Here is a 70859-nt window from a genome sequence, read left to right on the forward strand (position 1 = left end):
CTCTTTAGTTTTTGTTTGTTTTTGTGTTTTTTAGTGGACAGTTACATTCGCACTCCACTGCTCGACCTCTGGAGTCTTAAGTTGGGAATGGAGCGGAAATAACGTGTCCGATTAAGGGAAAGAATACCCTGAAGGCAAGAGAGAGAAGAGAGAAATTTGTCGAGCGTTTCGGGTACACCCCTTAAATAAGGGAGACTCGAATTACTCTTGTTGGTGTTTTTTAGATTGGGAACTTTCACTCAGGTGGTTCCCTTAAACAAGGGATACGAGTGTGTCCATTCCCTTTTTCATTAGTCAAGCATTTATTAGTCATTTTTAGGTGTTTTCTTGGTATCTTTTAAGGGAAATTAAGTCAAGTATTTGTTAGGTGTTTTAAAGTTGAAAAGGAAAAGAAATGGGAAACTAGCCTAATATGAATTAACTAGCCTAATGTTAAAATTGGGAATTTCTAGATCCTAATGTTAACATGGTTTCTACCTAAAGTGTTAGGATTTAAGGAAACATGGAAATTAAAGTCACAATTAGAAGTCATAAGTAAGATACATGATTATACAAAATAGTACAAAAGCATGACATGAAATGATTCAAAATATAGTGCAAAATTGAATTAAAAGGACTATTATTTTTTATTGATTTTTATGGAAGAGAAATTAAATTACAAGTCAAGTAAAAAGACTAAAACAAATAGCCTGAAACTAATATTTTTTATGAACATTTTTATATCAAAAATATGTATTAAAGCCTAAAAACAATGGGAGGAAATTAGCATTTTTTGTTACTGAAAAAGCTATGAAAATAAATCTAAGAAAAACCTAAATTTATTAATTAAACAAAAAGGAATCAGGGGGTGTAAACCTGGATTATGGTGTTGTGAATAGCAGGGGCGGAGGCCCAGGTGGATAGGCCCAAAGGCGTTTTTGTTGCAGATTTTCTTAGTGCCAAAAAAAGTGTTGTGCTGGGCCATGGGAGTGTAATGAGCAGTTCGTTGGGCCCAATGAAGATTGTATTGATCCAACTATCAAATCACGAGAATGAATGTTCACTCTTCTTCCTTGGCCGAAAACGACGCAATCCCTCGAATCTTCCTCGCTGGAAACGACCGCAACGCCGCCGTGATGACCACGACACGATGGTCTTCATTCCCCATTCCGCTCACGCTCTTCTTCTCTGAGCTTAGTTATCTCTCGGTTCGAACTCTCACTCAGTCCGTCTTCGATTTGAATCAATCGGATTCAACTTGATTCAGAGTCTCGGTCGGTTCTCTCTTCTCCGTTGATCACGTTGTAATGTCATTGTTTGCAGGTTGTTGACGATGCAGTGAAGACGAATCGCGAAGGCGCTTGATGATGTTGATGTTTGCAGCGCATAGATAGTGAAGATGGTGATTGTTCAGGACCTTGAATGGTGATCTCTGAAGGCTTATGAAGACTGAAGCGTGAAGCCCGAATTGAAAGAGACTGAGAGCCAAAATCGGTTAAAGTTTGTTATTTATCTATGATGCTCTTTCTCCCTCCCTCTTCTGAATTGCTATTAAGTTCTTGATGATGATGTTGGTTCTGTGATAGTGTTGAAGATCTTGGAGATGGTGAATTGAAGAGTGTGGAAGGTTGATGAGAGATGATGATGATGATGAAGGTGTTGAAGATGGGTGAAAAGTGATGAAGAAGCCCTCGTTGAAGAGTGAAGCTCTGTTATATATAGTCTATAGGTTATTTTCTCCTATGAAGTTTCTGTTGAAGTTTTGTTGAATCCTTTTCTGGTTTTCTTGTTACAGGTTCTATGGTGAAGGAGTGGTTGTGAAGAAATGGTGAAGAGAGTGAAGAAGATGAAGGTAAATTGTGGAGAATTGAAGATGAATGAAGGGGATGATGAAGGGTTAGAAGTGAAGAATGGTTGAGAGTGATGAATGTTGAAGAAGCAGAGTGGTGAAGAAGAGAATGAATGTGAAGGGATTGTGAAAGTGAAGTGAGGAGACTGAAGAATCGATCAATGCTCGGTTATATAGAAATTGCAGGTTAGTTCTTCTTCACTTTTTTGTTGAAATTCAGTTTCTGTTAGTCTGTTATTGACTGTTAGGTGGTTGAGAATTAGTTAGGAATTGGTTATAAACTAGTACTAGGTTGTTAGGTTTGTTACAAAAAGTCAGTCATGAAATGGTTATGTTAGTTACAAATGGGACCGTTAGAAAAAGTCTGTTAGAAGTTTAAAACAGAGTTAGGATCAGTTAGTTGCTGTGAATTCTATTATAGCTTTTAGTGTAACTGATTCTGTTAACTTTTGTAACCGATTTGGAAGGTTGGTTATAGCTCTGTTTTTTAAAATTGGTTAGGAGAAGTTGTAAACTGAATGTTTCTAAAAATCTGTTAGCTGTTGGTAGTTTGGTTTAGAAATAATGATGAGGGTTTTGTTATGTATATAGCTGAACTAGTTAACAAATATAATTAGGGGATTGTTAGAGGTTTGGAAATGTTTGAGATCTGTTATTGGTTTTCTTTGACTGAATCTGGTTTTTATATATTATGCAGGGTATTGGCAGCATGTTGTTCTTGCAGCATTTGGATGCATCGGAGACTACATGAAGTTCGGGGTGGTGATGCATATGATGAGGACCTGGTGGAATGAAGATGACACAAGCAAGATGAATTTTGGATGACATTTGAAAGTAAACTATGATGGGAACAATAAGCTTTGGGAAGTAGGAATCTAATACACTTTTGTGTAACTTTTCTCCTTTGCATTTACATTTGGAATTTGTAATGGATTTTGGATAAATGTGAATGATGTTACCTTTGTATCTTGAATCTTCTTTTCGAATTTACTAAGAGTCGAGTTTTAGTATCACGACCAAGCTCATGTCCATGGATAATTAGATTCACGAAATTGATTGAACAACCGTGAATCAAGTAGCTTTGATAAAGAAATTTGAATAAATGCCCCAAATTCAACTTTAAATCAATAGGATCTCAATTCTTCAAATTAGGTTAACTTGCTTGATAAGCAACATATGATTGAAAGAATGATTATCAATTCCATAGCAATACTTTGAAGAATCTTTGGAGATGATTCAGACTTGGAAGTATAGAAATAATGAAAACCTAAAGTCCATCCTCCAAATGAACTCCAAACATACTAAATGTTTCTTAGAGATCTTGATGAAGATGCTTATTGTAGCTTGATAACCTTGAATGAAGAGGAGATCCTCAAAAATCATAAAGAAGCCCTTATTACTAAGATCCTTGATCCCAATGCCAAGTTATTGATTAAATGAATGTATGATGGTGCAATGACCTAATGGAGAATATGCAAATGGATGCAACACTTAAGCCAATTAGAAATAAAATCAGATGGGCAAATTTTGGGGTGCAAGAGAGCACAATCACATTAAGCCCTTTATCTTCGCACGCACATAGTAGAGTAACCGATTAGTGACTCTGATCTCTATTAGCACGGGGCTCTGGCACATTTCTGTGGTACCCACTTCTTTAACCAATTGTAAGCTGCGGGGGATCGAACCGTAATTCGCCCTACCAAGTTCAATACCAGATACTTTTGATCCAACTGACAATAGGTTTCTTTATTGTTTGCGAGATATACATCCTTTGGGTTAAATGACCGGCTGAGGGTCATCTAGCATAGTCAGTGCAATCTTTTAAATTCTTTACTGAAAAATTTTCGGGATCATTCACTTATATTCATCGGCTCTCTACGTAGTTTGTGTTCAAGACGGTACCGACTGCTGAATAAACTACTCGAAGCAACTTAAATTGAATCTTGCATAAATCGGAGTTCTAGAGTGTCAAGACTATAGCAATTTTGTTTAATAGTGCTTCGGTTCAAACATATCTTAAATTGTTGAATTCTTGTACTTTTCGAGCGTGTCAGGCTATGCATATAGAATAAAAAAGTTTATGGTTCAAGTAGGCGTAGAATTTGACAAACGGAAACATACTCGCATATATTAAGCTTAGAGTACATGGAATGTAATGACGGGAAACTAAATTTTTTTTTAGGGGATAACTAAAAATATTGGAAATTAAATACTAGGAATTAAAATCTACCGAAAATAAAACGAAAAGCAGGAAGCTTCCTCCCCCACACTTAAACATTGCGTTGTCCCGAATGCGACTTTGTGTGGTAGAAACGGTGAAAACTACTACTCGTTTCCTCTTCCTCGCGCTCTTCCTCGGGTTCGTGCTCTTCCTCCTCTTCGACCTTCATCACCGTCTCTAGGCGGAACTATCCCAGCATGGTACTCATACTCATGTAAGCCTTCAACACGATATGTCAAGCAATGCATTTCTTCAGTGAGGTCTGCAATGCTTTGATCATTCCATTGCGCATAGTCGTGTTGATCTCTTTGCATTTGACACATCAGCGTCATCATTTCATTCTGACCCGCCTCAATCCTTTGATGACACTGAGTTTATTCCTCGTGATTGCGGATCATTTCTCTATACACATCATCCAGTGTGACTGGTTGATTCCTTCTTTGAGGTTGAGGTTCAGATGGTCCCGCAACATTTTTAGGATTGGGTTGGGGATTTTCATCAGGTTGGGGCTCTCGTTGATCCATTTCTTGTTCAACCTCATCCACATTATCTGCATTATTTTGATCATCTTGTATGTTTCCACCGAGAGCAGGTGCGTCGAGATCATAGATCTAGTTGTCTCTACGGTCTATCCTTGTGATCTCGATGTTTGGCAGTATAACACTACGAATTTCCCTGTTTCGCACCATGAGGTTGTACGTTCCGTCTGGTCTTGATTTGATAAGAAGACCAGCTCTGCAGTTATTGATATCCATAAAAACGGGCGGTAGAGAAGGTAGATTTTCGAGCCTATCATTCATGTCGAGGACTCGAGCTATACCAGTGACAAGACATCCTACAGAGAATGATGCATTTCCTTCTCTTGATACGAGAGCTTGAATATGAGACATAAGGAAGGTGCTGGCATTGATCCGATGATTGGCAAAAGCATAATAAAAAAGTATAACTCCTTAACATTGACTTTGTTGCTGTTGGTTCTTCCAAAAATAGTATTTGCTAAAATATGGTGGAAGTAAGGCATAACCGGGTTATGAATTTGCGAAGAGAAACACATGTCGGGAGCAACATTTTCATTTCCGGATATCTGACGCCAAATATCATTTAAGGTTCTTGGCCAGTCATGCTCGGGCGGAATTCTATAGTTGACTCCCTCAACACGAGTGAATCCAAAGATCACGCTTAAATTTTCTTGATTCATGGTGTACTCTCGGTTGAACAATCGGAAGGTAGCAGTTCCGATAAGGTTGTGAGAAGCGCCGGTGGGTGTGTTGTAAATGTAAGAGCTTAGGAACTCCAAAGTTAACGCCTCGTATGTGGGGAAATCTAGTGTGCTCACGAATGATAAACCCATTTTATTGAGCAATATTCGCACACCGGTTTCAAACAGCCCCAAACTTCACAAGCTTTCAATATGGGCGAACCTTGATGCTACCACCCCTCTTTGAGCGAAACTTCGGTAACGGTTTCATTGAATTTCTCCTGCTTCTCCGTTTCGGAAAATGACACCAGGAAACTCTTCTTCGTTTTGGTTGATGAGGTTAGCGATGATAATTTTTTTGTTGGAAGTGTGAAAGAAAATTTTGGAGAAATAGCAGAAAAAAATACTTGTGGTTTATGGTTCTGTTTGTAGCAGTGGATGGTATATATAGCAGAGTGAATGAATGAGTGGTCAAAAGAAATTGAATGAGAAGGTTGAAAGAAATAAATGGCAAGGTTTGAATTGAAGTTGAAGAGCAAATTGAAACTGGTGGAAGTTTGAAAATTAGGACAGGCTGGTGTGAATAAGAACGCAAACGCGTTCTGCACTTAAATGCAAGGTGCCGAACGACACTTACCAAGGCCTGCCGACCGGCGCAGGGCCTACTCTGACGAACGGCAGATTCTTCATGCATGCGTGAAGGCAGACTGTGTTGGCGTGGTCTGTTGTGTTGCAGAGATTCCAATTTTGACCAAAAGATGCATGTGATGCTATTGGACCAACAATAATTCACACAAATACTTTTGACTAACAGTCAAAGTATTATCATGAGGTGCATGCATATAAATCTCAGCAGAGTAATTAAATGGCATATATCAGTACTAGTTTTTCATAGCAGTATCACAATAAAGCAAAGGTAGCAAACTGATATTTTGCTGTGTTCCATATATTCACTAACTATATTCACTAACAGCAATATTTATTTACTAACTATAGTAGTGAATGAACACAAGCATTAGCACATAGCAGAAACAAAATTTGTGATGCTAACACACAGACTCAGCAGATAAAATAGAGCAGAGAAATAAAAACAGAATAAAGAAAATACTGAATTTTATTAGAATCAAAAACTAAAAATTTAAATTTTGTCTTAAAAATAGAAATACTAACTAATAAAAATGCTGAAATTGAAAAACAAAAAATTAAAACTACTTAAAGCGGTAAATCCTAACTAAGCATTCCCTTCCCCCACACTTAAACTAGACGATGTCCTCATTGTCTAAATGTAAGAGTTAGAAATAGAAATTAGCGGTCTTCAATTAGCCACTTTTCAGTGGCGGGATGGACTGAAAGTGTTGATGAAAACTGTCGAGATTTGCCGTGACCAAATCCATAAATCCGTGGAAATATCCTCGGAGTCTCCCTAAATCGGTACGAAGTACAGCAACATCGTTCCGAAGGGTCTCTATAGCAGCAGCGTGGTCAACCATAGGCACATCCCCATCAAGTGTAGTATTAATGTCATAGTAGCCAGTCGGTGTCCTCAGATCACTTTCTCCTTCCTCGAAATCATTTTCACCTTGTCCTTCCAAGTCATAAATCCGACTTTCTTTCTTGTGAACACTTGTGAACCTAATGCAAGGTAAAGCAAAATGATTAACCGACTCATAGTTCACGAGAAGCTGATAAGGTGGAGACTCGTAGTTGCTAATCAGGCTCTTGTTGAAGCAAAACTCCATGTCCATGGATTTGAATCCTCCATAAAGAATCAATCTAGCAAGCGGGCCTCTCAAAGATAAAGCACGGGCGATCTTAGTAACAAGACCACCTACAAGGATAGGACCGACGGTATCTTGGGCCAGAGTGGCCATCCTAGCAAGCATAAATGAAACTCCTATAACTGGTCTGGCTTTGAAAACACACATCATAATGCCTAGCTCATCCTTGGTCACCGAAGTATCGCACAAAGGTTTTCCAAAAAGTGTGAAGGCTAGAATCATTTGGAAATACCTAATGGCGGGATTGTGGATTTCTAAAAAGAGTCGTAGATGATTCTGGTTTCTACCAGATATGGTACTCCAAAAATATAGTCAACTATGTTATCAAGGAAGTACTCATCATCGACTTCCATTAAGGCATCCATGCCTGTGGGATATCCTAGTAACCTGGCCGACTGACGGGTGGTGAAGCGGTAGGTGAATCCAAACAGCCTGAATGAAACTCTTCCTCTGTTGAAACCTAATCCAAGTCTAGGCTCATATCGGAGGGAACTCAAAAACTTTAAGGTCAGGTTGCGGAAAGTGGGTGTACGGGTGGTAAGGAGATCCTCCCAACCAATTTGATGAAGCATAAAATGCACACTTTCCTGGATACATAGAATTGTCAGAGTCGCATCATGCAAGAAAGCGGTGAGACCCATCTCACGTTGTGCCAGAATCTCATATCGTCTCTGTTGATCCTCACTCCCAAAAGTAACTACCATGTCATCAGTGAAATCCATATCTAAAGTCAGAAAAGTGGTTAGTACCCTGGAAGTTTTTAAAATCAGAAAGAAAAGTTTTAAGTTAGTATGATTTAAAACAAAGAGTTAGTATTTTGAAAATAGAGTGCAGAAAGAAAAGAAGATAAATTTTAATAAAACATTTAAAATAATTTAAAAGAAAATTAAAGTTAAAAGGTGGGTTGTCTCCCACGAAAGCGCTTTGTTTAACGTCGCAAGCTCGACGAATCGATGGTTAGTTCTACGACTCGACGATTAACTCTACGAGCTTAAGAATATCAGTGTAGTCTTTGTTTTCAACAATATGGTAATGTTACAATCGCTGCCTGTTTACAACAAAGCAATCACTCGATTTTCCTTTAATTTCGACAGCGCCACTCGGATATACTTTGGTAACTTCGAATGGACCAGACCATCTTGAACGAAGTTTTCCTGGAAAGATCTTAAGTCGAGAATTAAATAGTAGCACCACATCTCCTTCATTGAATTCCTTCCTTGAGATAAGTTTATCGTGCCACTTCTTTGATCTTTCTTTGTAAATCCTAGCATTCTCGTAAGCATCCAATCTAATTTCTTACAACTCGTTAATGTCTAATAACCTCCTTTCGCCTGCGGTGGTGTAACTTAAGTTTAAGGTTTTTATTGCCCAGTAGGCTTTATGCTCTAGTTCCACCGGTAAATGACAAGATTTACCGTATACTAATTTGAAAGGCGTGGTTCCTATTGGTGTCTTGTAGGCGGTTCTATACGCCCACAGTGCTTCGTGTAACTTAGTTGGCCAATCCTTCCTAGATGTGGCAACAGTCCTTTCAAGTATTTTCTTGATTTGTCTATTCGAGACTTCAACTTGTCCACTAGTTTCTGGGTGGTAAAGTGTTGCTACACGGTGTCGGACTCCATATTTCACTAAAAGTTTTTCGAAAATTCTAGATATGAAGTGGGATCCTCCGTCGCTAATGACTAATCTTGGTACGCCGAATCTTGGAAAAATTATATTTTTGAATAGCTTAATAACTACTTGTGCATCGTTTGTGGGTGAGGCTACAACTTCTATCCATTAAGATACGTAATTGACTGCGACAAGTATGTAATTATTACCGAAGGAAGATGGTAAAGGTCCCATAAAATCTATTCCCCACACATTAAAGATTTCTACTTCTAAAATGCCCTTTTGCGGCATCTCATCTCGCCTAGATATGTTTTCAGTGCGCTGACATCGGTCGCAGTTTCTAACAGCGATGTGGACATCCTTCCACAGGTTGGGCCAAAAGAGACCGGCTTGCAGAATCTTAGCGCATGTCTTTGATGTGCTTGCATGCCCACCATAGGGGGCATCATGGCAATGATGTATTATACTTTCTATTTCTTCTTCCGGAACACATCTACGGAAGATCCCATCAGCGTCTCTCTTGAATAGCAAGGGTTCATCCCAGTAGTACTGTTTAAGGTCATGGAAGAACTTCTTCTTTTGTTGGTAAGTCATGTCAGGCGGAAGCACTCTCGCCGCTAGGTAGTTGGCGAAATCAGCATACCATGGCAGTGTGGTTCCGGTGCTTAGTGTCTTAATGGTTTGCACTTTAGGTTGTTCCAATGTGTCACTTTTGGATTCTAAATGTGCTATTAAGAGTTCATAAGGGAAATCATCGTTGATTGGTGTTTCTCCTGACTTAATACCTTCCATCCTAGATAAATGGTCGACTATAACGTTTTCGGTTCCCTTTTTATCTTTGATTTCCAAATCAAATTCTTGTAGTAGTAGGATCCACCTTAATAGTCTAGGTTTTACATCTTGTTTAGCTAGTAGATACCTAATGGCTACATGGTCGGTGTAAACTATTATCTCTACTCCTATCAGATAGGAACGAAACTTATCTAACGCAAAAGCCACGACCAGGAGTTCCTTTTCGGTTGTGGCGTAATTCATTTGCACATGATCTAAGGTCCTACTTGCATAGTATATTGCGTGGAGTTTCTTATCTTTCCTTTGGCCTAAGACTGCTCCTACAGCATAGTCGCTTGCATCGCACATAATTTCAAACGGTAAATTCCAGTCGGGTGGTTGCATTATGGGTGCGGATATAAGGGATGTCTTTAGTACTTCAAAGGCTTCTAAACATTCATCATTTAAATTAAACTCAACGTCTTTCATTAAGAGGCTAGTCAGCGGTTTAGAGATCTTAGAAAAGTCCTTTATGAATCTTCGATAGAAACCTGCGTGTCCTAAGAAGCTCCGTATATCTCTAACTGTTTTTGGGGGTTGGAGATTTTCTATTACTTCGATCTTCGCTTTATCGACTTCAATCCCTCTTTTGGAGACTACATGTCCAAGTACAATCCCTTGTTTAACCATAAAGTGACACTTTTCCCAATTTAGGACGAGGTTAACTTGTACACATCTGTCCAATACTTTTTCTAGATTAGAGAGACATCCTTCAAAATCTTCCCCACACACAGAGAAGTTGTCCATAAAGACTTCCATGATGTTGTGTATTTAATCAGTGAAAATCGACATCATGCATCTCTGAAATGTCGCAGGGGCGTCGCATAATCCGAAAGGCATTCGTCTATAAGAGAATGTTCCTTAAGGGCACGTGAAGGTTGTTTTCTCTTGGTCATCAGGATGAATCGGGATTTGAAAGAATCCTGAGTATCCATCCAGGTAGTAGTAATAGGAATGTTTTTCTAAGCGTTCGAGCATTTGGTAAATAAAGGGAAGAGGGAAATGGTCTTTCCTTGTGGTTTTGTTTAACTTACGATAGTCAATACACATCCTTGCTCCAGTCACCTTTCTTTCGGCTATAGATCCGCCTGACTTATTTATGGTAACTGTTATGCCTCCCTTCTTTGGTACACACTGGACCGGACTTACCCACTGACAATCAGAGATTGGATATATAATTCCAGCATTCAGAAGTTTGGTAACTTCATCTTTAACTACTGTGCTCAAGATAGGGTTAATCCTCCTTTGATGCTCCCTAGAGGTTTTGCAATCTTCTTCCAACAAGATGCTATGCATACATATGAAAGGACTTATTCCTTTCAGATCAGCAATGTTATATCCTAACGCAGATGGATATTTCCTTAATACTTGTAATAGCTTCTCAGTTTTTGTGTCTCCTAGCTCTGCGTTGACTATTACTGGTCTTTTGAGCTCATCGTCTAGATATTCATATCTAAGAGTCTTGGGTAATGGTTTAAGGTCCAAGGTTGGTTTCTTAGGGCAAGGCATAGGGTTGGGTGTTAATGCTAAGCATTCGCTCAAACTATCGTCTCGATATTCCGGATGCCAATTGTCATCTTCGAAAATCATGGGCATCGGAATCTTTATAACTTCAGAGTAAGATTCTTCCGACAATCCTATCTCTCTTATACATTCATCAATAACATCCACCAAATAACATGTGTCCTCTATAGCTGGGGCTTGAAGGAACTGTGTTAGAATAAACTCGACCTTCTCCTCCCCTACCTCGAATGTCAACTTGCCTTTCTTTACGTCTATAATAGCTCCACCGGTAGCTAGGAAAGGTCTTCCTAAGATTATAGGAGTGTTGACATCTTCCTTTATGTCCATAATTATGAAATCCGTAGGGATGTAGAACTGTCCGATGCGGACGGGTACATTTTCAAGAACACCTACTGGATACTTGACAGATCGGTCTGCAAGTTGTACTGACATCTTGGTTGGTCTTAGATCTCCCATGTTTAGTTTCTCGCAAATGGACAAAGGCATTAGGCTAATACTAGCTCCTAAGTCACATAGAGCTTTGTCTATGACAAATTTTCCTATATTGCAAGGTATGGAGAAATTTCCTGGGTCTTTCAGCTTAGGTGGCATTTTATTTTGAATTATTGCACTACATTCGGCAGTGAGTGTTACGGTCTCGTTGTCTTCTAATTTCTTCTTATTTGATAGGATTTCTTTTAGGAACTTAGCATATGAGGGCATTTGGGTAATGGCTTCTGTAAACGGAATTGTAATGTTCAACTGTTTAAGAAGTTCGACAAATTTCTTGAACTGCCCTATTGTTTTAGATTTCTCGAGTCTTTGAGGGTACGGGATAGGTGGTTTATAAGGTGGTGGAGGTATGTATGGTGCTTCTTTTTCCTCCGTCTCGCCTTCCTTGTCCTCTTTCTCCTTCGGATCACTTGGTTTATCCTTGGGTCTACTTTCCTCCTTAGTTGTCTTCCTAGGGCTTTGGAACATAGCAGGGTTTTTAAGCCTAGGATCAGTCGGTTCGTCCATCTCTCTACCACTTCGCAGAATAATAGCATGAGAATGTCCTTTTGGGTTAGGTTCTGGCTGTCTTGGAAATGTCCCAGCAGGTGCGGTAGCAGGTGCTTGTTGTTGTGTCACTTGAGAGATTTGTGTCTCAAGCAGCTTGTTGTGAGTGGCCAACGCGTCTACTTTAGTCGCTAACTGTTTGATTTGCTCATTAGTGTGCACGTTCTGGTTTATAAAATCCTTATTAGTCTGAGTTTGAGTGGCTATGAAATTTTCCATCATTAATTATAGGTTAGACTTCCTAGGGACGTAAGGAGCAGCGAATGGTGCCTTTTGATACCCAGGCGGTACACTGGGTGCTTGACCATGTGCGTACAAAGCATTATTGTTCTTGTACGAGAAATTAGGGTGATTCTTCCATCCTGGGTTATACGTGTTTGAGTAGGGGTTTCCTTGAGCATAGTTTACTTGTTCGGGGGAAACTCCTGCCAAAAGATGGCACTCGGGGGCAGCATGTCCAGACATCCCACATATTTCGCAATTTGGGGAAACAGCGGCCACGACGGCTACAGGTTCTACAGTGAGGTTTTCATTCTTATGAGTTAGGGCATCGACTTTGGCGTTAATGCGGTCGAGGCTACTTATCTCGTACATCTCACTCTTCGCTGAAGATTTCTCTCCAGAAGTTTTCTCTGACTGAGCTCTCTCGCTTCCCCATTGATAATGATTCTGAGCCATACTCTCGATAAGTGCACAGGCATCAGCATACGCTTTTTCCATCAGTGCGCCACCTGCGGCGGCGTCAATTGTAAGTCTCGTATTGTAGAGGAGACCATTGTAGAAGGTATGAATAATTAACCATTCTTCTAATACGTGATGTGGACAGAGTCTAAGCATGTCCTTGTATCTCTACCACGCTTCGAATAAAGACTCGTTGTCTTTTTGTCTAAACCCATTGATCTGGGCTCTTAGCATGGTGGTCTTACTAGGTGGAAAATAACGTGCCAGGAAGACTTTCTTAAGTTCATTCCAGGTCGTGACATAATTGGCGGGTAAAGACTGGAGCCAAGCTCTAGCTCCATCCCTCATTGAAAATGGAAAAAGGCGCAATCGGATAGCTTCCGCACTGACATTATTCGCCTTTACAGTGTCTGCATATTGCAAGAACACTAACAAATGAAGATTATGATCTTCCGTCGCATTTCCAGAAAATTGGTTTTGGTGTACAACTGACAACAACGATGGTTTTAGATCAAAATTATTCGCCTCAATAGCAAGAGCAGCAATGCTATTGTGAGGTTCAGCTTGCGAATGAATAACGTAAGATCTGAGAGGATGCGACTGTTCTCCCATGGTTGATTCTTCAACTGGTTCAGAAGTAGGAGTAGGAACAAGAGTGCGACTACGTCGTAATCGACAAGATACAGTGATAGAACACCCTAGTTCGGGAATTGGCAGCGCTAAGTATTCACTTCGAGAGCGAGTACTTGGCATGCACAAAGGGATTAGAATAATTAATCACGATTGTCGACTAAATTAGTCCCGGGCAACGGCGCCAAAAACTTGATCGCGACAAAATGGGGTATGTCTGTGATTATGACTGCAAGTGCACAGTCTATCGCGTAGTTTTAAAAGATATCGAACCCACAGGGAATAATAATCGACCTAATGTAGTTAATCGTTACTACGTAAACCTAAGGCTAATATCTTATTGATTATGATCAGACGGGGAATTAAAAAGGGATATAATTTAATTAAATAAGCGGGAATATAATCGGTATGTAACGGTTGGACGTCGGGGATCTAGTAAACTTTCGACGCGAATTGCAATTTAAAATATTCTTTCTGTAGAAATCACTTGTTTAAAAACCTTCCTCTCACACTCTCGTGTTTGTTGATTACGATCTCATTATTAAACCTAAGTGAGCGCTCTCGCTGTATCAAATAAAGTTTAAAGATGATTTTTGAAAACCGATGAAGTCTAATTAACCTTAAAGTGCTCTCGTTGTATTTAAAGTTAATGTTTAATTTCTACTGTCCAGTTAAAATCTCAAACTCTCGTTTTTATTGATCCTAACTTCTATTGTTTTTAACTCTCGTTACAAAACACTTAAATTAAGCATTAGAAATTAATACCAGATAGATAAATTTAATTAATAAAATACGTTGACAGTGTTACGCGATTCCCTCGGTTATGTGACCTTACATACCGATAAAAATAATCTAGCCGGACATTGTTTTAATAAATAAAACAGAACAGATATAGCAGGTAAAAAATATTGCGGACATGATTCTAATGACTAACATAAACAGACAATAACAATTTAAAGCAATTAAATGAACCTGAATTTAATATAGCAAACTGAAATTGAAACAGAGCAGCACTGGTACTTGAATCCGGTACTGAAATTGAGTTCTTGAAAATAAATCTGAGTCCTAAATTAAAATTACTTCTGAAGCTAACAATGAAAACTAAATCGCAATAGAATTTCCGGTGTGGAAATCTATCGCAAGAAGTGGGTAGGAAATAATAATGGAACTTGGAGAATAGCAGAAGAAAAATAAGACGGCACTAGGGTAAAATTCGTAACCCTCTCAATAATTCTTGAAGGGTATTTATAAAGTTGGTGCAGAGTCTTGATGTGGAGTTTGTTTTCGTCTGTTTCTGTTCTTTTGGAGGAGAAAATGGCGGAGAGTGGAAAACTGCGTCTCTTATGGGCCTAGGTGTGTGACTAACATCACACACCATATTTAGGGGGGGTGCCGAACGATGTAGGGGGGGATGCCGACCGACAGGCTTCTCCACATGCCTTCTGTCACGTGCTTGCCCAGTCATGCGCGTTGGGCTTCCTTTGTTCTGGGCATGCTTCTTCTTCTAATAGCACCTCCTCATTTAATTGGCATTTTAAGAAATTCTTCTCCATTTTAAGTCCTTTTTCTGACTATTTCTTTTGTGAGCTCCGATTAAATAAATTCCTGAAAACAAATAGAAATACCGGTAAAATAGAAAATAAAATAATAAAATCGAAATAAAATAGAATTATAATGCATGTAAATTAAGCTAAATATACGATACGTTTTTGCGTTATTCTATCTTTCTCAAAGTTTTTCTATCTTTCTTTGATGCCCCAAGAGGGTACTCTTGCCTTTGAAGAAAGTTTTTGATGTCGTAATACCACGATTTGTCGTCGATGATTGCTTCTGCTGTGAAAACACGAGCGGGCCTATCCAGGCGCATGACATCGATTTGAGGAGTGTCATTCCAATGATTTATCCTAATCATGGAAGGAAGTGTGGCTAATACATCAGCCAAATTATTTTCCTCACGAGGAATGTGATGAAAATCTACCCTGTCTAAGAATGTAGACAATCTTCTCACGTAGTCTTTGTAAGGCATTAGCCCAGGTTGGCGTGTTTCCCATTCTCCTTTGATTTGATTGATGACCAAAGTAGAATCTCCGTATACATCTAAGTGTTTGATTCTTAGATCCACGGATTCTTCGAAACCCATGATGCAAGCTTCATATTCGGCCTCATTGTTTGTGCATTTGAAAGTTAATCTGGCGGTGAACGGAATATGGGTTCCATGAGGTGTAACTATGATTGCCCCAATTCCTCGTCCATAAGCATTGACGACTCCGTCAAAGATTAAGCCCCACTGGGATCCTATCTCGGGTCCTTTGTCTGGTAGTGGTTCGTTATAATTTTTCATCTCAAGGTACATGGCGTCCTCGTCTGGAAAATCTAATCTGATTGATTCATAATCATTGAGTGGATGGTGAGCCAAGTGCTCAGCTAGGATGCTTCCTTTCACGGCTTTCTAAGCGTGATACTCAATGTCGTATTCTGATAACAACATCTGCCAATGGGCAATTCTCCCGGTCAAGGCAGGCTTTTCAAAGATGTACTTGATTGGATCCATCTTGGAGATCAACCAAGTGGTATTTCGAATCATTTATTGGCGGAGACGCATGGCAGCCCACGCCAAAGCACAACCGGTTTTCTCGAGCATGGAGTAGTTGGATTCACAGTCAGTGAATTTCTTGCTTAGGTAGTAAATGGCATGCTCTTTTCTTTGTCTCGTCTTCCTGTCCAAGGACACAACCAATGGATTCTTCTAAGACGACTAAGTACATTATCAAAGGTCTTCCTTCCACTAGAAGAGACAAGATGGGTGGTTCGAGCAGATATTCCTTAATGCTCTCGAACGCTTTCTGATACTCGTATGTCCATATGCAACTTTGATTTTTCCGTAGAAGCTTGAAAATTGGAGCACTAGTTGCAGTCATGAGATATATGAATCTCGAGATGTAATTCAAACGTCCAAGAAATCCTCTAACTTGTTTCTCGGTTCTGGGCGAAGGCATTTCTTGAATTGCCTTGACTTTGTTTGGATCTACTTCAATTCCTCGTTTGTTGACGATGAAACCAAGGAGTTTTACTAACTAGACGCCGAAGGTACACTTGTTGGGGTTCAAGCGAAGCTAAAACTTTCGTAAGCGTTGAAATGGATTTGACAGATTCTGTATATGATCTTCCTCATTTTCTGATCTGCCAATCATGCCGTCCACATAGACTTCCACTTTCTTATGCATCATGTCGTGGAAAAGTGTAGTAATGGCTCTTTGATAGGTTGCCCCTGCATTCTTTAGTCCAAAAGGCATAACGCGGTAGCAGAACGTTCCCCAGGGGGTGATGAAAGCTGTTTTCTCCATATCTTCAGGTGCCATTTTGATTTGGTTGTATCTTGAAAATCCATCCATGAATGAGAAAATGTTGGATTTTGTTGTACTGTCAATCAACATGTCAATATGTGGTAAAGGAAAGTCATCCTTAGGGCTAGCTTTGTTCAAATCTCTGTAGTCGACGCATACGCGGACTTTTCTGTCTTTCTTGGGAACGGGAACAATGTTAGCTAACCATTGAGGGTATTCTGAAGTGACGAGGAAACTAGCATTGATTTGCTTTTAAACTTCCTCTTTGATTTTCATGGCCATCTCCGGATGAGTCCTTCTTAATTTTTGCTTGACCGGAGGGCATTCTGGTTTCAATGGCAAGTTATGCTCCACTATACTGGTATCCAACCCTGGCATATCCTGATAGGACCAAGCGAACACATCTGAGAATTCTTTGAGCAGTTGTATCAAACTCTCTCTGATTTCTGAACTGAGCGAAGCTTCAATCTTAACCTCTTTTCTGTTTCCATCGGAACCAATGTCAATGATCTCTAAAGGCTCATTGTATGGCTCAATGGCCTCTTCTCTTTGTTGAAGTAGCCGAGAAATTTCTTCTGATATTTCTTCGTCTTCTTCTTCCTCTGCCTTGATTACAGGAAACTCAAAGTTTGGAGAAGTCATATGATCGTACGTTTCAATGGGGTTTTTTATGATTAATCTGCATATGTGTGATAAATTTTATTTAGAGAACGAGGGAATACTCGGTGTATGAAGTTAATGGAATGTTTTTGATGTTTTTTGAGGGTGTTTTTTAGGATTACCAATTTTCGAAAAAAGAAAAGGGAAAAACTAACGAAGGAACAAAATGACATTTTTATTTATCGACAATCACTTTTTGAAACAAAGACCCCATAAAACAAAACTCTGTTGCTTTGGGCAAAGCAAAGAGGGATATTTTCCTAAGAAATAGTATAATGCAAAGCCTTATGAAAGATCTCTTCACCACGGGCTATGGTGAGAGGACAATATAACGGTGAAAGTTCCTACTTAGGAGTGCGAATAACAGTTGAAACTTCAACAGCCGTCTAATAGTGGCGAACCCCATTGTGCACCATGTAATCTGGCACTTTAGGCTTAAGTTGGCCTGTGGTAGGTCTTGATTTACCAACCACTGTCTTTGTAACACTCAGACGATCTTCTTCTACTTCAACAGACTGAGCGGTGTGAGCATACCCATTTCTAAGTGGAGTATGTTGAACTTTCTTTTGAGGAAACTTCCAATCTTCTGAATGGAGAGACTCGTTGTCGGAGACACTTTCGATATCATCCTCTTCTGTAATTTGATATTGCTCTTCTCCTAAGATGGTGTTGACTAGGTATGTAAATTCCCAATTTCTGGCCTCGGAAGGTGATTTGGGGATATAATCCTTAATGATGACTTCACTAGACGGTGGTGACGAATAGCAAGGTTTGTATATCTCTTTCGGCTTAGCAAAGTACTCATGATCAATATCCCATCCAGTTGGAACAATGTCTTCAAGAGAGATTTTTGAAGTTTCAGGAGCGGAGTATTTCACCATGTAGTTGAATTTTCCGCTTGGTTCTCCTAATGTATCCTAGGTTTCTTCGGGGATAGGGGGAACTTCCTCCAATGAACCATGACTTTTGGTGGCGAGGCTATTGACAACTTCGTCACTGCTTGGTTGAGTCTTACTTCCAGATCCTTCAGTCGGATAGCAGAAAGGTTAATCAAACTCTACTAAGGAAATGTTTACTGATCTGAGAAGGTAGGATAGTGTCATACCCCAATTTTTGACCTAAGATACCACCTCATATCATTAACATATGCATCATTTGCATCTCTAACAAATTGCATAGCTTGTGTTTGTTACTTGTGACTTAGCAGGATTTAATCAGGAAATCACTCATCAGTACAAATAAAAATCAATTAGGGTTTTGTTCTCCCTTCATCTCAAAAGAATTATCTTCATCAATAATCAACATTTGGTCCCCAAAGATTCATTTCAACAAGCTCAAAGGCACTGAACCAACCAGATTAGGGTTTTGACTGAAGATAGCATACTCCTGACCTCTGCTCAGGATTTGACCTAATGACTTAGAACATGACCTCAAGACCCCAAGTGCATCATTTTAACCCAATCCATTGGCTCAGAACATCTCCTACACAAAGATTGATCAACAGTAAAATTTCAAATCATCAGAATTAGGGTTTTGAACTATCAAGGACTAAAATCAGGAATCACATTTGGGAAACCCTAAAAATCCCCAGGAAGTCAATCAAAGGTTTCAATCATCCTCAAATAATCCCTATGACAATATACAATGGAAATTGTATCTCAATTCAAGATCCACAGTCATCAATTTCATCTGGTCGACACTTAGGGTTTTTGACCTAATTCACTGAACAACTGCCTTTTTAATCAGGACATGGTGTCACAACTCAAACTATGATTCAATATCCTCCAATACCTCAATATGATCCATTCATACCACTCATTTGATGAGGATAGCCTGTTTCATTTGAAATCTCCAAAAACGCAATTCGTTTGAAAAATTCAACTGTACAAGATCACCATTGACTTTTGGGGAATTTTGGTCAACCATGACTTTTGAAGTTTTGAATCATCAATATATGATAAATGAAGTCATTTGATCAAGAAAAATCAAGAAAATCAATCAAGAATCAAAAAGTCAAAAGTTTGACTTTCATACTTAGAAAATTTTTCCAAGTGTTTTTCATGGTTTTTTCCAAACTTTGGAAGGGAATTTCTCAAAATTTCACCTACAAACTGAAAAAAACTTCCAACATGAAAGTTGTAGATTTTGATCCAATAAACAACTTTGACACATATAAATTTTTTTCATAAGATCAACCATTTAAGAGATATGGAGCTTCAAAGTTGGCATCTTTGGAAAATTTCACTTGAAACTTCATTTTTCTCAAAGTTCATGGATCTTTTTCACCCATTTCCTTAAAGGTCTTGAGGAAACTTCCAACTAGGGTTTTGAAGTACACAACATGAGCTTTCCAAAATGTCCAAGAGCATGAAAAAACATGGAGTGTAGCTATGGTTTTGAATTTTGCCATTAGTGACCATTATGCATGAAATTACAAGCCATTTTTACCAAAGTTATGCACTATTCTACCAAATGATCCAATTGATGACACATAGAGGCAATAATTGAAAGATATTTCTGGTTTGAGATCAGAATGGAAAGAGATAAGAAGCTTAGAGAAATAACCATGGTTTAGTTACTTTTAACCATATGCATTAAATGTGAAAGATTCCTTTCTATCCCTTAAGCCAAATCATCAAACTTTAAAGCAAGTTGCAAAGCTCTGAGTTCAGACTCTTTGGCCTATAAATAGAGGTCCTCACTTCATTGCAAATCACACCAAAACCTCACAAATTATAGGTTTTCTCTTTCTTTCTTGAATTGCAAGTTTCTTAAGTTTCAAAGAGGTAGAAATCCCAACCTCTAAACCCTTGAAGTTCTGGCCAAAGTAATGATTCTAACATCTCATAAACATCATATGGGATGTGTTTGAATCACTCATACACCCAAAAACACCTCAAATCTCAGAATCATCATCTCACTTCTCAAATATGCATAACCTAAGCCTTATCATGCCAAAATCAATTCCAGGTCATTTCAGTCCAAACTAACACTTCAAACACCATCCATATACTTCATATGAACTATCCAAACACTCATCATCAACCTGAAACATCAGAATCATCAAGCTCGATTCTCACTTGCTCCTACTGTAGATCGGGTACCCCCAACTGCTCCAGGGGTTTTCAATTCATTCCAAGCATCCAGACACCTTCCATAAGGTCCATTGAAGCTATCCAGATCATCAAGCAACTTCTGTAAAACCCCTATTGCAAAATTCAATTCTCAGGTGGCCGTTTTAGAAGGTAAGCTCTCTTGAACTTCAAACTCTATCATACATGCATCATAAATGAAAAACTGGTTTACCATCATGTTTCTGCATATGTATGGACCATTAACCCTCAATCAATTGCAACTTATCATGCACACACACGATTTCAGATTGAAACTCAGAATTAGGGTTCTTCGTGTTCATCAGAAAATTGATAGCCTTAGAGTTAAAATAAATGCAATTAAATGATACCATTGTGTTCCTTATGAAAAATCGAGCCAGTTAGGCTATTCACTTGATCCAAACAATTCAGTTTTCAGAATTTTCAAATTCAATTTGGGGGTTGTGTTCTTGGCGCCAAATTTTGAAACTGAACTTAGGAACCTGATTCAAAATATATTTAATTCATTGCAAGAGATTAACAGACCACGCGCGTGGTCTGGTTGGTTAAGTTTTTGAGTTGTGAGAGAGAGGGCGCGAGTTCAACACTCATGGGGGCCAAAACATTTTTTTATCACTATTTTCTTTCAATTTTTTTTACACAACTTTAATTAATTCATTGACCAATCAAATTAACTCATTTTTATTTCATTTTTTACACATCTTTTATTTAATATACATATTTTAACAATATCAAAAAAAATCATAAAAAAGGATTTATTTAATATGCTTTTAATTAGGTTTAAAATGATACATTTTTTAAGTGTTTTTAAATACTTTAAATATTGTTTTTCATTTAATTTTTAACCTAATCACTTGTAAATATTTTTTGTGACCAAACCCTAATCATTTAGGTCTTAATTAAGCATTAAAACTTGTTTTAACTTAATTAAGTTGACTTTTGTCAAAATTCAAATTGTTTTAAGACGAGCGATCGCGATTCTTCCCAAAAACGATAAACCATTTCCTTTTGATTTTCAAAGAAAACTATTGATTAAATCTTTTTAATTGATCAATTGATTTTCAAAATGATGTGGGGCCTCTCGAATATTAGAGAGTATAAGTCCCTTTCCTCTTTCTTTTTACAGTTTTTTCTTTGTACAGAAAACTCTTTCAAAAACAATAACTTTCAAACAGTTTTTCAAACGACGCGTCTGTAAATAAAACAATCAACCATGTTTTCAAAAAATGAACCATGGGCCTCCATGTAGGTATAAGTCCCAAGCCCTTTTGTACATACCCATTCCTGTACATGAAATTAGGTATTTCATTGTACACATTTTTGTACATATCTTGATCTGTTTTTAACTTTGAATAACAAACCAAAAATGAAGGTTTCTTTAAATCTTCCCAAAAATATACCATGGGCCTCCACGTAGGTATAAGTCCCAAGCCCTTTTGTGAATACCTGTTTACATAGCTTTGAATAAATTCAAGTGGACCTCTCCCCGAGTATGAGTCCCGAGCCCCCGTGTATACAAATGGATCATGCTTACAGGTATATTTCCTTCATAAACTCCATTATATACACACACCTTGTCATATATATGTATAACTGTATATAATTGTTCATACCTGTTCATGTTTGTTCATACTTGTTCATGTTTGTTCATATGTGTGATATGTGTGCTTGTTCAACTTAGTACAACACTAGGTTCCCCATAGCCTCCTATTGGGCTTCGTGCAAAGAATCTCCACTAGTTTAGGTTAGGAAATAGAGTATGGTTTCCCGGTGAAATCGCTCTAAGAGCTCAGACCAACTATACCATGCCTCCCCTTGGGCTTTGTACAAACGAGTGACCCTCCCATAGCCTCCTCTTGGGCTTACAATGCAAGGACCCGGGATTGTCCCTCCCATAGCCTCCTCTTGGGCTTACAATGCAAGGACCCTCGGATAGCCTCCTCTTGGGCTTCGTACAAGGACCCACGGGCTTCTTATAAGCATCCCGAATATCCAAATCAAATACCCTAGGAGATTAGACATTTATCATCTCTATGATAGGAGTATCTCTTCTATATCATCACAAACAATCAATCAATCAATCAATCAAATTTATCAAACTTTTTGCCACAAGGCTGGCTAATCAATCAAACTTTTTTACCACAAGGCTGGCTAATCAATCAAACTTTTTTGCCACAAGGCTGACTAATCAATCAAACCTTTTTGCCACCATACTGGCTGATTAATCAAAGTTTTTGTCACAAGGCTGACTTCATTGAAACTTTTGCCACAAGGCTGGCTGATTAATCAAAACTTTTTGTCACAAGGCTGACTTCATTGAAAGTTTTTGCCACAAGGCTGGCTAAAAAGCATCTTTATCATTCTAAGCACCATAAGCGGCATGGCCCAGGGCTTATAATGAAAAGATTTTCAAACAAAACAAATAGATGTATGTGATGATATAGATTAGATACATCGAACATTTAGATGACATTTGTCTCTTATCCTTTGCTTCCCCTAGCATAAGTGGGAACTACGATTGCTCTGACTTTCTCAACATCCCTTTGAGAATACGTAGGCACAAGGTCGTATCCTTGGCGAGCAAAACTTCTCCCTCAAACCATTCAAACCTTAGCACCCGTAGACCCCGAGCTACAGATGCTCTGATTCCCTCTAAGGGATATGTATGCAGAGGATCGCGATGATCTTTGCGAGCATAATCAAACAAACACCTTAGGTCCCACCTCTTTCTCACAAGAACCTCCACCATAACAAGAATGGAATAAACAAAACAAAGAAACCTATAGAGTACTATAGATACGTTGGGTGCTAATACCTTCCCTTCGTATAACCAACCCTCTTACCCAAGATCTCTCCCCCCACTTTTAGGTTATTGCAGCTTTTTTCCTTTTCCTCTTTTGGAAACAATAAAAAGTTTGGTCCGTACAAAAGAAAAATCATTTTTTGAGCACTCGAGCCCAAAGAAGGCATCAGGTGTCTCATCCCGAAAAAAGACAACGATTTTTCCCCGCGACAGAAAAATGGCGACTTCACTGGGGACCATCTTTTTATTGTTTCCAAAGAAAGGGTTATTTCTATTTGTTTTGTTTTTATTTTGTTCTTGTTTGGTTCTGTGGTTCCGTTACATCTGTGGTTCTGTTACAAGTGTTACATTATGGACAAATCCTAACCCGGATTAAGTACACATGAGAATTAGGTGGAGGGTATAGTCATGTGCAGGCGCACGTGAGAATCCTTCCGCTCAGTGGAGGTTCCTTGTTTGTAATATATGTTTAGCGAGTTAATTGCGAAGACATTATTGCTTTCATTGAACTGTAGAAGCTGAGTTGGCTGTAGAACCCCAACCCATCCTGGCCTTATTAGGTTGTGGTGCAGAAACTATTCAGGTGAAGAATTGGATTAGTTGTCATGCGGAGAACCACACTCAGACGAGTTTTTCTTGAGAATATTGCTGGCTCATGAGTTTAATTGTGGAAAGCCGGTAATATCCGAAAGAAAAATGTAGACTCTGACGTATCAGTAGAACATGTTTTGCAGGTGATTAACTAGAACTATCCCATGTTTGGTTCTCTGACCTCATGCTCGTGACGCTGGACCTTTGAACCTGTGTGTACCATGTTTGTGTTACCATGTTTGTGTTGCCATGTTTACAGTACCATGTTTGCGTTACCATGTTTGCTTTACCATGTTTGAATATGTGGCATCCACGCATCCATGCATTCATACATTCATTAAAAAACCCATCTTTTTCCATAAAAACATGATTTTTTTTCCAAACAATTAGAGAATTTTTCTTTGCAAACATTATAGGATTAGGTTATGTAGTGGGTAAAAAGGCATACCAAGAGGTACGGTTTCAAAGAGCCTAATGTGGAAAGACTGAAAGAGTTAGCGTCTTTTGTACAAGATCCTCCTGATTTTAGGAAAAGCCATGGAAAACTTTTGCCTATCTTGAACACTCATGTTGATGAAGGACTTCTCAAAACTCTGGTTCAGTTTTATGATCCCATCTACCGGTGTTTTACCTTTCCAGACTATCAGTTGGTACCAACCTTGGAAGAATATGCCAATCTTTTGGGTATTCCTGTGTCTGACAAAATACCTTTCAATGGTTTGGAAGCCATTCCTAAGTCACCAGCCATTGCAGCGGGTATCCACTTGAAGAAATCCGAAGTAGAAAGTAATTGGACTACCAAAGGAAACCTTCCGGGTTTGACTTCGCAGTTTTTAATAAAGAAAGCCTTTGATTTCATTGAGACTGGTAGCATGATAGCTTTTGAAGCTGTACTAGCCTTGCTCATCTATGGGTTGGTTCTGTTTCCCAATATCGACGACTTTGTTGATATCATTGCCATAAAGGTCTTTTTGAATGGAAATCCCATTCCGACTCTGCTTGGTGACATGTATTTCTCTGTCCATCATAGGAATCACCAAGGTGGTGGAATTATTGTATGTTGTGCACCCCTGTTGTTTAAATGGATTGTTTCACACTTACCTAAGTCTCCCATTTTCACGGAAAACCGGGAAGGTTTACGTTGGTCTCGAAGACTTATGTGTCTTACTAATAATGATATTCAATGGTATACCTTGGCTCGCTGCGGCACAGAAACCATTGAAAGTTGTGGAGAATTCGCCAACGTACCCCTCATTGGTACACAAGGAGGAATTAACTACAATCCGGTCCTAGCCCGACAACAACTCGGGTATGCAAATTCAACTAAACCCATTGGCCCTACAGTGGAAAGCTACTTCTATCAGGAAGGAAATGATCCTCAAGGGTTGAAAAAAAAATGGTGAAAGCCTGGTACGACATCCGATGGAAAGAAAAAGGTGAGATAAGGAACTGTATCGCTACGAACGCCTACATCTGTTGGGTAAAGAAAAGAGCAAGGGAGTTTCAAATGCCTTATGATTATGAAAAACCCATGTTCCATGTGGTGCCTCAACGACCCAACATTCCCGCTATGGAGGAATACCAAGACACTTTGACCAAGATGAGGATAGAAAAAGACGCTTGGAAAGAAAAGTTTCGAAGAACTGATGTGGAAAATAGAAAGTTGAAGAAACAAGTGAAAGAACATGAAGAAACTCTCTATTATCAGGATGGATGGCTCATGAACAAAGATGAGAAGATCCGTCGGAAAGATGCCGCAATCAGAAGATACATCAAAGAAAGCAAGAAAAAGCTTGAAGGTTCAACAAGCAACGCTCCGATACCTGACAATTGGAAGAATGTGGTTGACAAGCTGAGAGCTGAAAAGGACGATTTGAAAGCTCGCTATGGGAAAGAAATCATGAAGCTCAAGCTGCACAATGCATTTGGTTCTTCGTCTGATGAGGATGCTTAGGATTTGTTTAGTTTTTTTTATCATTTGCTTCTGTAAGGAGCTATGCTCCAATGTTGTAACATTTCCCATTATTTCAATAAAAGAATTGTTTGTGTTCAAATGTTTGCAAGGAAATAATCTTTAAAATATTTGGAAAAATCATAAACTTATTTTTGCATACATCATTCTGCAAATCGAGTCTGTTGTCTAGAGTCTTATCTTTTGGATCTTTCTCCAATAGATCGTCAAGCTGTCGCGTCTCAAAGTTTCTCGACCGCGCTCGCAAACAGATCACAGATACAATACTCGTTCAAGCAGAAGAAGAGTAATGGAACACTCTGAACAAGAGAATATTGAGCTCCGTGGTACGGTGACCACCCTTCAGGAAAAGTTGGAAAGTCTCACCACTCTGGTTGACTCCCTAATGGCCGCACAGAATCAGCCGCCGCCACCCAACAGTCAAGCAACAGTAACATCTGAAGTCACTACTCCAGTTTCTACAGTTGCATTCAGCATTCCATCTTTCTCCATGCCAGAAGGTTGGGGCACACCTTTCAGCTTTGGTACAGGTTTCCGCCATAATGTTTCTGGGGTTCAAACAGCTACAACTGAAGCGCCTGCTGCACAAGGTTCGGCGTTTATTCCACATTCGGGGGTAACTTTTTCTCAAGTCACTATGGCACTTTCTCAACCCACTATGACAGTTCCGACCCCTACGGTTCACACTGTTCCTTATGATGGCAATGAGATTTATCATGATCAAGGTGATAGCACAAATCAGCGTAACCTTGTGGAAGATCTCCAAGAGCAGTTCAACAAGATTCAGCTGGAAGTCAAAGCTATTCGTGGCAAAGATTTGTTTGGAAAGAATGCCCAGGAGCTATGTTTGGTACCTAGTGTACAAATACCAGCTAAGTTCAAGGTCCCAGACTTTGAGAAATACAAAGGAAGTTCTTGTCCACAAAGCCATCTCGTGATGTATGCCCGGAAGATGTCTACTTATGCAGATAATCATCAGTTGCTTATCCATTACTTTCAAGACAGTTTGACTGGTGCCGCACTGAAGTGGTACACAGGCTTGGATAGCACTAATATTCGAACATTCAATGACTTAGGCGAGGCCTTTGTCCGACAATATAAGTACAACTGGGATATGGCTCCAGACAGAGATCAGCTCCGATCCATGGCTCAAAAAGACCATGAAGCTTTCAAAGAATATGCCCAACGATGGAGAGAAACTGCTGCTCAGATTAATCCACCGTTAAAAGAGAAAGAGATGACAAAGATCTTCCTGAATACTCTCAGTCCGTTTTACTATGAACGCATGATTGCTAGTGCTCCAAGTGATTTCACTGAAATGGTAAACATGGGGATGCGTCTAGAAGAAGGAGTCCGAACCGGACGTCTAACTAAAGAAGGTGGATCTTCAAGCGGAACCAAAAAGTTTGGAAGTAGTTTCCCAAAGAAGAAAGAACAAAGTGTTGACATGGTATCCCAAGGAAAGCCAAGAGGAAATGTCAATTGTCAACGACAAGTAGCTGCTATCGCACCAGCCGTTAATACAACACCGAATCCGGGTTTTACTTCGCAGTTTCAACAACAACAGCCTCGACAACAGGCTCAGCAGTTTAACAATAATCAGAATCGTGTACAAAGAGCTCCACAGTTTGATCCGATTCCAATGACCTACACAGAATTGTACCCTGCGTTGGTTGAAAAAGGTCTCGTTCAAACTAGAGCACCACCACCAGTACCTGAGAAACTCCCATGGTGGTACAAAGCTGAGGTCTCATGCCCTTATCATCAAGGAGCACCTGGCCATGATCTCGAGCATTGCATAGCTTTGAAACATGAAGTTCAGAGGTTGGTTAGATCTAATCTCCTCTCTTTCAGAAATTTGAATCCAAATGTGCAAGCAAATCCGCTACCCAATCATGGAGGGCATGTTGTAAACATGGTATATGGATGTCCTGGTCCATACCGAGTCTATAATATCAATTACTCAAGAGCCGATTTGGTACAAATGCATGCTACTCTCTGTCGAGGGCAGAATTTTCGCCAGCATCACTACGGTTCTTGTAGCATATGTTGTATAGATCCTCATGGATGTTCGATTGTGAGAAGAGATCTCCAAGTTCTGTTGGATAATGGTACTATTCAGATCTACAGAAATAGGAATGAAAATGAAGTTAACATGATAGGATGTTATCCGCATGAGCTTTTAGTCTCAGATATCAACTCGGAAATGCCTACAGTTAACGTCATCGTTCCTCATTTCAACATGCCTGAGCGCATAGAAGTTACCTACAACAAGCCGAAGGTTCCTGTTGCTCCTTTGATCATTTGTCTACCTGTACCTGTTCCTTATGACTCTGACAAGGCACTTCCATACAACTACAATGCAACAATGATAAAGAATGGACAAGAAGTTCCTTTGCCTACTCTTTCATCTGTCGTGAATATCGCTGATGTGAGTCGAGTGATAAGAAGTGGACGTGTGTATACTCCACTACCTTCAAAGCAGCCTGTTGCTCCTGCAACCGGACAAAATCCTGTCAATGTTCCAGTGGGAAATCCTGTGGAAACTCCTGTCAGTAATACAAGCACGGATGTTGGTCAATCCAGTGGAACCAATGTCAATCCTGACTTTGACGAAATTTTGAAATTTATCAAAAGAAGTGAATACAAGATTGTGGATCAGCTTATGCAGACTCCTTCAAAAATTTCAATACTTTCATTGCTGTTAAATTCTGAAGCCCACAGGGAAGCCCTGATGAGAGTCTTGGATCAAGCTTTTGTCGATCATGATGTGACTGTTGACCACTTTGATGGGATAATAGCCAACATAACAGCTTGCAACAATTTAAGCTTCTGTGATGAAGAACTCCCCGAGGAGGGTAGAAATCACAATCTTGCTCTACACATTTCTATGAACTGTCAGTCAGACTCTTTGTCCAATGTGTTGGTAGACACCGGATCTTCCTTGAATGTGATGCCAAAGACGACTCTTGCTCGCTTGTCTTACCAAGGAATGCCTATGAAGTTCAGTGGTGTAGTAGTCAAAGCATTTGATGGATCACGAAAATCTGTTATCGGCGAAGTCAACCTTCCCATGACAATTGGTCCACATACATTTCAAATCACCTTCCAGGTCATGGACATTCAAGCTGCTTATAGCTGTCTGTTAGGACGACCTTGGATCCATGAAGCAGGGGCAGTAACTTCTACGCTCCATCAAAAGTTAAAATTTGTAACAAATAGAAAATTGGTAACAATAAGTGGAGAACAAGCCTTAATGGTGAGTCATTTATCCAATTTCTCTTTTATTAGTGCCGATAATGAGGAAGGAACTCCGTTCCAAGGTCTCTCTTTAGAAGACGAATCTTCCAAGAAGAAAGCATCGATCTCTTCTTACAAAGAGGCAGTAAAAGTAGTGAAAGATGGAACTACCACTGGCTGGGGGCAAGTTGTGATCCCGACCAAGAATGAAACTAGAGCAGGACTCGGATGTTCACCAACATTCTCAAACTGCACCAAGAAGGATGAAACCCTTCGTCCGATCAAAGAAACATTCATTAGTGGAGGATTCCTTAATCCAATTCCTCAAGAGGTTAATGTCCTTATTGAAGAATGTATCGAAGAAGGTCTCCCCGATGACGAAGAAGAATGGAAATGTTATCTCAATGACTCGGGATACATATCTCAGGAAGAACCATATCCTCCGTCAGAGAAATCCAAAGGCAATGAAACTAAGCCTGTTCCTGCAGAAATGTGGAATACCTTGGGACAACCAAGTGGAAAATTTGATTACATGGTGAAATATTCTGCACCTGAAAGTTACAAGATTGCGATTGAGGATATCCAACCAACTGGATGGGGAGATTCCTTTGGATATAATAGTCAACCAGAAGAGGTTTATCAGCCCTGTCAATTTTCTCAGCAGCCTGAAGTTACTGAAGATTTCGGATTCGATGTATCTGCCAAGGTTCATAATCCTGAAGATGGTTATTATCACATAAATGCCATTTTTGAAGATGAAGGGGAAGATGGTCCCGCAACTGACTCGGAAAGTGTCGCTGACAATGAGTCTCTTCATCCTGAAGACTGGGAAATACATCCTGAAAATTCTGAAGATTGTGACTCATCTTATGCTCTTCAAGAAGTAGAAGAAGACCGTTTCAACTCTACAAAGAACAAGGTTGACAAACCAGGACCTTCAAATCCTGCTCGACCAGCAGACGATGTCAATACTGAAGATAATTATGGGGGGAATTTTCCTGAATACATAATACACAGAGGAGTTCGTTGCTACTGGAAAGCTGTCGACGTTCCGAATGTTGTTCGCCGCTCAAAGTAATCACCTCGCTGTTATTTTGACCTCCTGCCTTGCCCAAAGCAGAGAGATGTTTTATAGGGCTTTGCTTTCAAATGTTCCGCCCAAATAACTTTGTGTATAGGGCTTTGTTTTAAAAGTTTCCCTCTTTGTCCTGCCCAAGACAAATGAGTTTGTGTTTAGGGCTTTGTTTCAAAAATGAATCATAAATAAAGCGTCATTTTGAATTCCCTACATTATATGTTTTATTTTTGCTTTTTCTTGGAAATGGTAATCCTAAAAAACCAAAATAAAATAAAAAAAAAACTTTTCAAAAAAATCGGCATACACTCTTGCATTCATAAATTTTCTGAAATAGATATAAATCACATGTGCAGATTTACTATTGATAAACCCATTGAATGCAATAACCCTATGCCCTCTCCCAACTTTGAGTTTCCTGTGTTCGAAGCCAAAGAAGAGGAAGAAGAGGAGATCCCGGACGAGATCTCTCGATTACTTAAGCACGAGGAAAGAACCATTCTGCCTCACAAAGAGCCTTTAGAAAAGATCAACTTGGGTTCTGAAGAAGACAAAAAAGAAGTGACCATTGGATCGCTGCTTGATACTGATGTCAAGAGTAAGTTGACAGACCTTCTCAAAGAATATGTTGACGTGTTTGCCTGGTCCTACCAAGACATGCCTGGGTTGGATACCAATATTGTTCAGCATTACTTGCCATTGAAACCAGAATGTCCGCCAGTTAAGCAGAAATTACGAAGGACTCACCCTGATATGGCTAACAAGATCAAAGTGGAAGTTCAGAAGCAACTCGACGCAGGTTTTCTTGTCACCTCAGAGTATCCTCAATGGTTGGCCAACATTGTAACACCCTGGATTTCCGCTTACCCCGCAGGGCTTCCGGCCTACCAAGCATGTCACCAGCTTAATCAATAATCCCCCCTAGGTCCGCTTATCGGCTGCCCAGGAAATATTGTTTTTGCCTCCCGCAGGAATTGCTATGAATATGTACTTAACCCCTAGGTACATGGTTCGATTCCTGCGGAAGGCAAAAACAATATTTCCTGGGCAGCCGATAAGCGGACCTAGGGGGGATTATTGATTAAGCTGGTGACATGCTTGGTAGGCCGGAAGCCCTGCGGGGTAAGCGGAAATCCAGGGTGTTACAAACATAGTGCCAGTTCCGAAGAAAGATGGCAAAGTCAGAATGTGTGTTGACTACCGTGATTTGAACAAAGCCAGTCCCAAAGATGACTTTCCATTACCACATATTGACATGCTGGTTGATAACACCGCTAAGTTCAACATCTTTTCCTTCATGGACGGGTTCTCTGGTTATAATCAGATCAAGATGGCTCCTGAAGACATGGAGAAGACATCTTTCATCACCCCATGGGGTACCTTTTGCTACAAAGTGATGCCATTTGGATTAAAGAATGCAGGCGCAACTTACCAAAGGGCAATGACTACTCTCTTTCATGACATGATGCATAAAGAAATTGAAGTTTATGTGGACGACATGATAGCCAAGTCCAGCACAGAAGAAGAACATATTGAATACCTTCTTAAGTTGTTTCAACGACTAAGGAAATATCAGCTTCGCTTAAATCCTAACAAATGTACTTTCGGGGTTAGATCTGGAAAACTCTTGGGTTTCATTGTCAGCCAAAGAGGTATCGAAGTAGATCCTGACAAAGTCAGAGCTATTCAAGAGATGCCTGCACCAAAAACTCAAAAGCAAGTAAGAGGATTTCTCGGAAGATTGAACTATATCTCCAGGTTTATCTCTCAAATGACTGCTACTTGTGGGCCAATTTTCAAGCTTCTACGCAAAGATCAAGGGGTTGTATGGACCGAAGATTGCCAGAAAGCGTTTGACAGTATCAAAGAGTACCTGTTAGAACCACCAATATTGATTCCTCCGGTTGAAGGAAGACCACTAATCATGTACCTTACCGTGTTGGAAGAATCCATGGGCTGTATGCTTGGACAGCAGGATGAAACCGGTAAGAAGGAGCATGCCATCTATTACTTGAGTAAGAAATTCACAGACTGTGAGTCTCGTTACTCCATGCTCGAAAAAACATGTTGTGCTTTGGCTTGGGCTTCAAAACGTCTCCGCCAATACATAATCAACAATACTACGTGTTTAATCTCCAAAATGGATCCGATCAAGTATGTCTTTGAAAAGCCTGCCTTAACAGGAAGGATTGCCCGATGGCAAATGCTGTTATCTGAGTATGACATTGAGTACCGTGCTCAAAAAGCGGTCAAAGGAAGCATTCCCGCCGATCATTTGGCGCATCAACCAATTAATGAATATCAATCTCTCAAGCTTGACTTTCCTGATGAAGATGTCTTATACTTGAAGATGAAAGATTGTGACGAACCATTACCTGAAGAAGGTCCTGAACCTGGATCAAGATGGGGCCTAATTTTCGATGGAGCAGTAAACGCTTTTGGCAATGGAATTGGGGCAATCATCATCACTCCCAAGGGTACTCATATCCCATTCTCCGCCAGATTACTATTTGATTGCACCAACAACATCGCAGAATATGAAGCTTGTATCATGGGTCTCGAAGAAGCCATTGACTTAAGGATCAAGATCCTCGACATATATGGAGATTCAGCCCTCGTGATCAACCAAATCAAAGACAAGTGGGAAACTTACCACCCTGGCTTGATTCCTTACAGAGATTATGCAAGACGTCTGTTGACTTTCTTCAACAAGGTTGAATTGCATCATATACCTCGAGATCAGAATCGAATGGCAGACGCCTTGGCTACTCTATCTTCCATGTTCAAAGTCAGTCACTGGAATGATGTGCCTAAAGTCAGAATTACGCGCCTTGAAAGGCCCGCCTATGTGTTTGCAACTGAAGCAGTCATGGATGATAAAACGTGGTTCCACGACATCAAACGCTTCCTTCAAACTCAAGAGTATCCGCTTGGGGCATCAAACAAAGATAAGAAAACTCTAAGGAGACTTTCTGGCAGTTTCTTCCTGAACGGAGATGTGCTATACAAAAGAAATTTCGACATGGTTTTGCTCAGATGCGTGGACAGACACGAAGCAGACATGTTAATGCATGAAGTGCATGAAGGGTCCTTTGGAACTCATTCAAATGGGCATGCAATGTCCAAAAAGATCTTAAGAGCAGGATACTATTGGTTGACAATGGAATCTGATTGTTATAAACACGTGAAAAGATGTCACAAGTGCCAGATCTACGCAGATAAGATCCATGTGCCACCGACTCTACTCAACGTTCTCTCATCTCCATGGCCTTTTTCCATGTGGGGTATTGACATGATTGGAATGATCGAACCGAAAGCTTCAAACGGTCATCGTTTCATCTTGGTAGCAATTGATTACTTCACCAAATGGGTCGAAGCAGCATCTTACGCCAATGTTACAAGACAAGTGGTTGTGAGGTTCATCAAGAACAACATCATTTGCCGATATGGTGTTCCCAGCAAGATCATTACTGACAATGGTTCGAACTTGAATAAAAAAATGATGAAAGAATTGTGTGAGGAATTCAAGATTGAGCATCATAACTCTTCTCCTTACAGACCAAAAATGAACGGCGCCGTCGAAGCCGCCAACAAGAACATTAAGAAGATCGTCCAGAAAATGGTCGTCACTTACAAAGACTGGCATGAAATGCTACCATTTGCTTTACATGGGTACCGTACCTCAGTACGTACTTCAACAGGGGCAACTCCCTTTTCTCTAGTATACGGCATGGAAGATGTGCTCCCCGTAGAAGTTGAAATCCCATCAATGAGAGTCCTCATGGAGACTAAGTTATCAGAGGCTGAATGGTGTCAAAACAGATACGATCAGTTGAATTTAATTGAAGAAAAACGTATGACTGCTCTATGCCATGGACAGTTATACCAAGCAAGGATGAAACACGCCTTCAACAAAAAGGTTCGACCTCGTGAATTTCGAGAAGGCGACCTCGTGCTTAAAAAGATCTTGTCTTTTCAACCAGATTCTAGGGGCAAATGGTCTCCTAATTACGAAGGCCCGTATGTTGTCAAAAGAACATTTTCTGGCGGCGCCATGACTCTTGCAACCATGGATGGTGATGAACTCCCACATCCTGTGAATGCTGATGCAGTCAAGAAATACTTTGTCTAAAAAATACAAAAGAACAGCTCGGTAAGTTGAAAACCCGCAAAGGCGACTTAGGCAAAAAATGAGCGTCTCGGTGGACTGAAAACCCGAAAGGGCGGTCTAGGCAAAAATTAGAGACAATAAACTGAAAAAATTCATCCTGGTAGATTGAAAACCTGAAAGGGCAATCTAGGCAAAAATTAAGGATTTATGATAAAGTAACTGCATCAGTCCATACTTCGTCACCTGAAGAGTCTTTTTCATCAAAGGATCTTCGATCAAATCATCGCGAATCTGAAGCAACAAGCACAGTTGGAACTCAAAGTTGTTAAGGGAATAGTGGTTATTGCTTTCAATGTAGCCTTTTCCGCATAATTACCATTTCTAACTTTTGTAAATACTCCATGGAATCACGCCTTTAGCTGATTACCATCCTATTAAATAAATTTGAGCCTTGTGCCCATTTGTTTGCAATCTCTAATTTATTTTAGCTTGCAAAATGACGCTTTAATTGTGTTATTCACTTTTGAAAAAAAAAGAAGAAAAAAGAAAAAAAGTTTTAAATGAATTTACTTTTCTTTTTCAAAATGAAAGCGAAACTTTTCTTTAAGTGGTGAACAACGGAAGGAACATCAGCAGTTGTCTCCGTAGGATGAACAAAAGGGTTCTCCCTGAAAAATTATTGAGACAACGGTATTCTTGTCCCAGAAAAGAATTCTTGAAGCAATTGCCCCTCGAGGTAAAGAAGCTCTTCTATCCCCAGTGAAGAAGGTCTTTTATCCCTAGTGACGAAGATTTCCAATCTCTAGTGAAGAAGCTCTTCCATCCCAGTAAAGATGCTTATCTTCCCCAGAGAAGTTTAAAGCACGAAGCATCATTCATCACCCGTGTTATCTACACCGTGTTGAAGAACATTTGCCAAGTATCTGGTTGTATTGCGACGTCGGTCCCTCTCCAGTATACTTCTTTGTCTGTCAGTATTATTAGCATGCATGCGACATTCATGACATTCATCATTCATACATATTTGCATCATTTATGCATCATTGCATTTTTCAATGTATGCTTTAAAATCACTTGTTTAGGATATATCTATCCCAAAAAAAGAAGAAAAAAAAAAGAGAAAAAAAGAAAAAAGAAAGAGAAAAAAGAAAGAAAAGAAAAAAAGCAAGTACGGGCGTGTCATCTCTCCAATAGGTTGTCACCCATAAGCAGAAATAACATCTTCTTTCTCCAGTTCCCCACTGAGATCATTCCTCGTGGAAGAAGGTTGCTTTAGTTTCTCCTTTCAAAACGAAGGAGAAAATCCCCATTTGAGTTCATTCCTCATGGGAACAAAGTCTTGTTTGACTGTTTCTTTCTAATTCATTCATGGATAGAACCCTGTCTTTACCAGAGATTCAAATTCCGATTCCTCAAATAGAGTCGTGAAAAACAGACAATAAGCAATAGCCTCATCATCCGAGCAGCTTATGTCTCTTCCAAAAGACTTTTCCTCTTTAGGAAATCAATCGTGAAGACCATGTGACAATCAGGGCCTTATTACTGTTCACAAGGCTGAATAACCAGTAATTTCCCTAGCAAAGTCTCCAAGATCATTTTATCACTCGGCTGATAATTGATCATGTCTTCAAAACCACTATCACGAGGCTGGTAGTCGGTAACCTTTTGTTCTGGTTATATTATTTAACATGTCTATCACAAGGCTGATAGTCGGTAATATTAACCGAACCTTTGAAACTCTTTTTACCTTGTCAAGTCTATCACCATGCTGATAGTCGGTAACACAGTTTCACACCTTTCACCTTCGTATTATTAAACAAGTCTATCCCTGTGTTGATAGTCGATAATGTCGATTGGTAAGCTTTTCTTATAAAGCTATCATTCCCCGATGAAGCATACACTTGCTTTCCCAAAAGAAAAAACAGATTCTCTTCCTAAAAACGGGTTGAGGCATCCTTCCCAATCTCTTTTCCCCAACGGAGTCAGTTCTTGATATCCCCTTAGTAAAGATATCCTTGCATCATTCGCAATTTTGGTATCTTAGGTCCAAAATTCGCGTCTTCTGATATTTAAGTATCTTCCACCCTATCAAAACGAAGATTTTCAATCTTCATATCTCAGGTTGAAGAAACTTAAATAGGGGCATCTGTCATACCCCAATTTTTGACCTAAGATACCACCTCATATCATTAACATATGCATCATTTGCATCTCTAACAAATTGCATAGCTTGTGTTTGTTACTTGTGACTCAGCAGGATTTAATCAGGAAATCACTCATCAGTACAAATAACAATCAATTAGGGTTTTGTTCTCCCTTCATCTCAAAAGAATTATCTTCATCAATAATCAACATTTGGTCCCCAAAGATTCATTTCAACAAGCTCAAAGGCACTGAACCAACCAGATTAGGGTTTTGACTGAAGATAGCATACTCCTGACCTCTGCTCAGGATTTGACCTAATGACTTGGGACATGACCTCAAGACCCCATGTGCATCATTTTGACCCAATCCATTGGCTCAGAACATCTCCTACACAAAGATTGATCAACAGTAAAATTTCAAATCATCAGAATTAGGGTTTTGAACTATCAGGGACTAAAATCAGGGATCACATTTGGGAAACCCTAAAAATCCCCAGGAAGTCAATCAAAGGTTTCAATCATCCTCAAATAATCCCTATGACAATATACAATGGAAATTGTATCTCAATTCAAGATCCACAGTCATCAATTTCATCTGGTCGACACTTAGGGTTTTTGACCTAATTCACTGAACAACTGCCTTTTTAATCAGGACATGGTGTCACAACTCAAACTATGATTCAATATCCTACAATACCTCAATATGATCCATTCATACCACTCATTTGATGAGGATAGCCTGTTTCATTTGAAATCTCCAGAAACACGATTCGTTTGAAAAATTCAACTGTACAAGATCACCATTGACTTTTGGGGAATTTTGGTCAACCATGACTTTTGAAGTTTTGAATCATCAATATATGATATATGAAGTCATTTGATCAAGAAAAATCAAGAAAATCAATCAATAATCAAAAAGTCAAAAGTTTGACTTTCATACTTAGAAAATTTTTCGAAGTGTTTTTCATGGTTTTTTCCAAACTTTGGAAGGGAATTTCTCAAAATTTCACCTACAAACTGAAAAAAACTTCCAACATGAAAGTTGTAGATTTTGATCCAATAAACAACTTTGACACAAATAAATTTTTTCCATAAGATCAACCATTTAAGAGATATGGAGCTTCAAAGTTGGCATCTTTGGAAAATTTCACTTGAAACTTCATTTTTCTCAAAGTTCATGGATCTTTTTCACCCATTTCCTTAAAGGTCTTGAGGAAACTTCCAACTAGGGTTTTGAAGTACACAACATGAGCTTTCCAAAATGTCCAAGAGCATGAAAAAACATGGAGTGTAGCTATGGTTTTGAATTTTGCCATTAGTGACCATTATGCATGAAATTACAAGCCATTTTTACCAAAGTTATGCACTATTCTACCAAATGATCCAATTGATGACACATAGAGGCAATAATTGAAAGATATTTCTGGTTTGAGATCAGAATGGAAAGAGATAAGAAGCTTAGAGAAATAACCATGGTTTAGTTACTTTTAACCATATGCATTAAATGTGAAAGATTCCTTTCTATCCCTTAAGCCAAATCATCAAACTTTGAAGCAAGTTGCAAAGCTCTGAGTTCAGACTCTTTGGCCTATAAATAGAGGTCCTCACTTCATTGCAAATCACACCAAAACCTCACAAATTATAGGTTTTCTCTTTCTTTCTTGAATTGCAAGTTTCTTAAGTTTCAAAGAGGTAGAAATCCCAACCTCTAAACCCTTGAAGTTCTGGCCAAAGTAATGATTCTAACATCTCATAAACATCATATGGGATGTGTTTGAATCACTCATACACCCAAAAAAACCTCAAATCTCAGAATCATCATCTCACTTCTCAAATATGCATAACCTAAGCCTTATCATGCCAAAATCAATTCCAGGTCATTTCTGTCCAAACTAACACTTCAAACACCATCCATATACTTCATATGAACTATCCAAACACTCATCATCAACCTGAAACATCAGAATCATCAAGCTCGATTCTCACTTGCTCCTACTGTAGATCGGGTACCCCCAACTGCCCCAGGGGTTTTCAATTCATTCCAAGCATCCAGACACCTTCCATAAGGTCCATTGAAGCTATCCAGATCATCAAGCAACTTCTGTAACACCCCTATTGCAAAATTCAATTCTCAGGTGGCCGTTTTAGAAGGTAAGCTCTCTTGAACTTCAAACTCTATCATACATGCATCATAAATGAAAAACTGGTTTACCATCATGTTTCTGCATATGTATGGATCATTAACCCTCAATCAATTGCAACTTATCATGCACACACACGATTTCAGATTGAAACTCAGAATTAGGGTTCTTCGTGTTCATTAGAAAATTGATAGCCTTAGAGTTAAAATAAATGCAATTAAATGATACCATTGTGTTCCTTATGAAAAATCGAGCAAGTTAGGCTATTCACTTGATCCAAACAATTCAGTTTTCAGAATTTTCAAATTCAATTTGGGGGTTGTGTTCTTGGCGCCAAATTTTGAAACTGAACTTAGGAACCTAATTCAAAATATATTTAATTCATTGCAAGAGATTAACAGACCACGCGCGTGGTCTGGTTGGTTAAGTTTTTGAGTTGTGAGAGAGAGGGCGCGAGTTCAACACTCATGGGGGCCAAAACATTTTTTTATCACTATTTTCTTTCAATTTTTTTTACACAACTTTAATTAATTCATTGACCAATCAAATTAACTCATTTTTATTTCATTTTTTACACATCTTTTATTCAATATACATATTTTAACAATATCAAAAAAATCATAAAAAAGGATTTATTTAATATGCTTTTAATTAGGTTTAAAATGATACATTTTTTAAGTGTTTTTAAATACTTTAAATATTGTTTTTCATTTAATTTTTAACCTAATCACTTGTAAATATTTTTTGTGACCAAACCCTAATCATTTAGGTCTTAATTAAGCATTAAAACTTGTTTTAACTTAATTAAGTTGACTTTTGTCAAAATTCAAATCGTTTTAAGACGAGCGATCGCGATTCTTCCCAAAAACGATAAACCATTTCCTTTTGATTTTCAAAGAAAACTATTGATTAAATCTTTTTAATTGATCAATTGATTTTCAAAATGATGTGGGGCCTCTCGAATATTAGAGAGTATAAGTCCATTTCCTCTTTCTTTTTACAGTTTTTTCTTTGTACAGAAAACTCTTTCAAAAACAATAACTTTCAAACAGTTTTTCAAACGACGCGTCTGTAAATAAAACAATCAACCATGTTTTCAAAAAATGAACCATGGGCCTCCATGTAGGTATAAGTCCCAAGCCCTTTTGTACATACCCATTCCTGTACATGAAATTAGGTATTTCATTGTACACATTTTTGTACATATCTTGATCTGTTTTTAACTTTGAATAACAAACCAAAAATGAAGGTTTCTTTAAATCTTCCCAAAAATATACCATGGGCCTCCATGTAGGTATAAGTCCCAAGCCCTTTTGTGAATACCTGTTTACATAGCTTTGAATAAATTCAAGTGGACCTCTCCCCGAGTATGAGTCCCGAGCCCCCGTGTATACAAATGGATCATGCTTACAGGTATATTTCCTTCATAAACTCCATTATATACACACACCTTGTCATATATATGTATAACTGTATATAATTGTTCATACCTGTTCATGTTTGTTCATACTTGTTCATGTTTGTTCATATGTGTGATATGTGTGCTTGTTCAACTTAGTACAACACTAGGTTCCCCATAGCCTCCTATTGGGCTTCGTGCAAAGAATCTCCACTAGTTTAGGTTAGGAAATAGAGTATGGTTTCCCGGTGAAATCGCTCTAAGAGCTCAAACCAACTATACCATGCCTCCCCTTGGGCTTTGTACAAACGAGTGACCCTCCCATAGCCTCCTCTTGGGCTTACAATGCAAGGACCCGGGATTGTCCCTCCCATAGCCTCCTCTTGGGCTTACAATGCAAGGACCCTCGGATAGCCTCCTCTTGGGCTTCGTACAAGGACCCACGGGCTTCTTATAAGCATCCCCAATATCCAAATCAAATACCCTAGGAGATTAGACATTTATCATCTCTATGATAGGAGTATCTCTTCTATATCATCACAATCAATCAATCAATCAATCAATCAATCAAATTTATCAAACTTTTTGCCACAAGGTTGGCTAATCAATCAAACTTTTTTGCCACAAGGCTGGCTAATCAATCAAACTTTTTTGCGACAAGGCTGGCTAATCAATCAAACCTTTTTGCCACCATACTGGCTGATTAATCAAAGTTTTTGTCACAAGGCTGACTTCATTGAAACTTTTGCCACAAGGCTGGCTGATTAATCAAAACTTTTTGTCACAAGGCTGACTTCATTGAAAGTTTTTGCCACAAGGCTGGCTAAAAAGCATCTTTATCATTCTAAGCACCATAAGCGGCATGGCCCAGGGCTTATAATGAAAAGATTTTCAAACAAAACAAATAGATGTATGTGATGATATAGATTAGATACATCGAACATTTAGATGACATTTGTCTCTTATCCTTTGCTTCCCCTAGCATAAGTGGGAACTACGATTGCTCTGTGTTGCACCCCAAAATTTGCCCTCTTTATTTGAGCTATAAGTTAATAATGACGTTTATTTCGTTATTTCAAAATTGAAGAAAAATAATAAAGAGTTTTCATGGGTTTAAGAAGAAAGGCGTGAAAAATGGTTTAAACAGTGGAAATACGAGAAAAATTCGCAAGTCATATTTGGAAGGTGATATGAGCTTAGTTCCCGTGTTATCTTGACTGTTTCGACGATGTCTACAACTTTCGTGTTCGGCTCGGAAGCTTATTATTTGAAGAAGGTCGTCGAATTTGCAAATTACTTGAGGTTTCGCAGTGAAAAACGGTGCTGAATGTAGGATTTTCGGACAATAAAAAATTCACATCTCACAATCCGCTCGTCGGATTTGCTTGAAAATTTAACTGGAGGTTCGTGTCATCATTATCAAGATTTTATATGTTCGGACCGAAGACCAATTATGCACCAAAAATTCCCAGCATTTTGAAGAACGCCTTGATTTTTCAGTGAAAAGTATGTTTTCGAGTGTGTCGCACCGAGTTTGAAAATTCATAACTTCTTCGATTTTTATCGTATGAAGCCCATTCTGGTGGCATTTTCTTGGAAATTTCGTTAGCTTCGATTCTTCGTCACACATGCCAGGTCGGATTCTGAGCCGAAGATGAGGTTTTATCGAGTTCTTTGAGCGGTACGCGCAAAATTCTGCACAGTCGCGTTTGTTTGGACCGACGTTTCTCGTCATTCAAACGCGCGTATTTTCTTCGTCGCTTATCCGTTTGAGGCGATTCTCGCGGCTATGATCTACGATTTTAGTCACCTTCGAGTGGACGTTGGTTTCGTTCCGAGATTCAGAGCCGAACCGAGTTTCCTTAAAAACGAGCCAAAACAAGACGAACCGAGGGCAATTTGGACATTTCGCGTTGACAATATATAAACACTTTGCTCTTCACAAATCAAAGGGAGGACTCTCATAATCTCAACTCACCAATCTTCACAAACACATTCTCTCAATTCTCTCTCAATTCTCTTGAATCAAAACCACAAATTACATAAAACTTTCATCAATTCTCATCAAATTTCATCAAGATCAAGAACATGGATTGAAGAAATCAAGATCCGAAGTTCGAATTCTCCTCCTTCCTCTCCTTGATCTTGCGCGCCCCCCTCTCCTTCTCCCTCCGGATTCGCTTTCGAGTTCGTATCGCGTTCGTGTCGTGTTCATGTGTTCGGTTAGATCTTCATCCGGTAAGCCTTGAATCTTGAATTAAGTGCTTAATTGTTGTTTATCATGTGAATTCAAATCTAGATCTACTTCTTGTTCTTGATTAATGGATGATTGATAATGATTGATCGGTGAATTTGTGTATTTTTGCTCGAAATTGATCGTGTTCATATGGATTATGGTTAGAATTGATGTTTCGTTGAGGATGAATTGTGTTGTTCGTGTTCGGATCCGTGATGTGTTGGTGAATTTGTGTGTATAATTGTTGTTGATAATGTGTGTTGCTTGCGATGTACTTAACGTGTTTGTATAAATGCATGTGCCGTACTTTTGATTGATATTTGACTTGTTTGACGCGTCGCACTTAGCATAATAGTTAACATGTGGATTGTTTGATGCGTGAATGCGTATATGTTGTGATGTAATGTTTGTTTGCGCTTAATTAGTGCGTTTTGGATTGAGTGCGAATGGCTTCAAGGCCTTTAAAATGCATAAAATTCTGTTTTCATACGCCAGGAACCGGGTTGTCCCAGGCGGGAACCGGTTCCCACTCAATCCAAAATTTGTGTTCTCTGTGTTTTTGTACCAGGAACCGGGTTGTCCCTAGGGGGGAACCGGTTCCTGGCTTGGTAATTTTCATGGTCTCTGTGTTTTTGTATGGGGAACCGGGTTGTCCCTAGGGGGGAACCGGTTCCCAGCTTTCTGAAAATCATGTTCTCTGTGTTTTGTATGGGGAACCGGGTTGTCCCTAGGTGGGAACCGGTTCCCAGTTTTCTAAAATGTTCATTCTCTGGTTTTTTGTATGGGGAACCGGGTTGTCCTATGCAGGAACCGGTTCCTGAGTGTAATTTTTTTCATATTTCATTTTCTAACTTCAAACTTTCGTATCTTTTCACTCGTAACTCCGATTTGTGCGTTCTTTATATCGTTGGAAAGCTTGTGAAACGTGCTATCTCATGAGATGATTGATATTGATTGTTTGTTAAGTTCTCCATGTTTGTTTTTCCTTTTCATGTTGATCGTTTATCTTACATTTACATAACTTGTCCGTTTCTTTTCGCTTTATGGTAATAACGCAATTCCGATTGCGATATTTGTTATCTCTAACCTGTGTGCTAGTGTGCAAGGCGTTTGGACGGTCTCCGACTGATACTCATTGCCTGAGTGTTCTGCTTCACTTGCGGAATACAATTCTATCTCATTTACTCGTGTCGTGCTCTCATGCTGGAGACACGCCTGTATTACTTTATATCTGCTTGTTTGGTTTGCTTGTTCCTCTTGCAGGTGTATCGTGACTGTGCTCGACATACGAGTCGACATTTGTGTGCTTTGTGGCTAATCGGTGTGCTGAATCGGTGTGCTGACTATTTGCTTTTGCTTTGCTAGCTCGCTCGCGGGATCCTTAGTTTCTTCGCTTCGCTTCTCCTCATTTTACGGATCATCATCCGTTTGGTATTGATTCCGTTTCATTTTATTATTCCCGCATTTTATCGCTTTCTCGCATCATCCTTTAACATGAGAAGTAGGACTTAGACATGCATCTGGCCAAGCCCTCGAAAGAGGCTCTGTTTTTGTTGGTGTGTTTATATTTGTGCTTTGAGGCAGGGAGTCACGGTGTAATAAGTCCTATATGGCACTCCGTTAAGTCCTCATGGAAGGCATGCGGTCAAGGGTTCGTAATCAACCCCCGCCTAGTCTCATCGAGTCTGTTTGGTATGCGCACGCCTCGCGTTGCTCGCTTCCGAACATGCAAAAGATCTTGTTATCGAGTATGTCAGGAAAAGGGTTCATGCAATCGGACCCCCGTCTTTCCTATAGCTCGCGTCGCCCGACGTTGATTCTCGGTGTACGCACGCACCGTTTTCCTTTACGATCCGTGACGGCTTGGTTGCTGAGAGGGGTCCGCCCTCTTGTCTATGACCCGATCATTTTCACGAGGTCTAATGCTTGGTTGACTTGGGTTGAGCTGCTCCCCTTGGCTATGGCGGGACCGCTTTTCTACCATTCGGTCAGTACCATTGGTTTGTTTGCTTTACGAGCGGATGCTCGTTTGTGTGATATTATTGTGTGCTTTTGCCTTTTCCCTCGTAGGTTGATAGCTTAGCTTAGACTTGTACCCTTTGTATGATAACATTAGGTAGCGAGCTTTCCCCCCTTAGCTTAGGTTTTCCTCATGCATTCTTTAAAACACAAACCACACTCTTTGATTTTCTTTTCTTAAGAACTTGTTATTTCCGCTCCATTCCCAAGCATAAGTCTCCAAAGGTCGAGCAGCGGAATGTGAATGTAACTCGTTCACCTAAAAAATACAAAACAAACAGAAATTAGTTAGCCGAGCTACGGTAGCTCTGATTCTGCAAAACAGATACGTAGGCAGCGGGGTAGGGCCCGTGCGATCATAACACTTTCTTTTCCCTACATTCTGTATTCATTTTAGTCCAGATTAGCGTTTTTTTTTACACACCCATAGTTTTAGACACAGGCGTGGATACCATCGAGTACGATGGGCGCGAGGGGTGCTAACACCTTCCCCTCGCGTAACCGACTCCCTTACCCTTTTTCTCTGGTCGTGAGACCGTTGTTTTGTTTTGTGGTTTGCTGGCATTCCCTTCCTTTTCAGGATAAATATGTTAGTGGCAACTCTGTTAATTTTTCGCGGTAGCGACAGCTGGCGACTCTGCTGGGGACGTCTCGACCTGTTGCTGGTCCGGATCTAGCGAGTCGATCCTAGCGCTTGTGTGTTTATCTTTGGGTGTTTTTTCCTGCTTTGCATATTTATCTGTTTGCATTGCATTCTATGTGCGCTTTTACTTTTCTGCATCATATTCTGGACTGTCTGGATCTCTGTTTGTTGGGTGGGTGTTACAAGAGGTAAAAGGCCCAATACCCAGGCTATGAGTGATACCATAGGAACTAGGACTACAGTGGCCGTGACGGACAGAAGGCGTATGCCTGATTGATCTGATCATGTATCCACGGGCAGAGCTTGGTGGAATGAGGCAATATCGTATGATAACGCCTACATTCGATCCTCTGTTGGCTTTTTGACCTACCTTGGCCTAGATTTACCCGTGAGTGGGGCGGGAATCAATCATTGCTTAACAGGTACATTGTTGGTTACCGCTGTTCTTGTTCGAGGGTTACCGCTGTTCTTGTTCGAGTGTACTGTTGGTTCCTGTTCGTGGGGTACTATGGTTCTTGTTCGAGTGGTAGTCTGTGTTCTGTTCCAGTGTGTTGTGACTATGGGCTTTGGTTCCGTGGATTGACATGCTATGTTCCGTGTGGTATATCATTTAGGGCCGAACCTTTGGCTTTGTACTATGTGTGTTACCGGCAGTGCAGAATGCTTGGTGGGCGGCAACAAGTCCCACCACTTTGCATCATTGCATATTTACTTTCCAAAAAAATAATGTACAAAAAATAACTAGCATATGTGTTCCTTCCATTTCCAAGGAATCGTGTCTTTAAGTCTCGTGTCGAGCTTTTCCACCTCTTGCTTGCTAAAAATAAATCAAAACACGAGGACTCCTTGGAAATTGAATGAACATGGCATTGCATTCATACCATGCATCTCATATATTTCATGCATAACAGGTATTCAAGACCGAGGATCTCTTATTCAGACTTGGTAATCTCTCCAAACTCGACTTGCCATTGTTGTATCCTCCAAGATCATTCATGGAACAACTTTGTGGGGGTGACAGAGAAGAAAGTTCAGTTGGGGTTCTTTTTGAAGACTTGTCTTATGCTCATTTGCTTCCACGCTTGCTTTATTTGCAACTGGTTAAGCTCCGTACTGTATGGATATCTACAGATTCTTTGCTTGATGATAATGACACTAGGTGTGAGTTCTATTCTTGGGCACCTGGTCGAGATGTTAGGATCTGCAAGTCTTTAAAGTTGCTTGGGGCTCCCGCACGAGGGATAAGCAAGACATTGTCTATCTTGAGCATTGCACCATTTGCGTTGCTCGAATCCCTAAAGCACTTACAAAATTCCATATGATTGATGACCAGAGTTCTCCGATTCAGAATGGGGCACTTGATAGTGTTGTGTCTTCCAAGGATGTGGAGGAATTATTGAGAATCATCAGAAAGTCTGATTACAAAGTTGTTGAGCAGTTGGGTCAGACCCATTCAAAGATTTCCATCTTGCAGCTGCTGATGTGTTCAGAAGGTCATAGAGATGCTCTCTTGCGAATTCTGAATGGTGCTTACGTCCCGCATAAAATATCTGTGAATCAACTAGAGGCGGTAGCCAATAATATCTCCGCTGGGAACGGTTTGGGATTTACGGATTGTGATCTTCCTCCAGAAGGGAGAAACCATAACAAGGCTTTGCATATTTCGATTGAGTGTAAGGGGACGACTTTGTCCCGTGTTTTGGTTGATACTGGGTCTTCTTTGAACGTGCTTCCCAAATCAGCTCTAATGAGAATTGACTATGCCGGTGTGGAGTTAAGGCCTAGTGAGTTGGTAGTGCGCGCCTTTGATGGTTCAAGGAGGTCTGTTTTCGGAGAGGTAGATCTACCAATCCAGATTGGTCCTCAGATCTTTACTACAACCTTTTATGTGATGGATATTCAGCCTGCTTATTGTTGTCTGTTGGGACGACCGTGGATTCACAAGGCTGGTGCTGTGACATCCACTCTTCATCAGAAGTTGAAGTATCCGGTTGACGGTAAAGTGGTGACGGTTTGTGGTGAGGAGGATTACATCGTGAGTCACTTGTCTTCTTTCCGGTATGTGGAGATCGAAGGTGAAATACATGAGACGCCATTCCAAGCGTTTGAAGCTGTAAATGCTGTGAGAACTCCTCCTTATGAGATAACGAAGCCAGAAACGATTATGTCTTCTCTGAAAGACGCTCAGGTTGTTGTTGAGACTGGAAGAGTGAAAGGTTGGGGGCAAGTAATTGACGTGCGTCCCAAATTTGACAAGAATGGTCTCGGTTTCAATCCGGGGAAGCAGAATGCATCGCCCAAGCCTGATATCCTTAGCCCGATCAAGTTTGTAAGTGGTGGTGTCATTCAAGATGGCCAGGTTAATGCCATTGTCAATGGCGAGGAGGTGGATAGTGATTGTGATTTTGATAGCTAGATTCGTCCAAGTATTCCTGGGGAGATGCCTTGCAACTGGACAATTGAAGATGTCATTCAAGTTACACAAGCTCAGGAGTAAATTCCTTGTTTTTACTTTTCTTATCATGACATAATTCCTACGCTCTGCCCAAGGCGTAGTGAATCATTTGTAGGGCCATGCAGTTCGCATTTTCAAAGTTAATCATGAAATAAAAGGACGTTTTTGCATTCAAATGTTTTGCTCTTTGTCTTTCTTTTTAACTTTTTCCTTTAAATGGAAATGTTTTTTGCACACACTTGCACATAGCTTAATAAAAATAAAACTAAAATAAAAACATCAATCATGCAGATGTTCCACTACCACGGATTTCATTGGTAACAGTTCCGCTATTGCTTATTATGATTTTGACAATCCGATCTACCAAGCCGAGGAGGAAGCTTATGAAGATTGTGATCTTCCCGACGAGTTGGCTAGATTGTTGAAACAGGAAAAGAAAGCGATTCAGCCGCATCAAGAGGTAATCGAGATGGTAAATGTTGGTACTAAAGAGCAGGTCCGAGAAGTCAAGATAGGGGCTGCGCTTGAGAATAGTGTGAAGCAGAGGCTTATTGTTATGTTGAAAGAGTATGCGGATATCTTTGCTTGGTCCTATGAGGATATGCCAGGTCTTGATACAAATATTGTGGTACACCGTCTACCTCTCAAGGAAGATAGTCCTCCTGTCAAACAGAAGCTTCGAAGGACTCGCCCAGATATGTCTGAGAAGATTAAGAAAGAGGTTGAGAAACAATTTGATGCTGGCTTTCTGCAAGTTGTGAATTACCCGCCATGGGTTGCGAATATTGTTCCTGTGCCTAAGAAGGACGGAAAGGTCAGGATGTGTGTGGACTACAGAGATCTTAATAGGGCGAGTCCAAAGGATGATTTTCCTCTTCCTCACATTGATGTGTTGGTAGATAATACTGCTCCTTTCAAAGTGTTTTCCTTCATGGATGGTTTCTCTGGGTACAATCAGATCAAGATGGCACCAGAAGACATGGAGAAAACAACGTTTATCACATCGTGGGGAACTTTCTGCTATAAAGTTATGCCTTTTGGGTTGAAAAACGCAGGGGCAACGTATCAGCGCGCCATGGTGACTCTTTTTCACGACATGATTCACAAAGAGATTGAAGTGTATGTTGACGACATGATTGCAAAGTCTCACACTGAAGAAGAGCACTTGGTTCACTTGCAGAAGTTGTTTGAAAGGCTTCGGGAATTCAGACTGAGGTTTAATCCGAACAAATGCACTTTCGGAGTGCGATCCGGAAAGTTGTTAGGCTTTGTTGCTAGTAGAAAAGGTATTGAGGTTGATCCTGCGAAAATAAAAGCTATTAGAGAGATGCCAGAGCCGAGGACAGAAAAAGAGGTTCGTGGTTTCTTAGGGAGATTGAACTACATTGCTAGATTCATCTCTCATCTTACGGCCACTTGTGAACCAATATTCAAATTACTAAGAAAAGATCAGACGGCCAGGTGGAATAATGATTGTCAAAAAGCATTCGAAAAAGTGAAAGAGTATCTGCAGGAACCTCCGATACTAATGCCTCCAGTTCCAGGAAGGCCTTTGATTATGTACCTCACAGTTCTTGAAAACTCAATGGGATGTGTGCTGGGTCAACATGACGAGTCTGGCCGAAAAGAGCATGCAATATACTACCTTAGCAAAAAGTTTACCGACTGTGAATCCCGATACTCACTGCTCGAGAAAACTTGCTGTGCTTTGGTGTGGGCTGCTCGCCGGCTGAGGCAGTATATGTTGGTTCACACCACCTTACTGATTTCCAAGATGGATCCTATCAAGTATGTCTTTGAGAAGCCCGCTCTTTCCGGAAGAGTAGCCAGGTGGCAAATGATTTTGACTGAATATGATATCCAGTATACTACCCAGAAAGCTATCAAAGGTAGTGTGTTGGCGGATTATCCTGCGCATCAGCCGGTCGAAGATTATGAACCGATGAAGTTTGAATTCCCCGATGAGGATGTCTTGTACATCAGAGATTGTAACATTCCCGGACCAGAGGAAGGACCCGAACCAGGATCGCGATGGACGCTCGTGTTCGATGGTGCCTCTATTGCACTCGGGAATGGTGTTGGAGCTGTAATTACTTCTCCATCAGGTTTTCATATTCCATTTACAGCCAGAATCTGTTTTTATTGCACTAATAACATGGATGAATATGAAGCCTGCATTTATGGTATCGAAGCTGTGATTGATTTGCGAATCAAGTACTTGAAAGTTTATGGGGATTCCAATCTTGTCATTAGCCAGATCAATGGAGATTGGGAAACTCGCCATCAGAATCTGATTCCGTACAGGGAGCATGTGATGAGACTCATTCCGTACTTTGATGAGGTCACATTCGAGCATATTTCTAGAGAAGAGAACAATCTTGCTGATGCTCTCGCTACTTTGGCTTCCATGTTCAAAGTGAAATGGGCCAACGAAGCGCCTAACATCACCATCAATAGGTTGGATGAGCCGGCATTTTTCTTTGAGGCTGATGTTGAGTTGGATGGTAATCCCTGGTATCATGATATCAAAAAGTTCCTCGAAACTCAAGAGTATCCTCCCGAAGCGTCGGTGACTGATAAGAAGTTTCTGAGAAGGTTTGCAGCTAAGTTTTACCTCAACGGTGGTGTATTGTACAAGAGGCATCATGACGGTGTGTTGCTCCGATGTGTTCTGAAGGAAGAAGCTTCAAAAATCATAGAGGAAATGCACGAAGGCGAGTTTGGTACCCATTCAGGTGGGCATACAATGGCTAAGAAGATCTTGAGGGCTAGTTACTATTGGTCCACTATGGAAACTGATTGTCATAACCATGTCAGAATTTGTCACAAGTGCCAGATTTATGTTGACAAAGTGCACGTGCCGCCTGTGCCTTTGAATGTTTTGACTTCTCCGTGGCCTTTTGCAATGTGGGGCATTGATATGATTGGAGAGATTAAGCCTACTGCTTCTAATGGGCATCGCTTCATTTTGGTTGCCATCGATTACTTCACCAAGTGGGTTGAAGCCGCATCTTATGCGAATGTCACCAAGCAAGTGATTACTCGCTTTATCAAGCATAATATAATCTGTCGTTATGGGATTCCTGAGAAGATCATTACTGATAATGGATCGAATCTCAATAACAAGATGATGAAGGAGCTTTGTGAGTCCTTCAAGATTAAGCATCACAATTCTTCTCCGTATCGTCCAAAGATGAATGGCGCTGTTGAAGCGGCCAACAAGAACATTAAGAAGATTGTGCAGAAGATGGTAGTGACCTACCGAGATTGGCACGAGATGTTGCCTTTCGCCTTGCATGGTTATCGCACCTCTGTGCGTACATCGACTGGGGCAACTCCTTTCTCACTTGTTTATGGCATGGAAGCGGTATTGCCTGTTGAAGTTGAGATTCCTTCCTTGAGGATTATGAAAGACGTCGAGCTTGACGAGTCAGAATGGGTACAAAATCGGATGGATCAGTTGAAACTCATTGATGAAAAACGCTTAGCGGCCATCGGACATGGTCAGGTGTACCAAAAGAAGATGAGGAAAGCTTTTGACAAGCGGGTGCGACCCCAAAGCTACAAGCCAGGTGATCTGGTACTCAAAAGAATCATTCTCCCTCAAGGCGATCCTCGAGGCAAGTGGACTCCGACGTATGAAGGCCCCTTTGTTGTGCAGAAAGTATTCTCTGGCGGCGCCATGATGCTTGCAACAATGGATGGCGAGAACTTTCCGCACCCTGTGAACGCAGATGTAGTCAAAAAATACTTCGCATAGACCTGATAAAAAAAAAAGAAGAAAAAAGAAAGAGAAAAAAGAGGAAAAAAAAAAAGAGAGAAAAGAAAATGAATCAGGCAAAAGAATGAAAAAGAAACAAATATACCCGCTAAGTTGAAAACCCGAAAGGGCGGCTTAGGCAAAAAAGGGACAAAAGCGAACGACTACATCTCGCATGCCACCATGGCAATCACTCTTCATACATGCTTAGGGCTCCCGACCGAGGGATAAGCAAGACTCCGTGTTCTTGAGTTTGCACCTGGCAACTCAAATCCCTAAAGCATTCTCCAATTCCAATCGTCGTGTTTAGGGCTCCCGACCGAGGGATAAGCAAGACTCCGTGTTCTTGAGTTTGCACCTGGCAACTCAATTCCCTAAAGCACCCACCAAACCCCGTCGGGTCCACAAGTTCGGTGACATTATCAGATCGGGCAGTGATCAATCCTAATGAGTACGGTCTTCCAAAGCAAGGAGATGAGAACGTCGAGATTATAAAAGTGATAGCGGGATTGAAACTAATGGATATCCGTCTCACATTGCCATTTCTCTTGTATTCAAAAATTGTGTGGTTACCTCTTACTAGGAACTACTTCTGAAAATTATATGCCTTTCTTACGAGCGCTTTCGTTCTCAATTAATAAAGATCTTTCTATCTTAAACAGCTGTTTTCTTTTACTGTTTTGTTTGCATAAAACGTCCTGAGTTTGTGTTAAACTTTGCATATGAAAACTGCATTGCTTTTACAATGCATGATTAGAAATGATAAAAAACCTTGAATTTGCTTCGAAGTCTTGTGTAACCAAGATGTCATGCTATATCTTGGGGCGTCTTCATGTGTTTACCTCGCAGGTACCATCCTTTCAAGTATGCTATGTCTGCGCGTTGGTGGATCTATCCAAACAGGAGGTTCTCACTCCCCAGCTAAGCGCATCTTAATGAAATTTCCTCATTCTCTCCAGCTGAGTGCGCACGAAGGAGATTTCTTCATTTCATATCCTCAGCAAAGCACATCAATGCAAACTCCGTGTTTCAGAAGCCTTATTCCCCGGTGGGATATCTTCTCCCCAAGTTGAATCATGATTGAATGGTATCTGATTCCCTAGTAAGCTCTTAATGAGGTTCTTTGCCCGAGTTCCTCATCCTCCCCAGTAGAGCGTTTCTCTCCCCAACAGACTAACCTGTTTTCCCCAGGAGAGTCATCTTATTCCCCAGCGGACTGCTTCTCTCCCTAACAGGGTGACCTATTTTCCCCACAAGAGTCATCTTATGCCCCAGTGGAGTTGTCTTAACAAAAGGTTCTTATGCTAAGTTCCTTATCCCCAGCGGATTTCTCGTATCCCTAGCGGATCGATATGCGGAAGTATTCATCTTCCCCAATGAGTTCTCTCCTCAGCAGAATCTGCATCTTTCGAGGATTTCCCCAGCAGAATACTTTATCCCCTAGCAAGTCTGTCACTCCTCACCAGAGTTATCTTCATGACTTGCTCTTATCTCCACATCCCCAGTGTGTCGAAGATTGGCTTCCCCAGCAAGGTTCGCCAGGATATTCCCCGAGTTCAGTGGGATGCTCTTATCCTCAAGCAGGATTCATTCCCCAAGCAGAGCTCGCATCCCGATTTGATCGTCTCCAGCAGATTTCTGATCCATCTTTGCCAGCTCGCAGTTTGTGACTTCTGGTCACTCATCTTGTCCTCCCTGCAGAGTTCCATACTCTCTCCAGGACTTCTTCAGCAATTCAGTGCTCCTCCGCTGTTTTCCCAAGCAGCGTCTGAATCATGCATCATTTGCATAGCATTCTCAAAAGCGTGTAGCGTCTTCCTTCTCGGGAACGTTATTCCATACACATTCATACATGCATCATGCATAAATCATATCATGTCTGTCTCTTTCTGCAGGAAAGTTACCCAGATTCAAATGCTCCCCAGAGAGCAATATTCGCCTAGTCATTACAGGCGCTTATCCTGATGCTTTGTCATGCAGAAGAGGATTGTTCTACTTATTTTCTGACGCAGTTCAGATCAGTTCAAAGACATTCCTATTCCCGATGTCCCCAGATCGGTGGAAGATATTTGTTCCTATCCAGTTTCAGATTAGTTGAAGGAACCGCCTCCGGATCTCTATAGATCTTCCGAAGGAGCAAGCCTTCTGATACATCAGATCAGTTGGAAATATCTACTCCCTGACGATTTAGTTCGTTCAAAAGAAGAAATTCGTTTGCCCAGTCCTGATGCTTAACCATCAGTTGAAGACGTTTTCTTTACCCGGCGTACACAGTTCGGAAGAAACATCCGTTCCTATCCTAATATCCAGTTTCAGATTAGTTGAAGGAACCGCCTCCGGATCCCCGAGATCTTACTAAGGAGCAAGCCACTGATATCATCAGATCAGATGGAGATGTTTGCCTGATCGACTTTGTCTTTCAGATGAAGATTGTCCTACTTATTTTCTAGCATCATGTCTAGATCAGTTTAAAGGCATTCTTTCCCCGGCGTACACAGTTCGGAAGAGATATTGTTCTTATCCTGATTACCAGTTCAGTTGAAAGAACCGCCTCCGGATCCCCGTGGTCTTACGAAGGAGCTAGCCGCTAATTCCCAGATTAGTAGGAATATCTACCTGATGATTTAATTGCATCAGAAGAGATGTCTGCCCAGATTCCCAGATCTTGATTCCCAGATCAGAGATACCTATTACCTGTTGATATCCAGATCAACCGGTGTATCTCATTCGATTCCCAGATCGACTTAAGACATCTATCCCGATGCAAGTTCGGAGACATCTGCTACGTTTGATACTCAGATCATTCGAGATGTTCCTTCTCTTGATAACCAGATCATTTGAAGTGTTTCCCCTGCCTGTGGGTGCCCGTTCCTCCTTTTTCACAAGTTGGAGCATATTTATTATCCAGATCAATTGAAGTTTTTTTCTCCTCGCCTGCGGGGTGGTACATTCCTTCTTATCACAAGACGGAATCTTCTATTGATCAAGAGCGCAAATTTTCGAGTTCATTCTGGTATTCAATCTCCTTCCACCTCAACGGTTCGAAACTTTCGTTTCTCACTCGTCAGGTTCAAGAAGTTTGAATAGGGGCAGCTGTTGCACCCCAAAATTTGCCCTCTTTATTTGAGCTATAAGTTAATAATGACGTTTATTTCGTCATTTCAAAATTGAAGAAAAATAATAAAGAGTTTTCATGGGTTTAAGAAGAAAGGCGTGAAAAATGGTTTAAACAGTGGAAATACGAGAAAAATTCGCAAGTCATATTTGGAAGGTGATATGAGCTTAGTTCCCGCGTTATCTTGACTGTTTCGACGATGTCTACAACTTTCGTGTTCGGCTCGGAAGCTAATTCTTTGAAGAAGGTCGTCGAATTTGCAAATTACTTGAGGTTTCGCAGTGAAAAACGGTGCTGAATGTAGGATTTTCGGACAATAAAAAATTCACATCTCACAAACCGCTCGTCGGATTTGCTTGAAAATTTAACTGGAGGTTCGTGTCACCATTATCAAGATTTTATATGTTCGGACCGAAGACCAATTATGCACCAAAAATTCCCAGCATTTTGAAGAACGCCTTGATTTTTCAGTGAAAAGTATGTTTTCGAGTGTGTCGCACCGAGTTTGAAAATTCATAACTTCTTCGATTTTTATCGTATGAAGCCCATTCTGGTGGCATTTTCTTGGAAATTTCGTTAGCTTTGATTCTTCGTCACACATGCCAGGTCGGATTCTGAGCCGAAGATGAGGTTTTATCGAGTTCTTTGAGCGGTACGCGCAAAATTCTGCACAGTCTCGTTTGTTTGGACCGACGTTTCTCGTCATTCAAACGCGCGTATTTTCTTCGTCGCTTATCCGTTTGAGCCGATTCTCGCGGCTATGATCTACGATTTTAGTCACCTTCGAGTGGACGTTGGTTTAGTTCCGAGATTCAGAGCCGAACCGAGTTTCCTTAAAAACGAGCCAAAACAAGACGAACCGAGGGCAATTTGGACATTTCGCGTTGACAATATATAAACACTTTGCTCTTCTCAAATCAAAGGGAGGACTCTCATAATCTCAACTCACCAATCTTCACAAACACATTCTCTCAATTCTCTCTCAATTCTCTTGAATCAAAACCACAAATTACATAAAACTTTCATCAATTCTCATCAAATTTCATCAAGATCAAGAACATGGATTGAAGAAATCAAGATCCGAAGTTCGAATTCTCCTCCTTCCTCTCCTTGATCTTGCGCGCCCCCCTCTCCTTCTCCCTCCGGATTCGCTTTCGAGTTCGTATCGCGTTCGTGTCGTGTTCGTGTGTTCGCGTTCGTGCTTCGGTTAGATCTTCATCCGGTAAGCCTTGAATCTTGAATTAAGTGCTTAATTGTTGTTTATCATGTGAATTCAAATCTAGATCTACTTCTTGTTCTTGATTAATGGATGATTGATAATGATTGATCGGTGAATTTGTGTATTTTTGCTCGAAATTGATCGTGTTCATATGGATTATGGTTAGAATTGATGTTTCGTTGAGGATGAATTGTGTTGTTCGTGTTCGGATCCGTGATGTGTTGGTGAATTTGTGTGTATAATTGTTGTTGATAATGTGTGTTGCTTGCGATGTACTTAACGTGTTTGTATAAATGCATGTGCCGTACTTTTGATTGATATTTGACTTGTTTGACGCGTCGCACTTAGCATAATTGTTAACATGTGGATTGTTTGATGCGTGAATGCGTATATGTTGTGATGTAATGTTTGTTTGCGCTTAATTGGTGCGTTTTGGATTGAGTGCGAATGGCTTCAAGGCCTTTAAAATGCATAAAATTCTGTTTTCATACGCCAGGAACCGGGTTGTCCCAGGCGGGAACCGGTTCCCACTCAATCCAAAATTTGTGTTCTCTGTGTTTTTGTACCAGGAACTGGGTTGTCCCTAGGGGGGGAACCGGTTCCTGGCTTGGTAATTTTCATGTTCTCTGTGTTTTTGTATGGGGAACCGGTTCCCAGCTTTCTGAAAATCATGTTCTCTGTGTTTTGTATGGGGAACCGGGTTGTCCCTAGGTGGGAACCGGTTCCCAGTTTTCTAAAATGTTCATTCTCTGGTTTTTTGTATGGGGAACCGGGTTGTCCTATGCAGGAACCGGTTCCTGAGTGTAATTTTTTTCATATTTCATTTTCTAACTTCAAACTTTCGTATCTTTTCACTCGTAACTCCGATTTGTGCGTTCTTTATATCGTTGGAAAGCTTGTGAAACGTGCTATCTCATGAGATGATTGATATTGATTGTTTGTTAAGTTCTCCATGTTTGTTTTTCCTTTTCATGTTGATCGTTTATCTTACATTTACATAACTTGTCCGTTTCTTTTCGCTTTATGGTAATAACGCAATTCCGATTGCGATATTTGTTATCTCTAACCTGTGTGCTAGTGTGCAAGGCGTTTGGACGGTCTCCGACTGATACTCATTGCCTGAGTGTTCTGCTTCACTTGCGGAATACAATTCTATCTCATTTACTCGTGTCGTGCTCTCATCCTGGAGACACGCCTGTATTACTTTATATCTGCTTGTTTGGTTTGCTTGTTCCTCTTGCAGGTGTATCGTGACTGTGCTCGACATACGAGTCGACATTTGTGTGCTTTGTGGCTAATCGGTGTGCTGAATCGGTGTGCTGACTATTTGCTTTTGCTTTGCTAGCTCGCTCGCGGGATCCTTAGTTTCTTCGCTTCGCTTCTCCTCATTTTACGGATCATCATCCGTTTGGTATTGATTCCGTTTCATTTTATTATTCCCGCATTTTATCGCTTTCTCGCATCATCCTTTAACATGAGAAGTAGGACTTAGACATGCATCTGGCCAAGCCCTCGAAAGAGGCTCTGTTTTTGTTGGTGTGTTTATATTTGTGCTTTGCGGCAGGGAGTCACGGTGTAATAAGTCCTATATGGCACTCCGTTAAGTCCTCATGGAAGGCATGCGGTCAAGGGTTCGTAATCAACCCCCGCCTAGTCTCATCGAGTCTGTTTGGTATGCGCACGCCTCGTGTTGCTCGCTTCCGAACATGCAAAAGATCTTGTTATCGAGTATGTCAGGAAAAGGGTTCATGCAATCGGACCCCCGTCTTTCCTATAGCTCGCGTCGCTCGACGTTGATGCTCGGTGTACGCACGCACCGTTTTCCTTTACGATCCGTGACGGCTTGGTTGCTGAGAGGGGTCCGCCCTCTTGTCTATGGCCCGATCATTTTCACGAGGTCTAATGCTTGGTTGACTTGGGTTGAGCTGCTCCCCTTGGCTATGGCGGGACCGCTTTTCTACCATTCGGTCAGTACCGTTGGTTTGTTTGCTTTACGAGCGGATGCTCGTTTGTGTGATATTATTGTGTGCTTTTGCCTTTTCCCTCGTAGGTTGATAGCTTAGCTTAGACTTGTACCCTTTGTATGATAACATTAGGTAGCGAGCTTTCCCCCCTTAGCTTAGGTTTTCCTCATGCATTCTTTAAAACACAAACCACACTCTTTGATTTTCTTTTCTTAAGAACTTGTTATTTCCGCTCCATTCCCAAGCATAAGTCTCCAAAGGTCGAGCAGCGGAATGTGAATGTAACTCGTTCACCTAAAAAATACAAAACAAACAGAAATTAGTTAGCCGAGCTACGGTAGCTCTGATTCTGCAAAACATATACGTAGGCAGCGGGGTAGGGCCCGTGCGAGCATAACACTTTCTTTTCCCTACATTCTGCATTCATTTTAGTCCAGATTAGCGTATATTTGTTACACACCCATAGTTTTAGACACAGGCGTGGATATCATCGAGTACGATGGGCGCGAGGGGTGCTAACACCTTCCCCTCGCGTAACCGACTCCCTTACCCTTTTTCTCTGGTCGTGAGACCGTTGTTTTGTTTTGTGGTTTGCTGGCATTCCCTTCCTTTTCAGGATAAATATGTTAGTGGCGACTCTGTTAATTTTTCGCGGTAGCGACACTCTGACTTTCTCAACATCCCATTGAGAATACGTAGGCACAAGGTCGTATCCTTGGCGAGCAAAACTTCTCCCTCAAACCATTCAAACCTTAGCACCCGTAGACCCCGAGCAACAGATTCTCTGATTCCCTCTAAGGGATATGTATGCAGAGGATCGCGATGATCTTTGCGAGCATAATCAAACAAACACCTTAGGTTCCACCTCTTTCTCACAAGAACCTCCACCATAACAAGAATGGAATAAACAAAACAAAGAAACCTATAGAGTACTATAGATACGTTGGGTGCTAATACCTTCCCTTCGTATAACCAACCCTCTTACCCAAGATCTCTCCCCCCACTTTTAGGTTATTGCAGCTTTTTTCCTTTTCCTCTTTTGGAAACAATAAAAAGTTTAGTCCGTACAAAAGAAAAATCATTTTTTGAGCACTCGAGCCCAAAGAAGGCACCAATTGTCTCATCCCGAAAAAAGACAACGATTTTTCCCCGCGACAGATAGACATTCCTCTTCAAAATTCTCATCGGTATTTTCCATACCGATGGTATTAACTGTTTATTGAACAGGCTGATGAAAACCTCCGCTGCAGAAAGTTTCTTGGATTGGGAAAACTACCTCATTTCTTTGGATAGCTTTTGATAATGTTGGAGAAAATCCAACTCCTTTCCTGTTTTTGTTGTTGGCAGGAATCTCAATGTGCCCACAACCCTTGGTAGTTCCATCCTTTACAACTTGGATTGCGTCTTTGTAGGAAGAAATAGACGCTGCTTTCTCCTTAATCTTTTCCTTGTCCAAGGAAATTGCTTGGAATTTAGTTCCAACAACTTCTTTTGGTTCTATGTCGGACAATGACGACAGGCTGCTGACGATCATAGCTCGTTCTCCATATACGGTTACCAATTTGTTATTTCGTATGAACTTCAATTTCTGATGGAGGGTTGAAGTAATTGCCCCAGCTTCATGAATCTATGGGCGACCTAGCAAACAACTGTATGTTGCCTGGATATCCATAACTTGGAAAGTGATTTGGAATGTGTGAGGTCCAATGGTTATGGGAACATCTACCTCTCCAAAAACTGACTTTCTAGATCCATCGAATGCCTTGACGATGACGTTACTACCTCTTAATGGGAAATCCTTGAGGGATAATCTTGACAAGGTTGATTTAGGAATGATGTTGAGAGAGGATCCATTGTCTATCAAGACTCCTGTGAGAACATCACCCATGCAACTGACTGAGATGTTGAGTGGCAAGTTATGATCCATTCCTTCTTCAGGAAGATCTTCGTGACAGAAACCCAGATTAGTTCCTGCGGAGATGTTGGCAACGATGTTGTTGAATCGCCCTATGGTAACACCAGGTTCTAGGAAAGCTTGTTCCAAAACTTTTTGTAGAGCTTCCCTATGTGCCTCAGAACTCAATAGTAGGGAAATCACAGATATCCTAGACGGAGTACGTAGCAGTTGATCAACAATGTTTTATTCACTCCTCTAGATTAATTTCAAGATATCATTATTTTCTTTTGCTTGAGTAGCACGAGTCGGATGTTTGTCTTTCTTATGTGGTGCTTCTTCCGATGGTTTCTCCATATTTTCTGTTGTTCTGTTGAAGACTCGTCCACTTCTATTGACTCGTCTAACATCAGCATTGTTGACAACAGATGGTAATGGTATTTCCTTACCATTTTCAATGAATGTAGCGTTGTACTTATATGGTGTAGCCTTGTCGGACTCATACGGTACAGGACCTGGTAAGTAGATGACTAATGGAACAACTGTTGTCTTCCTGCTGTCATACTCAACCTTCATTGGTTCAACTTGATTAATTTGAAAAGATACGGTAAAGACTTCGTCATCTTCTCTGTTGGCAAGAACTGTAATGGTATTGTCATCCATTAACTTCTGAATGTTGTTGCGGACGCGCAAACATCCTCGTGAATGTTTTCGACAAATTTTGCATCTACTGTAAGGATGGAAATCTGTTCCAAAGTAAGCAAGTCCATTTAAAGTCTTATGGAACCTAATTACTGGTCCTTCGAGATCTTCAACTCTGTAGATCTTGTATTCTTCTAGACATCCTTGAACCATGTTGATGTCATATTCAGATCTGACTCGAATGTGTTGGATCCATCCTAAATCCATTTTCTCACATGTGAAGTAGTTTTGAGGTGGTACGTGGCCATACCCAGCTTATCTAGCATGCATTCTGACGAGATTTTCCCCTATCTGACGGATGTCGAAGATTTGAATGACATTGGGGTGTTGATATACCAGATTTACCGAAGCTTCTTTATGTTGTGGCAAAGGATTTGCTTGAACGTTGGGATTAGTATCTTTGAAGGATATCATCCCACTTTTTACTAATCTTTGAACGCCAACCTTGAAACTGAAACATTTCTCAATGCTATGACCTGGTGCTCCCTGATGATGGGGGCAAGATTGGTCAGCCTTGAACCAAGGTGAAGAATCCTTTGGAGGATTTGGAGGACTTCTTGTCTGAATATGTCCTTTTTCCAGTAGAGTCGGAAACAATTCCGCATACGGCATTGGTACGGGGTCAAAGGCAGGATACCTTGGTGCCCGATTGTTGTTGAAATTTTGTGGCCGAACCTGTTGCTGAGGTTGTTGTGGCCTTTGTTGAAATGGTTGTTGAGAAACCTGAGGTTGATAAGCTGGCGCTGAGTTAACAACCGGAGTTATTGTAGAAAATTGAGGTTGATACATTTTCCTTGATTTATGTAAGACATTACTGACGTCTTGATCCTTTTTCTTCTAGATAGAACTTCCATACTTCCTAGGACCAATAGAAGAATTTGATTCTTTGTTCAAGCGTCCTACTCGAACTGCTTCTTCTAGACGTACGCCCATGTTTACCATCTTGGTAAAGTCACTAGGTGAACTTGCGACCATTCGTCAGTATTAAATGGACTCAAAGTTTTGAGATAGATTTTTGTCATTTCTTTCTCTTCAAGTGGAGGACAAATTTGAGCAGCAACCTCAGGCCATCTCTGAGCGTATTCTTTGAAACTCTCTTTATCCTTTTGAGTCATGGCCTGGAGTTGATCTCTGTCGGGAGCCATATCCAGATTGTACTTATATTGTTTGACGAAGGCCTCTCCGAGGTCTCGAAAAGTACGAATCTCTGAATTGTCCAAGTTCATGTACCATTTGAGTGCAGCGCCAGTCAGGCTGTATTGAAAATAGTGAATGAGCAATTGTTGATTATCAGTTTGAGTTGACATCCTTCGAGCGTACATCACTAGGTGACTTTGTGGGCATGAATTCCCTTTGTACTTCTCGAAATTTGTGAGGAATCCTAACATTTGGAATTAGATAGAGGTCTGCAGCGCTCTTTCCAAATAGATCCTGTCCTCGAAGAGTCTTGGGTTTCTTCTGCATTTGCAGAAACTGTTGCTGGAACTTGTCTAATATTTCATACACACCAGCGTCCTCACTGGGAGAGTGATGATACACTTGTCCGCCTGGCGGAGGAAAAGTATGCAGATTTGGCTATGAAGAAGTCATAATGGCAGCAGATCTTGGTATCTCAACATTCTGTTGTGCATAACCCGTAGCTGTAGCTCTTGGAATTTCCACTTCCAGAGGTCTGTAACCCTCCGGTGGGTGTATATCCGTTGTAACTCTTGGAACCGCAGAATTTGGGGGAATGTACCCTTCTCGAATGAAGTTATATGGCATGCCCCAAGGTCGGTTGGGTGGCATGGTATACTGAGTAATAGAAGTAGAAACTATCTCGGAAACCACAATACTTTGTGGTTCTTTTGGCGGAGGTCGACTTTGAGAGTAGTGACCTGTTCTCTGAGTTTTCTATTCTCTTGATCTAATTTGTCCATTCTTTTCTTGCGACTTGAACGAGTGTTGTATGAATGAGACAGCTTGATTGCTTTTCTTCCCCTCCTTCTCCTCCTCTCTTTCTGGGGTAAGGAAAGTGGCGATTAAGACCGCGACAATTTCTCGTGTCGGTGCTATGACTAAGGTGATGCATGACATGCAATTAAAGAATTTTTTTTTCAAGGAAACACCATAATTACGTTGTGAAACATCAAACTTTTATTCATAAAGCGAAACGCCGTTTTTTACAAACTTTGAAAAGGGAAATACAGAGAAACGGAGAGAAAGGACACTAAAATCTTGACGAAGAACCAACTTCACGTTCTAACATCTTCTTCTATTTCTTGAGTTGAGCATTTTCTGACGTGAGCTAATCGATGATCCAGGAAACAGGAGGGATATGTTGAGAAAGTGACATTTGGGTCACTTGTCATTCAAGTACTTCAAGTAACTCATCCTTCCTTCTTAGGATATTCTGAATCTCAACATTTTCCGGGTTGACAATCCGATACTTGTTTCTCCATGCATTCCTTTCTTGACACACCTTGGTTAATGCCGCTCTTAGTTTCTCGACATTGGTGGAGAAAAGGAAGATTGGATCCCTTAGGGGAGTTGGTTCATGACGTTGGTATGGCATTCTGAGCTTGAATGCCTTGACGCGTACCCATTGAAGGTAAGGGTCCAAGGAGATGCAAAGATGTTTTCCTAACAATCTTCTCCCTTTTTTGTGAACAGGAAGCCAGTCTTGGACAATTTCATTTGGTAACACGGTGGGAGAACTGACTTTTAAAAATGTTGCGGATAGCAAGAGTCGCCACCGAATTTTATTTTATCCAATTTAGGAAAGGCAAAAAGAATAAGAAAGACCTTTGGAAGATTTTGAGTTCGGGGGGTAGGTTATACAAAGGGAAGGTGTAATCACCCTTTGTATCCATGGATATCCACAGGCTCTTAATTGCTTAGCTCACTTTTTTATTTGAATTGTTTGAAAAAAGTGTAGTGTGTGATTAGAAAAGGACTTTAACTTGTAAATAAGTGTAGCCTTTTGGAAGTTGTTTTGAAAAGAGGTGTATGAAAAGCATTTTGAATTTGTTGTGAGCAAGCAGTTAAGAGCTACCTACCCTAAGTTAGTATTTCTTGTTCTTTAAGTCTTTTGTTTGAAGGGGCTATCATACCAATTCTTAGGCAGGTAGTCCTTTCATTGGATGTTAAGGGTTATCGAGGGTCATCGCGTAGTCATAGGACTATCCATACCATAAGGAGGGTAGGAAGTCTGTGCATTGGATGAGAATAGTCATTAAGGCAACAAGTAAGGATACCTTAGAAATTGAAGGAACAGTCATCAATTAATCAAAGGCAACATCGAGGGACGAGATCATTTTACCGTAGACAACTCGAAGGGACTATGATCTTCGATGATTTTGAGTTTGTAGGCAGCAGGCTAAGGTATCCCTACATCTGAGGGACTTGACTATTTATTCGAATGCAGCATAAGACGGATTACCCTACAGGTGAGTGGGTGCAACAATCACGTGAGTTAGATTTAGATATTTATCTTGCATTATGTGAACTAGATTCAATTAATCGTTGTCACTCCCTACTTTACTAATGATCCACTGTCGCTTGCGGGTCAAAAACGAGTTAATTTTATAAAACTGTAGTACGACGGTAACGGTAACTCGTGTATCGTCTCTCAAGGATTCCTATTCTTATTAACCGAATGTAAGTCGAATTTGGGGGGGGGGTTGGTTTGGTTTCGATTAAACAAAAAAAGTGATTATGAAAAAGTGATTATCAAATAAGCTGAAAAGTTGAATTACTGATTCGGTTCCTATCTATCATCGATTAAGCAATATTAATCTCCTAAGCGGATAATCTATTCCTATTCGACTACAAACTCAGTGACAAGCGTGAAGAGTATTGTACAATGTATAATCCTAATATCCGAATTAAGCAAACGGAGTTAAGCTTCACGAATTAAGCAAACGTGATAAATCATACACGGTAACGAATTAAGAAAACGGTAACATGTTTATTTGTTAGGGTCATACAATCAGTCGAATTGCATAACTTGTTTGATTCTGATTCTGAATTTGCTTTTGAAATGGCTGGAAATAGAACTCTAAGGCAACTTGCAGCCCCTGATGTGAATTATAATGGCTTGTGTATTGAATATGATGCTGTTGCTGTTCCTTTTGAATTAAAATCGGGTTTAATACACTTGTTGCCACAGTTTAATGGTCTTGCAGGTGAGGATCCACACAAACATTTGAAGGAATTCCAGGTGGTGTGCTCTACACCATTGAAGCCTGAAGGGATCACTGAAGATCATATCAAACTTCGTGCTTTTCCTTTTTCTTTGCAGGGTGCAGCGACGGACTGGATATATGATCTCGAACCGAATTCAATCACAAGCTGGAATGCTCTGAAGAGAGTGTTCTTGGAGCGATATTTTCCTGCCTCTAGAGCTGCTTCAATCCGAAAAGAGATTTGTGGCATTAGACAAGATAACGAGTCATTGGCTGAATACTGGGGTAGGTTCAAGAAGTTGGTTTCAAGCTGCCCTCAACATCAGATTACCGAACAACTTCTCATTTAGTACTTCTATGAGGGGTTGTTTGTCATACCCCAATTTTTGACCTAAGATACCACCTCATATCATCTGCATATGCATCATTTGCATCTCTAACAAATTGCATAGCTTGTGTTTGTTACTTGTGACTCAGCAGGATTTAATCAGGAAATCACTCATCAGTACAAGTAACAATCAATTAGGGTTTTGTTCTCCCTTCATCTCAAAATAACTATCTTCATCAACAATCAACATTTGGTCCTCAGAGATCCATCTCAACAAGCTCAAAGGCTCTGAATCGACTGAATTAGGGTTTTGCCTGAAGATAGCATACTCTTGACTTTTGCTCAGAATTTGACCTAATGGCTTGGGACATGATATCAAGACCTCAAGTGCATCATTTTGACCTAATCCATTGGCTCATAACATCTCCTACACAAAGATTGATCAGACAAATCCTCAGATCAGGGTTTTAAACTATCAGGGACTGAAATCAGGGATCACATTTGGGAAACCATAAAAACCCCCAGGAAGTCAATCAAAGGTTTCAATCATCCTCAAATAATCCCTATGACAATATCCCATGGAAATTGCATCTCAATTCAATACCTACAGTCATCAATTTCATCAGGTCGACAATTAGGGTTTTTTGACCTAATTCACTGAACAACTGACTTTTTAATCAGGACATGGTGTCACAACTCAAACCATGGCTCAATATCCTCTAATGCTTCAATATGATCCATTCATACCATTCATATGGTGAGGATAGCCTGTTTCATTTGAAATCTCCAGAAACGCGATTCGTCTGAAAAAGTCAACTCAACAAGATCACCATTGACTTTTGGGGAATTTTGGTCAACCATGACTTTTGAAGTTTTGAATCATCAATATATGATATATGAAGTCATTTGATCAAGAAAAATCAAGAAAATCAATCAAGAATCAAAAAGTCAAAGTTTGACTTTTCATACTTAGAAATTTTTCTAAGTGTTTTTTCATGGTTTTTTCTAAACTTTGAAAGGGAATTTCTCAAAATTTCACCTACAAACTGAAAAAAACTTCCAACATGAAAGTTGTAGATTTTGATCCAATAAACAACTTTGACACATATAAATTTTTTCCATAAGATCAACCATTTAAGAGATATGGTGCTTCAAAGTTGGTACTTTTTGAAAACTTCACTTGAAATCTCATTTTTCTCAAAGTTCATGGATCTTTTTCACCCATTTCCTTAAAGAGTTTGAAGAAACTTTCAACTAGGGTTTTGAAGTATGCAACATGAGCTTTCTAAAATGTCCAAGAGCATGAAAAAATATGGAGTGTAGCTATGGTTTTGAATTTTGCCATTAGTGAACTTTTCACTTGAAATTTCAAGCCATTTTTGCAAAGTTATGAACCAATTTGCCAAATGATCCAAGTAATGATGCATAGAAGCAATGATTGAATGATATTTTTAATGGAAAGAGATAAGAAGCTTGGAAAATAACCATGGTTTAGTTACTTTTAACCATATGCATTAAATGCAAAAGATGCCATTTTATCTCTTAAGCCAAGTCATCATTCTTGATCAACTTGCAAGAGCTCTTCATTCAGAAACTTTGGCCTATAAATAGAGGTTCAAATCACTTCCAAATTCACACCAAAACCTCACAATTATAGGTTTTCTCTCTTCTTTCTTGAATTACAAGTCATGTGTTTCAAAGTGAGGTAGAAAACTCAACCTCCATCTCTTGCAAGTTCTGACCAAAGTGATGCTTCCCACAAACCACAAACATCATATGGGATGTGTTTGATCCATCCATACACCCCAAATCACCCTAAATCTCAGAATCACTCTTCAATCACCATATTTGCATAAAATGAGCCTTAACATATCAATTCTCATACCAGGCCATATCTGTCCAAGTTAATCATCTAAACACACTCCATATACTTCACATGAACTGTTCCAACCATCATACATGATCTGAAACATCAAAATCAACTAGCTTGATCCTCACTTGAGCTAAACTGCAGTTCGGGTACCACAAGGTGATCAAGAGGGTTCCAGTTCATTCCAAGCATTCAAACACATCACATAAGGTCCATTGAAGCTATCCAGATTGATACAAAGCATCTGTAACACCTCCAGGCATGATTTCAATTTCCAGTTTGGCCGTTTTTGAGGTAAGTGCTCATGAACTTCAAACTCCATCATACATGCATCATAAATGAAAAATGAATATGCCATCTTGTTTCTGCACCTATGAGGATCATTAACCCTCAATCAATTGCATCATAACTTGCACATACACGATTTCACATTGAATTTCAGTTTTAGGGTTCTTCATGTTCATGCGAAAATTGACCCCCTTAGAGTGAAAATAAATGAAATTAAAGACCACCATCATGTTCGTCATGAAAAACCAAGTGGAATAGACCCTTTACCTGATCAAAACAACACAGATTTGAAGAAATTCAAAATTCAGTTAGGGTTGTGTTCTTGGCGCGTTTTTTGGTTTGGAAATTTCAAATATTTGTTTTAAAATATAATTCCTTGGAAGCGTATGAATAACAAGCTGCACGCGCAGCTCGCTTGGTTCATGTTTTGAGTAGTAAGCACAAGGGCGTGGGTTCAAGCCCTTTGGAAGACAAAACCAATTTTTTGACACTATTTTTCTCTATTTTCTTTACAACTTTAACCCATTAATTAACCAATCAAATTAATTTATTTTCTCTTCATTTTTTTTACACTCTTTATTTAATATATATATTTTAAGAATATCAAAAAAAAATCATCAAAAAATATTTATTTGATACATTTTTAATTGGTTTTAAAATGACTTGTTTTTAAGTAATTTTAATACTTTTAAATATTATTTTTCATTTGATTTTCAAATTTAATCACTTGTAAATATTTTTTGAAGCAAACCCTAATCATCTAAATGTTATTTGAAGACAATCTTCTTGTTTATCTCGATTAAATTGATTTCTTTCAAAATTCAAATCGTTTTAAAAACGAGCGATCACGATTCTTTTCAAAAACGGTAAACCATTTCTTTTTGATTTTCAAAGGAAACTATTGATTAAATCTTTTTAATTGATCAATTGATTTTCAAAACGATGTGGGGCCTCTCGAATATTAGAGAGTATAAGTCCCTTTCGTCTTTCTTTGTACAGTTTTTGTTTTAACAGAAAACTTTTTCCAAATAAACTTCCAAACAGTTTTTTTTAACAAACAAATCTTTCAACTCTTTTTTAAACCATCCACCATGTTTTATGAAAATAAAACATGGGCCTCTCGAATATTAGAGAGTATAAGTCCCTTTTCTTTATACAGTTTTTCTTTGTACAGAAAACTCTTTCAAAACAAATCTTCAAACAGTTTTTCAAAAGCGAAACCTCGCGTCTGTAAATAAACAATCAACCATGTTTTGTTAATAAAACACGGGCCTCCACGTAGGTATAAGTCCCAAGCCCCTTTTGTACATACCCACTCTAGTACATGAAATTAGGTATTTCATTGTACGCCTTTTGTACATATCTCAATCAATGTGTTTTGTAACTTTGAATAACAAACCAAAAATGAAGGTTTTCTTTAAATCTTCCCAAAAATATACCATGGGCCTCCATGTAGGTATAAGTCCCAAGCCCTTTTGTGAATACCTGTTTACATAGTTTTGAATAAACTCAAATGGACCTCTCCCCGAGTGTGAGTCCCGAGCCCTGTGTATACAAATGGATCATGCTTACAGGTATATTTCCTTCATAAACTCCATTATATACACACACTTTGTCATATATAATTGTTCATACCTGTTCATATTTGTTCATACTTGTTCATGTTTGTTCATATGTGTGATATGTGTGCTTGTTTAACTTAGTACAACACTAGGTTCCCCATAGCCTCCTATTGGGCTTCGTGCAAAGAATCTCCACTAGTTTAGGTTAGGACATAGAGTATGGTTTCCCGGTGAAATCGCTCTAAGAGCTCAAACCAACTATACCATGCCTCCCCTTGGGCTTTGTACAAACGAGTGACCCTCCCATAGCCTCCTCTTGGGCTTACAATGCAAGGACCCTGGATTGTCCCTCCCATAGCCTCCTCTTGGGCTTACAATGCAAGGACCCTCGGATAGCCTCCTCTTGGGCTTCGTACAAGGACCCACGGGCTTCTTATAAGCATCCTCAATATCCAAATCAAATACCCTAGGAGATTAGACATTTTTCATCTCTATGCTAGGAGTATCTCTTATATATCATCACAAACAATCAATTAATCAAACTTCTTTTTGCCACAAGGCTGGCTAATCAATCCAACTTTCTTTTTGCCACAAGGCTGGCTAATCAATCAAACCGTTTTACCACCATACTGGATGATTAATCAAAGTTTTTGTCACAAGGCTGACTTCATTGAAACTTTTGCCACAAGGCTGGCTGATTAATCAAAGTTTTTGTCACAAGGCTGACTTCATTGAAACTTTTGCCACAAGGCTGGTTAAACAAAAACATCTTTATCATTCTAAGCACCCTAAGTGGCATGGCCCCGGGCTTATAATGAAAAGATTTTCAAACAAAATCAAACAGATGTATGTGATGATATAGATTAGATACATCTAGCATTTAGACGACATTTGACTATTTTTCTTTGCTTCCACTAGCATAAGTGGGAACTACGATTGCTCTGACTTTCTCAACATCCCTTTGAGAATACGTAGGCACAAGGTCATACCCTTGGCGAGCAAAACTTCTCTCTCAAAAACCATTCAAACCTTAGCACCCGTAGACCCCGAGCTACAGATGCTCTGATTCCCTTTAGGGGATATGTATGCAGAGGATTGCGATGATCTTTGCAAGCATAATCAAACAAACACCTTAGGTCCCACCTATTTCACAAGAGCCTCCACCACAACAAGAATGGAATAAAACATAACAAAGAAACCTATAGAGTACTATAGATACGTTGGGTGCTAATACCTTCCCTTCGTATAACCAACCCTCTTACCCAAAGATCTCTCCCCCCACTTTTAGGTTATTGCAGCTTTTTTCCTTTTCCTCCTTTGGAAACAATAAAAAGTTTGGTCGGTACAAAAGAAAAATCATTTTTTTTGAGCACTCGAGCCCAAAGAAGGCATCAGGTGTCTCATCTCGAAAAAAGAGGAACAAACGATTTTTCGCCCGCGACAGAAAAATGGCGACTTCACTGGGGACCATCTTTTTATTGTTTCCAAAGAAAGGGTTATTTCTATTTGTTTTGTTTTTATTTTATTCTTGTTACATGTGTGGTTCCTTGGTCCTGTTACTGGTATGATTCTGTTACAAGTGATACATTATGGACAAATCCTAACCCGGATTAAGTACACATAAGAATTAGGTGGAGGATATAGTCATGTATGGCATACAAGGAGTTCAGTCCTTAAAAAGTCAGCATGAGAATCCTTCCGCTCAGTGGAGGTTCCTTGTTTGTAGTATATGTTTAGCAAGTTCAGTTGCGAAGACATTATTGCTTTCATTGAACTGTAGAAGCTGAGTTGGCTGTAGAACCCCAACCCATCCTGGCCTTATTAGGACGTGGTGCAGAAACGATCCAGGTGAAGACTTGGATAGTTGTCATGCGGAGAACCACACTCAGACGAGTTTTTCTTGAGAATATTTCTAGCTCACAAGTTCAGTTGTGCAAGCCGGTAATATCCGAAAGAAGAATGTAGACTCTGACGTATCAGTAGAACATGTTTTGCAGGTGATAAACCCTAGTACTATCCCATGTTTGGTTCTCTGACCTCATGCTCGTGACGCTGGACCTTTGAACCTATGTGTACTATGTTTGAATTACCATGTTTGTAGTACCATGTCTGCGTTACCATGTTTGAACTACCATGTTTGCTTTACCATGTTTGAATATGTGGCATCCACGCATCCATGCATTCATACATTCATTAAAAAAAAAAAAAACCCATCTTTTTCCATAAAAACATGATTTTTCCAAAAAATTTTAGAGAGTTTTCTTTGCAAACATTATAGGATTAAGTTATGGAGTGGGTAAAAAGGCATACCAAAAAGTATGATTTCAAAATGCCTAATGTGGAAAGGCTGAAAGAGTTAGCATCTTCTGTACAAAATCCTTCTGATTTTAGGAAAAGCCATGGAAAGCTTTTGCCTATCTTGAACACTCATGTTGATGAAGGACTTCTCAAAACTCTGGTTCAGTTTTATGATCCCGTCTACCGGTGTTTTACCTTTCCAGACTATCAGTTGGTACCAACCTTGGAAGAATACGCCGATCTTTTGGGTATTCCTGTGTCTGACAAAATACCTTTCAATGGTTTGGAAGGCATTCCTAAATCACCAGTCATTGCAGCAAGTATCCACTTGAAGAAATCTGAAATAGAAAGTAATTGGACTACCAAAGGAAATTTTCCGGGTTTGACTTCGCAGTTTCTAATAAAGA

At 40.0% G+C, this 70859-nt stretch overlaps 2 protein-coding genes and 1 long non-coding RNA gene across 3 annotated transcripts; 2 read left to right on the forward strand and 1 right to left on the reverse strand.

The window, feature by feature from the left end:
• Positions 1-1092: 1092 nt before the first annotated feature.
• LOC131599158 (uncharacterized) lies at positions 1093-1981 on the forward strand. Its single transcript, XR_009282600.1, has 3 exons — positions 1093-1187; positions 1303-1479; positions 1775-1981. It is a non-coding gene; the product is annotated as an uncharacterized LOC131599158 (long non-coding RNA).
• Positions 1982-10328: 8347 nt separating this feature from the next.
• Positions 10329-12248, reverse strand: LOC131597182 (uncharacterized). Its single transcript, XM_058869892.1, has one exon. The coding sequence runs from the start codon at positions 12246-12248 to the stop codon at positions 10329-10331; it is 1920 nt and encodes a 639-aa protein (XP_058725875.1).
• A 1072-nt stretch (positions 12249-13320) lies between these two features.
• Positions 13321-47247, forward strand: LOC131597183 (uncharacterized). Its single transcript, XM_058869893.1, has 4 exons — positions 13321-13452; positions 26665-27273; positions 28123-29295; positions 47020-47247. The coding sequence occupies exons 1-4, from the start codon at positions 13321-13323 to the stop codon at positions 47245-47247; spliced, it is 2142 nt and encodes a 713-aa protein (XP_058725876.1).
• Positions 47248-70859: the final 23612 nt, after the last annotated feature.

Source organism: Vicia villosa, linkage group LG4, assembly GCF_029867415.1.
Source record: "Vicia villosa cultivar HV-30 ecotype Madison, WI linkage group LG4, Vvil1.0, whole genome shotgun sequence".
Taxonomy (NCBI): domain Eukaryota; kingdom Viridiplantae; phylum Streptophyta; class Magnoliopsida; order Fabales; family Fabaceae; genus Vicia; species Vicia villosa.

Bases quoted from the DNA above. Each gene is read 5' to 3' on its own strand.
- LOC131597183 (XM_058869893.1), top strand. From the start codon at position 13,321: ATGGTTGATTCTTCAACTGGTTCAGAAGTAGGAGTAGGAACAAGAGTG. The intron at 13,453-26,664 runs GTACTTGGCATG...AATGCCCAGGAG, and splicing joins AGTATTCACTTCGAGAGCGA to CTATGTTTGGTACCTAGTGT. The intron at 27,274-28,122 runs GTATCCCAAGGA...GTTGCTCCTTTG, and splicing joins AAGAACAAAGTGTTGACATG to ATCATTTGTCTACCTGTACC.
- LOC131597182 (XM_058869892.1), bottom strand. From the start codon at position 12,248: ATGGAAAATTTCATAGCCACTCAAACTCAGACTAATAAGGATTTTATA.